The sequence below is a fragment of the Punica granatum genome, chromosome 8, assembly GCF_007655135.1.
Source record: "Punica granatum isolate Tunisia-2019 chromosome 8, ASM765513v2, whole genome shotgun sequence".
In the NCBI taxonomy this organism is placed as follows: Eukaryota; Viridiplantae; Streptophyta; class Magnoliopsida; order Myrtales; family Lythraceae; genus Punica; species Punica granatum.
This window is the reverse complement of record NC_045134.1, coordinates 15,516,744-15,588,832: the sequence shown is the minus strand read 5'-3', so window position 1 is coordinate 15,588,832 and position 72,089 is coordinate 15,516,744. Positions and strand designations below refer to the sequence as shown.

Below are 72,089 nucleotides of genomic sequence, written 5' to 3'. Positions count from 1 at the left end.
AAACATCAAGAGGATCATCAAGAAAATGACGGTGACATACAGGGATTGGCACGAGATGCTCCCTTTTGCGCTCTTAGCATATTGAACGTCTATCCGCACTTCAACCGGGGCAACTCCGTACTCCCTGGTCTACGGCGTGGAAGTAGTCCTCCCAATCGAAGTGGAAATTCCCTCCATGAGGGTCCTTGCCGAGTCCAAGCTCGAAAAAGCAAAATGAGCGAAACAACGCTACGAGCAGCTCAATCTCAATGACGAGAAACGGCTTATAGCGCTCTACCACGATCAATGCTACCAACAAAGAATGGCCTGAGCATTCAATGCAAGGGTTCGCCACCGCGAGTTCTGCCCCGGTGATCTCATCCTGCGAAAGGTCCTGCACATTACACCTGATTCTCGAGGCAAGTTCGCATATAAGTACGATGGGCCTTTCGTCGTCAGGGAAGTCTTTTCCAGAGGGGCAATTATCCTAAGCGACATGGACGGGACCGAAAATGCGCTCCCGGTCAACGCTGACACCCTTAAGAAGTACTACCCGTGAAGGTCCTCTTTGTCATCCGGCTGTCTCTTTGTATTACCGCAAGCTTCAGGCCACCCCCCAGACCCTTATCTTCTTCTATTTTCCTTCGGGCTCCGTGCCGTTTCACCTCATCACATTTTCTATTATCCACGCACGTGCCCTGTCCATTCAATCCTTCTCGTCTAAGAATACTTCAGAGAGAAAAATAATAATTTTCCCGCTAGGTCGAAAACCTTCTTGAGGCGGCCTAGGCAAAAGTTAGGGAACGAGGGGTGTGCGCACCCGAATTTTATCTCGTCGGGGCACGCATGCGCGAAGCCTATGCAACGCGGCTTGGGAGTGTCCACCTTCCTTAGGACGCGCAACGGGCGCACGTGAGAAGGAGTCGCCACTTACTGTTTACGACCCGTAGGTCGAGGGCCGTTGAGTCGCCCGAGTCTAGGGGTATGGGGTACACCTAAATGCTAAGGCAATGGTCATGCGGAACCGGAAATTCCGAATTCGGGGGTTCTATTACGTGCGGGCCTATATCCCGCACGCCCTTTCGGTACTCTAGTTTGCTAGGCTTGCCATATTGTTTATTTACCGCGTGATTTAGGGTTGCACTTGACTCGCCCGTTTTGACACCGTAAAGTCGATAAATCGATCAAGTTGGGATAAGAACCCGAAAGATGAGTAGGCTTGTGCGTCGAGGAATCGGTTCACTATCTTAGCGTTACAGTTCATTGAGTCGTGATGGTCGATTCTCTGCGCGAACCGAGACCTCAAGTATTCGAGCTTACTATTTCTTGGTAACAATAGACCAACTTGACCGGTTCGACACTCGGACCTCTCGCTTGCCGGTCGGGGATCCTTACAAATGAATGAATAGATGTACAAATAAGATCCTCACAACGTACACTCGAATAATTACAGAATACAACTGAATAAAGTAAATGGATCTCGATCGGTTTGCATTGGGCCAATATTTCGCTCCGGCTCACCGTGTGTTTTGAATGATCGATAAATAAATTAAGGCAACGCGAGCTCAAAGAGCCAGGGGTCGGGTCCAATCGAACTGACGGTTTGCAGGAGAACCGATTAGTTCCCACTATAACCATTGGACCGATCGAGCTCCCGGGTGATATCTAAACACGTTTCACACATCCAATCCAAATTGCCTTCCACATAGACCATATTTGGAGTGTGATGGTGACTCGAGGCTAGATCTCATTCCGCACTCGGGTTGCACACGCTCAGTGAGTTAGGAGGCGTTGGACCTCGTGTTCGGTGATTTGGGGTGTTGGACCCCGTGCAACACGTAACCTATGGGCTCGGACTCGAACCGCAACAAATCAGCAAAAGCAAATGGAAAACAGAAGAAAACTGATAAAACTGATGAAAAACAGACAATAACTGACAAATATAGGTAAATACAGACAAGTTGTATATTAAGTTGAATGTACGTGATTTAATCAGTTACTAACCGGGGTTGATTAGCAAACAATGTATCTAACCTAGGCAAACAAAGAAGTGGGTTGGGATGTGGTTCTAGGCCGATTACATGTGTGAATTTGTTTTAGAACTCTATTCAGTGAGGTGTCACTATGGTTTCACCGAATTAGCCAAACTTGAATTTTTGACTCTAGATTGGAACCTAGCATTCCACTTATCCATTATCTAATGTTTGATCAAGTCGAGTACATGATTAATCCGGTTCTTTGTGTTTTGTAACAGAAATAAAATGTTCACCACCGAATCTACAATAGGGAGATAGAAACACCGAAAGTGAACGGAATGGGCCGTGCGAATGAAACTCGCGCCCGAACGGGTTGCCCTTTTCCGTCCATAGATCGAGGTGTTTCCGACTCCCTAATGCCTAGGATATCGGTGAATCGCGGAATGATGATTATGCCCTTGATCGGTAAAACGCGTGTAGTTCACATATAAATTAAGGATCGCGTGACATGAAGAGGTCTAAAAAGGACTTGCGCGTCTCGACTCGAGCCGCCTCAAATTGGGCCCGGACTCGAGTCATAGTATGCGAGTATTCGTTAGACATCGATTCTATTCGTGTTACACGTCTCGGTGCTTTGAAATTGTGAGCTTTTAAAGAAAAGGGCGTTTTCGCCGTTCCGTGAACCATCAATGCGCTTACGGATTAGCAATCAATTTATCCAATTATTTAGTCCAAGTGATTTAATTAGTCAAATGACACGTCCCATTCCTCCTGTTCATGAGATTATTCGGTGATCATCATTTCGTGTAGCTATTATGGTTTTGATGGACGATTACCCAAACTAACGTACCTATCATTTAATTATCACGCGACTAACGGTAAAAATACAAAATGCGGATACAATTAATTCCAAGGAACGACTCTGAAGCAACGTAGGAGACCACCTTAAACCCAAGGAGGGTCAAAGAGCATTCGGCCACTCCTCCAAGGATTAGGCCGAGAGCTCTCCTTGATCCGGCTTGGGTTATGGAGGGTCTCCTGCGTCGATTCCGGTCGTGTCTTGCATGCATAATACGTCAAGCACAAGAATAACACATATTTTAACCGAATTGATGCCGCCATGAACATAATCGCGCAAACGGGCATGCAAATACGCACAAACAAAGTATTTAAAGAGATCAATAAAACGACATCAACTCATATAACAACGAATTGAAAAATATGGGAACCGGCTTATTTCGGGGCAAAAGAGGATTCTTTGGACCCGTGTGGTCCAAAGAAACTCTCGGCCACCTCCCATGAGGGATGGCCGCGAGTCTCCGCGGCTCACACGGGTCAAAGCGGCCTCTACAACCCCAATCTAAGCGTATTCCCATCAAGTTAAGACATTATATGCGACAAGCGAAGATAAACTCACGGGAACCAACCCACTTCGGAACGGAAGAAGCCTCCTCGGACCCGTATGGTCCAAGGGGACTCTCGGCCACATCTCCTCAAGGGTGGCCGTGAGTCTCCATGGCTCATACGGGTCAAAGGGGGGCTCTCCAATCTCGATTTAGATCCTTTCCCGTTATGTTAAGACATTATATGCGATAAGCGACGGTAAATACATGGGAACCAACCAAGCTCGGGGGAGAAGAGACCATCATAGCCAGGATGAGCCAAAGGAGCTCACGGGTCCCTTCCTTGAGACTAGACCGTGAGTTCCCTCGGTTCGACCGTGGCTTGGACGTCTCTCTTACCCCGATCCGAGCCACTTCCCATCACGGCATGCATGTTATAAGGACGTGTAACATGGTAATCGACGTACATTTTGCATGGGAATATAAAAGTATCAAACTTGCATGCATTTCGATTTTTTAATCACCCTAACGCCTCATAACAAACAAACATCGAAGATCCTAACTTCTTTAAGTCGTAGAGGAGTCTTACCTAGCCTCAGAGCACGAGGAAGAGAGTCGAGGAAGTGGCAAGAGGGTCGAGTGACCCGGCTAGACGCGACAGGCGACGGCACCCGAGAGCAGCGGCAGCGGCAGCTTAGAGGAAAAGAGGTCGGTACGATGACTCCGACCACGATACGGTGTAAGGTCAGGCTCCTTGGACTCCTAAGGGACGAACCTAAACGTTCGTGAACGGTCCCGACCGTGCCAAGGCCTGGACAAACCCGAAATAATGAGAGGAGACTCGGTAAAAATAATTGAGACCCGATAAGAGAGAGAGGGTAGAACGGAGGTTGTGCACGGTTGTAGGGCTCTCAGACCGTGACCGCCTCTTCACGAGGGAGAGTGGGGGTTGTGAGAAACCCTTTGAACATGATGGCACGACTCGCCAAGGTCGCGGATGGAAACGGCACGTCTAGGGAGCTAGGTGCACCCGGCGAGGGTTCTCGGGACCCGACTCTCTTCACGGCTGGAACGTGATGTTGGGGACTTCCAATGGAAAATCTAAGCCCGGAAATGGACTTAGGGGGTGGGAAATATGTAGGCTAGGAAGTTTGAGGATGTTTGGCTTAAGTCGAGTCGGGAGGTAATCGAAATACCGGGTGTTTTTCCGTTGATTTTGGCCGGTCTTGGCCACGAGATGGGCTGTGCGGGGATGAGAGAATGGGCTGGAGGTCGAGAGCTTTTTAGAGAGAAGTTGGCTTGAGAGAGAGTGAGAATGAAGAAGTCATTAAGGTTAATGGTGCAAGGGCTTATAAAGGGAAGCTTAATGGGACAATTAGGGAAAGTTAAGTATGCTTAGGAGGGGGTTAGGGTAGCTGCCGAAATTTCAAGGGATTAGGGTGGGGAAGATGTCATGTTGAGTGTAGGGGAAGTTAGGGAAAAGTGGATGGGAGGTGATGGATGGGTGATGTGTGTAAGAGATATTTGAAATGTGTGGATGAGGGAAGGCCTTGGGGTTGGAGCCGCCGGCCAAGAAGGGTAGAGCCGTGGCTTGGGCGGTCAAGCCGAGGTCATGGGATCGAGCCGTGGCTGCGGGTTTGAGCCGTGGCTTGGAGGCTTGGCTTGGTTGAGCCGTGGGTCCCATTTGACTAGGAGGAAAGCCGGGAGAAGCTCGAGGCTCGATTGGTTACGCGCGCGCATTCCGTGATTTGTTTGAGCCTTGAATTATTGATGCAGGCACGATTACGATTCAGATGAGCTCAATATTGGCACGCCTCCCATGCGAGATTATTCGGGTGTCCTAAAGCTCCAAAGCCGGTTCTGCCTCGTTTGGACATCCAGAGTGGGGTTGACCGTCCTCATTCTACAATTGTCCCTCCGTGCATTGTTATGTTCGTCCCAGTGAGCTTTTTATTCCGTGTGGGATCGTTGGATCGCCATCCTCGACCGAAGATCATTGGCCGGAGGTGACCTAGGGACCCGCGATCGAGGCTTCTTCAGTGTTTCCCGAATGCCTTGAGGTGTTTGAAGATCGTTGTGGCCTCCGTTTGTCAGAAACGAGCCCCGAAGACTTGCCAAGAGGTGTTCGCGACCACTAAAATGCCACTTGGGAGACCTAACTGGCTTGTTTGGCCCGAGGCGAAATGATTTCCCCAGTCCTAGGAGTTGTAGGGAGTGAGGGGTACGAAACTCGGACGTCAACTTTCCACTGAATGAGCTCTGAGCGCCGGATCTGTTTGAAAAGGGGCCCTTTTTTCCAGGTCGGGGTCCACACGGGAGACCAAGTCGAGTTCCGGAGGGCAATCTGAAACCTGTTCCAAGGTCCAGGTGGTCCTTGGGTGCGTGCAGGCCCGCTTCCGGGTGTCGTTTACTTGTCCTTGGATCGGGCCCCCGGGAGCCCTGTTAGAAAAAACGCCTGTGAGAGTTCGGGGGTGCCCCGGCTTAAGCAGGAGGCCTCCGAAGCACGCCCAGACATGTCATCGATCACTTTGGCACCGAGAGGGATTTTTAGAGTCCCATATTGGGCACGTTTCGATGTTTCGGTGATTCGGTGATGAATAGTGCCACTGTGCCAGCTCCTGTTGCATCAGGACTTGTCGTCTGTTTACTCTTCCGATTGCCCTCCTGTGCTCTTCTAGTGGACCCTACTTTTCTCTTGTTAATCATGGCTCTGTGCCCAAACGTTCGCCTCCGGTTTCCCGATTATGAATAGTGACCCGAGTTTCGGCCAGGAGTCCTTGTGTCGGGAGCCGGTGGACCAAAATGGGGTGCTGACAAAGGGCACGGCTTAAAATCCTGCAAAGGGGAGTCGTGGCAAAAGGAGAGCGCAAATCAATTCCTCGCTAGGCTGAAAACCCGCAAAGGGCGGTCTAGGCAAAAGTTAGAGGAACCGAGAGGTGCGATCGGGCCCGAGCAGGAGCGATCATAGCAAAAGGTGAGCACTCATGTGAGAAAAGTCAAATAAAAATACCCCGCTAGGTCGTCACGCATCCTGCGGCCTAGGCAAAAATTAGGGGCAATTGTCGGCTTGACCACGAAAGAATAGCGGCACTTCGCGTGAAGCTACAGCTAGTAGTGGTTCGGCAATCCTCGACGCAAGCAAACTCTCTTCGACTCTCCAGGCTCGAGACATGCCTCGAAATGGGGTAGAATCGTCGTATCCTTGATTTGAAGAATCTTAAGGATCCCTCCCTTAACCTTTACTCAAACTCTGCGCGCCATGCCCCATCTTATGAAAAGCCTTTCATTTAGTTAGGTGCGTATCACAATCATGGACACGGCCGCCCCTCAAATGGTCACTGTGTCCAAATCCCCGAAGCATCGCTACATAGATTTCTTTTACACGTCGTAATTCCAGCAGTATCGCGTAACTGACAACGACCGTTAGCTGCAGTTCCTTGTGTGTAGGTGCGAGCATGCAGATCCTGAAAGGTGTCTCTTCCTAATGGATTTATGTCTGCCTCATGCGACAGGACGCAATCCCAATCCGAGCTGATGGCCCTCAAGAAGACACACAACGCCCAATCATGCGACGAGCGGCGAACAACGCTCGCCATTGCGCCATCATAAGCACAATCTAAACTCAAATCCAACGAATCAAAGTCTTCTCTTTCCGATGCCCCGCGCCGTCCTCTAACATTAGTCGTTGCTTCTGCATTCCATGCACTTTCGCACCATGTCAACATTTACTGCTTTCAGGACTTCGTGTCCACATTTACTACTTTCGGGACTTCGCGTCTCTGAACTTCGCGTCCACGGACTTCGCGTCCACGGACTTAGCGTCTACATTTACTGCTTTCTGGACTTCGCATCCACATTTACTGCTTTCAGGACTTCGCATCCACATTTACTGCTTTCAGGACTTCGCGGTCACGGACTTAGCGTCTACATTTACTATTTTCTGGACTTCGCGTCCACATTTACTGCTTTCAGGACTTCGCGTCCACATTTACTGCTTTCAGAACTTCGCGTCCATGAACTTAGCATCCACATTTACTGCTTTTTGGACTTCGCGTCCACATTTACTACTTTCGGGACTTCGTATCCATGGACTCAGCGTCCACATTTACTGCTTTCTGGATTTCACGTCCGCATTTACTGCTTTCAGGACTTCGCGTCCACGAACTTCGCGTCCACGGACTTAGCGTCCACATTTACTGCTTTCAGGACTTCGCGTCCACATTTACTACTCTCAGGAGTTCGCGTTCGCAGACTTCACGTCCACATTTACTGCTTTCAGGACTTCGTGTCTACATTTACTGCTTTCTGGACTTCGCGTCCCCAGACTTCGCGTCCACATTTACTGCTTTCAGGACTCCGAGTCCACGGACTTAGTGTCCACAGACTTCGCGTCCACGGACTTCGCGTCCATATTTACTGCATCCAGGACTTCGCGTCCATATTTACTGCTTTTTGGACTTCGCGTCCGCATTTATTGCCTTATGGGTTTCATCCCCGCATTTGCTGTTTTGAGTTACAAATTCACATTGTATTGCTTCCTTGCCATGACTCATTTGTCTTTGTCCTCCCACAAATAGGTTCATTGCATCTGGGAGAATGTCCAGATGGTCGTCAAGACCAAACGGGTGCTTCTCATGGTCTTTGGCTGCACCCTCTATCCGAGCACGCAACCAAAGAGGGGTAAGCTGTCAGCACCCAATTTTGGTCCACTAACTCTAGAGGGGCGAAATCGTCATTTTGTCACCCGTGAAGGAAGTTTTTCCAATTAATTGCTCGATTATTCACAACTTTCGGAAATAACACATTTAACACCAATTTTATGATTTTTCAAAAAATAATACCATTTGGGACGTTTTAAAATTTTCGCGTACATCAACGTCAATTTTCAAAATCCAGGACAAAATTCGAGATTGAAAATAATTTTATCGCATAATATTGATTAACGAATTTTTCTGAGCACGATAGCGGTCTCGAATTATTTTTCCGACGTCCGACCAAGAAGACGGAATTTTCAATTTGTACGGGCGTCAAATTTAAAAAAAAAAATTCAGAACCGGTCAGAAGTCAAACTGCTGACTTATGACCATGGCTTTCCCTTCTTCTTCCCTTTCCCCGTGCCATCCTGTTCTTCTTCTTCCTCTTTTCTTTCTTTTTCTTTTCTTTTTTCTTTTTCCTCTTCTTCCTCCCGGCTGCCGATCGAACCCGAGCCTGCCGCCCCTCTGCACACGCCAACTTCTCTGCACACGCCAACGGATTTCGTGCATGCCAACTCTCTCTCTCTCTCTCTCTCTCTCTCTCTCTCTCACATGAGCTAACACGTTACACAAGTTTGGTGTATTCAGTGAAACCGCAGTGACACTCCATAAAATAGAATCCTAAAACGAACCAACACACATAATTGACATAGAACCATATCCCAGCCCACATCTTTGTTTGCCTAGGTTAGATACATTGTTTGCTAATCAACCCCGGTTAACAACTGATTAAATCACGTACATTTGGCCTAATACAGAACTTGTCTGTAGTTGTCTGTATTTATCTGTTTTTGTCTGTTTTTCATCAGTTTTATTAGTTTTCTTCTATTTTCCATTTGCTTTTGCTGATTTTTCACGGCTCGGGTCCGAACCCATAGGTTACGTAATACACGGGGTACAACACCCCAAATCACCGAACACGAGGTCCAACGCCTCCTAACTCACTGAGTGCGTGCAACCCGAGTGCAGAATGGGATCTAGCCTTGAGTCACCATCACACTCCGAGTATGGCCTATGTGGAAGGCGATTTGAATTGGATGTGTGAAACGTATTTAGATATCACCCGGGAGCTCGATCGATCCAACGGTGACAGCGGAAATCAATCGGTTCTCTTGCCGACCGATGGCTCGATCGGACCCGACCCCCTGCTCTTTGAGCCCGCGTTACCTTAATTTATTTATCGGTCATTCAAAACACACGGTGAGCCGGAGTGGAATATCGGCCCAATGCAAACCGATCAGGATCCATTTACTTATTCAGTTGTACTTTGTAATTATTCGAGAGAACATTGCGAGGATTTTGTTTGTACATTCACTCATTCATTTGTAAGGATCCCCAATCGGTGAGTGAGAGGTCTGAGTGTCGAATCGATCAAGTTGGTCTATTGTTACCAAGAGATGAGTAAGCTCGAATACTCGTAGTCTCGGTTCGCGCAGGGAATCGACCATCACGGTTCGATGAATTGTAACGCTAAGATAGTGAATCGATTCCTCGACGCACAAGCCTACTCATCTTTCGGATTCTTGGCCCAACTTGATCAATTCATCGACTTTACGGTGTCAAAACGGACGAGTCAAGTGCAACCCTAAATCACGCGGTAAATAAACAAAACGGCAAGCCTAGCAAACTAGAGTACCAAAAGGGCGTGCGAGATATAGGGCCGCACGTAATAGAACCCCCGAATTCGGAATTTCCGGTTCCGTATGACCATTGCCTTAGTATTTAGGTGTACCCTGTACCCCTAGACCCAGGCGACTCAACGGCCCTCGACCTACGGGTCGTAAACAGTAAGTGGCGACTCCTTCTCACGTGCGTCCATTGCGCGTCCCCGGGAAGGTGGATGCTCCCAAGCCGCGTTGCATAGGCGCGCGCACGCGTGCCCCGACGAGATTAAAATTCGGTTGCCCACAGTGACCGCGGAGAAGGTAGCCTTTGATGGTCGGAAACATGGTTCCCAAAGGCGCATGGTGAGGAATTGGCGGCCAACAAACCAAGGACCATCCCGGATAACCTTTGAGAAATCAGACCTATTGTTGAACGTGACAAGGAAGAAACCATAGCCCAAATCAACGCATTCCATATTCCTAGAAGGATTCCACAAGGACTTGATCCGCCGGGTGAAATATTGGAGCTCAAAGGATTTTCCAAACAATTTGACGATGAGAGAAGAACGCCAAGGTTGTTGCAAATTTTGTTTCTCTTCTCTGGTGAGGAGGACACAGAGTTGGCCTTCCTGGGAGGAGTCCATATCCTCGACCACATCGTCATCAAAGTCATCATCCTCAAGGCCTCTCTCGAGGCAGAAAATATTTTCATAGGCTCCAGCAATGTGGCCCACGAGTTTTGTGAGGTTTGACTGGGAATGAGCTTCCTTGGATGCTGGGAGTACATCAGAGGTATCGGGAGAGGCCGTAGACATGATCAGAGGAGAAGGGGAAGGAGAAGGAGTCAGGCGCTAGGGGTTTCAGGGCGAGAGGGAGAGAGAGAGCCCATCGATTGGTCCAATTGGTCTTAATTGCTTTCAAATTGGTGAAATTAGCATGCTATAAAAGAGGTCTTTTGACCAAACAACAGTTAGCTTTCATTTGATATAGTATAATTATCGCCAAGGTCAGTATTTGATCATTTCCTTTCATTCTTCCAATCCTCTCAGACTTTTACCGTTGGTATTTTCATTTCTATTTTTATTTATTTTGTTTTTAGTAATTATTGTTATCATAATTAATTATTATTAGTAAATACTTTTATTATTCAACAAATGGGATGCTTCGGACCCTCTTTGGAAGCTCATTTGGAAATGGAAGGGTTCTCAACGCATTAGAAATCTTTTATGGTTAAAGACACATAATAATTTGATGACTAATGCTCTTAGAGCATCCTTACACATCTCGAGTGCGGGTCTATGCAGCCGATGTGGGTGCTAGGAGAAGACAGTCCTCCATTCGCTGCGAGACTGCATAAACACCAAGAAGGTGTGGCGGAAGATCATCCCATAGGAGCTCAACACGCCCTTTTTTCACTCCGTCCCTCTCAAAATGGCTAATGTTTAACCTGTCAAGGAGGAGCTGCAGGCATGTCTTAAGTAGCTGAGCAGGTGTTTTTGGCGTGGGCTGTTGGCTGTTGTCGTCTTAGCGCAACAAGGAATTATTTGAGGGATATTTCACCTGAACACATAATGGATCGGTCGGCGATCCTGCAGGTTGCTGCTGCTTTTCAGCAGATCGAGGAGCCTTTTTTGAGAACCCTAAGTGATGCAAATCGTAGCACGACTTCAAGGGATCCAATTCAAGTTCCAATTGAACCGGTTACGCGAGCACGAGCAAAAAAGTTTAAAGATGAACTCAACGGCCTGATTCAAGAGGTTTGGGCTCAAGAAAAATTCGTGGAGGTCCATTGGACATGAACCACGTGATCAACAAAGATGCATTAACATGATTCAAGTTCTAGAAGATTCTAGCCAAGTCTATGATGCAAAGGATTAACCCATGATAATGCAATTTGCTCGAAGTTTCTAGAATTTGTTGAAGATCAAGAGAAGATATAATCATATTTGTTTAAAGTTCAAATATGATGGAGATATTCTAGAAATATTTAGATTTTATGTATTTATAGATTAAGTTATATCTCTATAGATACTTTAGATTTTATTTTCCTTACTTTACGATGAGACATTGTCAGATTAGGAATTAGTTTTGGTCTATATATACTCATCTTGTCAATTTTTAAAAAAAAAATGAACATTCAGAAAATTGTGAGAGTATTCTCTTTGGTTCTTGAAGAACTAATTCGAACTTATCGGAAATTTCCGTGGCGTTCATCATCGACTTATCAAACGACTTTCCACCTCTGTTTGTGGCGTCTTCCTATACCGAGGTTATTGTTTCGCAATAAACAACGGGTTGAGGTCAATTATACCAAAGTTCTTATTTATGTCGTAAACAACGGGTCGAAAGTTTGTCAATCAAATCTAATTGTGGAACGACCCTGGGTTCCTTTAGTTGTCGTGTCTCGTCATTCTTGGCGGGAATCGCATCACTAAGAATCGAGAGAACTTTGAAATAGATTAAATGGCATGCCTCGACTCCCGGCTGGGTTAAACTGAACATCAGTGGTGTCTCTCGAGGAAATCCCGGGCTTGCTGGACGCAGGGGTTTGGGTTTGCTACGTGATGATAAAGGACAATGAATCTCAGGTTCCACAATGTGGGTTGGGCAACTTCTGTCGTGGCTGAGCTGTGGGCGGTCTTTATTAGGCTGGAACACGCTTGGTCTTTAAAGTCAGGAGTTGGTGGTTGAGATGGACTCCGAGGTGGCCCGTAATCTGATCTTCGGTGCATCTCATTTTAATCCACTCACTGGCAGGTTGGTGGAGGACATTCGCATTGTTCTGGGAAAGGAGTGGATGGTGTCTTTGCTTCGATGCTATTTAGGAAGCTAACACTTATGCGGGTTGGATGGCACGCTAGTCGTACCGTTTTGTTTGGTTTTTAAATTACAATTCTACTCTACTTCATTCCACTCTGTTATATTTTTCCTTCAATTCAACAACAAAATCATTATATTTTTATTTCTCTAATTTAACAATAAATTTTCTCACATACTTTTTCTTAACCATTATTATAACTAATTTTTAATAGTGAATTCTCCAGAATATTTATTATTTTTTTGTCTTTTTCTTCAATTTTATAATAAATTCACCCACATACTTTTTCTTATCAATTATTACAATCAATTTTTAATAATAAATTCTCTCAATTATTTTATCTTTATTTTCTTAATGTTGAGTAAAGTTGAGTAATAATTTTACTCCGAAACCAAACGCAAACTAAGTTTTCCAATAGCCTCGTAGTTTTTCGACTCGCCTCAAGCTGGCTCGAGGGCGCTTATCCTTGGTGATTGTTGTTGCAGCCTCATTGCACTGCCTTTATACTTGTCTTTGTAATTGTTAATTTTTTGTTCTTGTACGTACCTTTTATCATGCTTAACCATTGTTATCAGAACCGGACAGGACTGACCGATTCGATCGGTTGGACCGGATACCGAACCTACGACCGGTCTGGTTCGCTTAAAAATCGAAAATGCATAAAAAAATCGGTGAACCCAAAAAACCGACCGGTTTTTAGATGAACCCATCGAACCCATTGGAACCGACCGGTTCATGGGCTCAAAAATTTTAAACGGAATTCGACCCGAGCGAAAATTGCAGAATGCAGAGTTGAATTGAATCTGGAAAAAATAGAAAATCCTACCCTAGTCGTCTTCTTCCTGAGCTCCTCTTCGACTCTTCTTTCTGCTGTTCTTCTTCATCGGCTCATCTTCATATTAGAGCTCTTCCTTCAGCTCATCTTTAGATTTCTGAATCCGTCAGTGACCGGTCGCTCCTTTGATTCTTCTTCTCCTTCGAAACCCCCTCGACCCGAGCGGAAATTGCAGAGTTGAATCGCGAAAACCCTAGTCATCTTCTTCCTTCCGTTCTTCATCAATTTATCTTCGGGATTCTTCCTGCTGTTCTTCATCAGTTCTTCGCTCCTCTGATTCTTCTCCTTCGAGCAGCAGAGACGACCCCTTATTGGAGAATCAAGCGGCGGAGTCGACCCATTTTGGTTCGAGCTTCCTCTCCCTCTTCTCCTTTGCTTGTGGTTGCGGTGACAAATTGCGACATTGGTTGGTTGATTCTACTGATAATATGCGGTCTCGTATTGCTGATTTTGTGTATATATTCCACAATATATGAAACTTAGTTGATTTTGCTGATAATATGGTGTGGAACGTTAGTCACGGTTGGCATATAAACGAAATTGTTGGCATTAGAGTGTTTTATCGACTTTCGATTATGATTCACTAAACTGAAGTTAACTTAATTATATATGTTTGACTTTGATTCCATGCTTCTTGCCAGGTGAATTTCGCATGTTATCCTGTTAGCTAGTTTTGATGCAGCAGGGTTGATGCACTAGGTGTGAGGGGATATGTTGATGGAGCAATGCCTAGGCAAATGAAGAGGAATCTTACTATTGGTGAAGGGGTTCGTGGTGCTGGAACAGAGATAGGGTACAGTTAATTCAGTATTGGTTGGATTATTTCCTGCTTTGAACTTTTGTATATGGTCAGATAAGAGAGGTTGGCAGATAATGGAGATTCCTTAGTTACTTTTTCTGTCTTTGTTTTTTGGTCTTTTTGGCAAGCAAATGAGGAAAAAATTGAGGAAGAACGTTGGAGATTCACTTTTCCCTGGAGACTTTCGTTTATGGAATTGATATTCCGTTATCTATTCTGGTCACATTTAAATAGATTTCATGGAGATTATAATATTGAACTGTGATCTTGGTGCATTGAGCAATACAAGATTGAGAAAGCATTGATTTTGTTTATTAATGTGCTGTAGAAATCCTTTTTATGCTTCGTGCTTTTATGGTTCGTGAATTTTATGAGATTATCCTCCAACCTATATTGGCGGTTGCCTATTCATCATGGAACTTGGGATAGTTAGCTTTTGCTAAAATATGAGAAAGCTTGCCGCTAGTTATCCCTTTCTTTTTGTGGATAAGTAATTGCTCTGATTATCAGTTGCAGTTTGTTAAAGATTGTCAAGCCTGTGAACTTTATTGGATCCCTTTAATGTGGCCAATTATTTATGCTCTTTTAGGATGTCTTTGCGTTGCTGTAGTTTTGCTTTCTATTTTCTATTGAAGTTTTTTTTTTGTTTGAAGCAATCAGTGTTGTTAAATGTGATGGCTTTCATTTGATTAATTATTTTCCGTGATGACACTGGCTTGTTGGTGTTGCAGAAGTTTAGTCTTTGGTGTTGTCAACCAAATTCTGCAGCTTTCATAAACCTCCATCCTTGTTGGCTGCTAAGGTCTCCATATAGAATAGCAAAGCTTCTTGTTTTGTGGCTTTTTGCCAAATCTAAAGCTGATTCCAAATTTGGAGCTGCTTTCAAGCTCGTTGTTTTGCCAAATCTGGAGTTGCTTCCCCTGCTACAGCATCTAAAATTTTATTACTATTTTATTTTATTGTATTTTATATTATTTTCTTAAAATAATAAATATTTATGTATTTTATAATTAAATAAGTGGTCCGACCCATCGAACTCCCGGTTGAAACCATAAATCCATGAACCCATGCCTCAGTCGGTTCGCTCTCCAGTTCGGTTCTGATAACACTGGGCTTAAGCCAACCTTTTATTATCAATCGAAACAAAAAGATATAGCAATTACCAAGCCGCAGTTGAATCATGAATGGGCCAACAACGAAGGTTGGCTTGAGAAAGCAATTCGACTTGCATTACTTCTTAGCTTTACTGTTGAGCAGTGACAAGGATCGCCCATCACGAACCCAATTTGGCGACGAGCAGGTCAAGCCCACGAAGGAGATCCGACGCGTCACGCACAACAGGTGTCCGAAAGCCCAAGCCCGTTGACAGTGGAAGGAGCTCAACTGCCTCAATGAAGTCCGTTATGATAACATGGGGGGTTTGGCCCACCCCGACCCTCACCCACGCAACCAATTTTACGAGCAACGTATAACAAATGCCAACTCGGTACATAAAGTGGTTATTCCTAATTCCAACCGAGTTCTGACATCGAGCATTGGAGGGAAATTCTCGGCAACTCCTGACCCCTGCTAACGCTTGCTTTGTGCTAGCCATAGTAGGTTCAGGAACTCCATACACAAAGATCGGTGTATATCTGAGGCAACGAACCTTATCAATTTTTTCAGCCCGTGCTAGCCAAGAAATTGATAAGGCTTATCAATTCTCAGGTTGGAAAGACTTGCCCAAAATAAAGCAACATTACCAACCTGAGAATTCACGTGGAAGCACAGCGCCGTATAATAAAGCCTTCTGTTTCAACTGCATGGTATTTTCTCACCATCGATAATAATTACAGCCAGGAGAGGATCCATTTTTTAGCGAGAGAAGTTTGACGTGTTCGCTTGAATCTCGCAAGAAATGACCGAGTAAGCTAACAATTTACCCTCGTTAAATTAATATTACATCAAATCAAAATATTACATCAAATCAGACCTCAAAAGATTCTTTATATCAAATTGAATTTTGACAGATTAAATATATGTAACGAAAACATCTGATATGATATTATTTCTTACTCTTTTTACATCAATTTTGTTCTTAACCTTATTGCCCCTTCCATTAGAAGATCCCGTTGAATTTTTAACGACAAATAGATGGAAGGGACAATATGATATATAATTAATAAATCAAGATCAAAATTGAAGTAAAATTTTTTTGAGATCAAATTTGATGTATCACCGATTTCTTAAGGGACATTGTTAATTTACTCAAATGATTAGAACTTATCTACCTATACAAGCTTTGTATCGCGAATACCAGAACCAACTTATTGCCATTCACCAATGCTCCAACATGCGACCTTGCCCCATATGAGCATACATGCAAAGAGAAGAGGGAAGACCATGTACGCATGGGGGGCTCCAAATTGAAAACGACTACACAAGTCTTTAGGGCTTCGAATGGCAAAAATATTTCCCTCTTGAATTGAGAAACAAAAAAGAACGATCCAAGAGAGAGCTCAGCACAACCTTAAGGGCAAAAAAGAACACTACAAGCTTTTACCTTGTGATGATCCAACAAGTTCGAAATCACACCTCGGCAAAAATAAAACTCCTCAGTAAGAAGCAAACACTGATATCACCCCAAAACACAGAATAGAGATGCTAGAATCCCTTGTCTTATCGGGCAACCTAAGAGAACTTTTTTGGTCCAGGCCCCAAACGACACGATCTTCTCGGGTTTTCAGGTCATTTTATCAGGAACCGCGCACATAGGACCCATTGCCTCTTGAGCGGCTGTAGTCAGTGCTGTCAAGGTTGCTTCCACGGCTTAAGCTCTGTGCACCAAAACGACCCCTCTGGGCTTCTGTAGGGTACCCGCCTCTGCCTCTTCCCCTCCCTGATGATAAAAGGAAGACAATTTGGATAAAGCCAACATCTCATTTACCAGTGGAAGAGAGGATTCGCAAAATTCTAACACCAAAAATAACTCAATAAACATGAGAGAAGTTAAAATGAGCATCTGTCTCTCATTGGAGCTCGTGTCCAACAAAGAAGCCAAATTCTAGTGGCTGCTAATAAGCCATTTCCCATACCATGGAGCAGGAACAGAAACAGTTCATTATGAAGTCATTATAATTTTTGTTTTTCAAAAAAATTAATGTATGTAAAGAAAACAAGGTTTTGGCACGTACTTCCTCCCCTAGCAGCACCCGTGCTGTTTGCCCGCCTCTCCTCAATGTAAACTGACCTTCCAGCCAACTGTACTGGAGAATTCTGGTTATCAAGCAGCGGTAAGCCAAGTCAATATAGAGTAAAATGAACCTGCCCTAACATAAACACACAGTGCAAGAAATATTTGCAACCAAAGATGAGATATTAAGGCACAATTGTCACCAGGAAGATGGTCCAAGTTACCAGTAATACATAAAAACACTAGGACATCATCCTCATTGATACAAAGATGAAGATGACTCGAACATCTCGGGGTATCGGCAATTGCAAAAACCACATTGGATTATATGTCAAAAGAATGGCATCTATAGCAGGAGCAACACAGGTCTGAGAAACAACATTCACAAACATTACTTACTGCACCCAACAAGACGACCAGTGGTCCTAGAGAAGAGAACCATGGCCTCAAGAGACAATGACAAGGCAATGGAAGTCAAACTTAAAAGAACACAATCATAACATCATAGTGCCTTCCACTGACACTCAGGATAAGGCATATCAGAAAGGGGGCATGCAATTACCAAGGAAACTATGTTTTTTGTGTTAGACCTTAGTGTCATTTCAACCAAAAAAAAATAGCCATTAAGAAGCCAGTGCAGGGGTCAAAATTATATACCTTTATTGCATTGTGCACACCAACCATGTCTTCAAACTCAACAAAAGCATAGCAGACACCAATTTCCTGAAATACAACGAACAAAAGTTTTTAGGATCATAGAGCGTCCACATCTGGCCAGCCAAAAATATATATATATATACATACATCAGTCAGGGCACTACCTTCCGCAATTTGATAGCAACACCATCTGGTCTTATTTTGCCAAAATTCTTGAATACTTCAGCAATTTCACCTTCAGCAACTGTTGATGGCAAATTTCTCACGTAGACAGATTTTGATAGTCCTGATAAGATCGAATTGTTTATTATGAAGAAGTCAGCTTAGAGTTCCTACAATCAGGACTCATGATGGAAATATGAAAAGTAACTGTAAATTATTCCACATCAATTCTGACTATTGAAAAATTTCAATGCCTCAACAACATATTAAAGATTCCTGATAGATAGTAAAATGGAAAAGGAATAAGAAAATGGTGGGAGGAAAACCGCCAACAAAAGGAGCTGAAACCAGTTAATATTTAAGTACATAAGCGCTACGAAGTGCCTCATCACTAAAACCTAATAAAACCAAAGCATAGGCGCATTTCAATAATGATTGATATTAAATTGTTGCACGTAAAATAAAGCAACAATATCAGGAAGTAGCAATTAGCAGGGATTTTAATCACGTATATATTTAAATTAATCAAGTGATGAACATATCGAAAGCAGAGACTCTGTAAAATGACAATCACCTTCATCTTCCATGTAACCATCTTCTGCTGCCTCAACAACAGGCTCAGGCTCGACAAATGCTGCTGAGTTAGACTGTTGTGCACCAGGCTGTGGCACATAACTCCAGTCTGATGACACAGGGACTTGCTTGTTCACAGATGGCTGAGAAGAGACAGCTGATACAAATGGTCCTTTGGCAACTCGCAACTAGCAATGTCACAGCACAACCAGATTTCAGTCCAGCATCAAGCAGCAGCCCAAAGTGCCAAAAATAAATTGCAAACAGTTACACAAACAACTAGGTAATATTATCCTTATTTCATAAAATCCACCCAACATGTATCTTGCTGAGTTTTTAAAACCGTCATCTATGACAATTGAGGTAAAATTCATAGATCCCCTAAATCATAACCATAATTACTCATGCAGGATACCAACAACCTTGCAAGGAATATGGGCTCCAGCTTATTTAAATATGTACAGTTTCGAATATCTGGAGCATTCAGATGAATCAATAACAGTCCACATCCAAGTATTAACCAGTTAAAGACCAGTAATCTAATGACAGATCCCCTTCCCCATAAAAAATTTTAATTCGATAATCATCACCATCTTGCATAGGATCAACGATATCAACATAAGAATTCATAAAATGTCCACAGCGAACAACCATTAATCATTGTCAAATCAATATAAGATACCTAAACTGCATTTCTCTGTCTGCTTATTTTCCTAGGAATTTGAGACTATTTGATTTTCCCCATTAAATTTATGTTGAAAAATTTTGCTGTATTGTAAACAAAATCGCATGCAACACAGATGCACGATGAGAAACGGAAGGAACAATTGCACACTGAGAAAGAAAGAGCTTCATACAATAGAAGCATAAGTTTTCTTCGTGGGCTCTTCCACAGGCTCATCTGCAGTGGCATCTTGGGTTACCGGCACTGTGTTCAAAGTTTGCACAGGGACAGATCTACACTCTTTATAAGCATTCTCCAAAACAGGTTCCGGCTCAACCTCTTCATACTGGTGCTGCTCAGGAATATTGTACTCATCAACTGGATTCTCCTGATTATACTCATCACGCAGGTTTTCTTGACCATACTCATCGATTGAGTTATCTTCAATATTTACGGAGTTAACATAATCACTAGCCTCCTCCTCCAAGACATAGTTAGAAACTGCCAAAGCCAAACCATATATATATATAATATGAGTCATCCCCAGAAAGCAAGAGTATAAAAGGTCCAGCAATAGTCAAAGTATAGCACAAGACGTTTCCATTTTCCAATTGACATGTGCAAACATATTCACGGTTTATGCTCTATTCTAACATCTTGATGTTATACTCCATGACACATATCAGCCTACGTCATCTCTTACCAAGAGGAACAGAATCACTCAAGAAAAATAGATGCCAGAAATTAAACAGTAAAAGAGAACGATGCTGCAGTAAAGAGAAGGTGTAAACTTTGGTCTCAGGGAGCAGGTAAAATCTTTCTCTTCTAATTCAAGCTCTTATCTTTCCAAATAACTAGTAGCTAAATCAATAAGCTCACCTTGAAGGAGATTAAGAAAAAGTGTAGTACATAATTCATAAAACCAATCCCACAAAACAAACTAATAAAACTATGCTTTCTTTTTCCATAAGTAAATATCCTAGTGTTTTTAAAAGCTTTAGGCGCCCTTAATGTGCTAGGGGCCTATACAGCCTGTGGTGCTAGGACCAAGCAAAGTCAGGCAATAATGAAAAAGCATAATAAATTGTATCTACAATGGTTCAAATAGATTTATCCCGTATGCTTCACAATAACTCTTACACTGTACCTAATAAAGATCATTTTGCAGAAGATAATTTTAAAATTAAAAATAAAATAAAAATAAAAACTTCAGATTCTTGAAAGAAAAAGATCATGCATCTCGTTATAAAAGGAAGAAACAGAGTGTCAGAGAAATAACAGCTTCAACAAAGCAAAGCAGAGTAAAAACAAACAAAAATAAAAATAAAAAATTAACATTGCAAAGGAAGAGTGGTTCTTTTAATGGTTAGTGAGTCCTGGTGGTTTTCAATTTGAGAGAGAAATCATCAATTGGGAGTATAAAGATGAGTGAGAGGGAAATCTCTGACAGAAGAAGAGTGAGAGACCAACGAAAAACTGAACGAAGAAAATGAAGTAGCAGGTTTTTTTAAAAATTTAAAAGTAGTAAGGATCAGGTCTCACTGCCCATCCATTAGCACGTCAGGGGAGGGCTGCATCTGATGTCAATATGTACAATAGCTGTAAAAGTGATCTTATTTCCATCCGAGAAAATCAGAGCAAAGAAAAAGTTTTAACAGGCAAGTGCCCTGTGGACCATTCATCTCTTGATAAAGCATCAAAAGCGCTTCCCTCACTGGCATTGCTTGCCTGATATCAAAGAAGGGGCCGGGCTGGCGCCCCAGCGCATTTGGCGAGTGGCCAGCTGCCTTTGCAAAGCACTGGGAAGGGATACATACACCAGAGCACCCAACTGGTCTTCAAGATGTGTACTTCCTCATCAAAAATTGATCAATCAATTGCCAAGCTACAATCCAGAATTCATCCCTTTTATCGTAGTTTTTCCTCTCTTTTTTCTTCTTTTTTTTTTTTTTGGTTGTTGCGGGCGGCTGTTCAGGTTTGGCAGTTTGTTTTTGTAAAGGCATATCTCAAGTCCAACGAGCACAACAGCACAGTGCAACCCCACTCTGAGTATACTCTTACTATTTAATACATCTGAATAGAAGCGAAAGTGCAGAACCTTACCTGGTGGCTCAGGGAGAGAGTTAGGTGCATTTAACTGCATCTTGACTTTGTCCTCGGGCATCATGGTTGCGGGGTGCTGATAAATAGGTTCCTCCTCGAAGAACTGAAAGATATCGTTGAGGACAAAATAACCCTTCTCCTGAGGTGCAAGGAAAAAGTTCTGCACAAACTTCCTCTTACTGTGGAAATCCTTCGTTTTAACTAAACCTGATACCACGACCACAATTCCCCCATTCCAAGACTCGAGAGAGTTGATCGTCTTGACCTCAATAGCGGTTAAATTCAGCGACATGAGAAGTGCGTGGATTTCCTGCGCAGGAGGAAGGAGGAAAATATTATAAGTAACATGAACTTCATCAAATGAACCAAGAATGTAACTCATGATAGCCTCAAAGGGTACTCCATTTAACTCCTGCTTGATGATATGATGAAGACCACTTGTAAACTACATTTCTAAACTAGTATATATTATAAGTTATAGTTAGCTCAATCATCAAAAAAAAAAATCAACTTGCAAACAAAGACAGATCTAGAAAGATACAATTCCAAATAGGAAATAACCACCGAGATGCGTGCAACTATACATACAAATCGATCGGTATTTCACTTTCTACAACTTCAATGCACGAGAAAAGAAAATACTTGTTATGGAACTCCTATAACAGGACTTTTGGATATATGCACTCCAAACATACCTCATGATCAAGCGTGGAAAAATTATTTACTGCCAGACATCTATCCCAGAAATCTCTCCTAGCTCCTCTCTTTTCACAATCTCAACCTCCTTCCCTAATATGCGTTCTATTTTAGTTCTAAAAACTGCTGAAGGTACTGAAGTCCTCATCATGAACGTGAACAATGGGCGCCAAATTATTTGAAATGCCAAATTCATAACGTTGAGAATATGAAGAATCTTTATGCTTTATAATGAACTGATGAATGGCTAAAAAAAGCAAAAGATTAAAGCATTATTATCCATAAAAGAAGTAAGAGAAACGGGTATACTAACTAGTCAAACAAAAAAGTTGAAGTATGTCGACATCAGTTCCCCGATATTAGAACAAACGGGAGTGATAATTAACACTGGTCGGATTATTGGCCATTCCCTGTAGTGCAAGAATTGTACATAAAATTTGGAATAGTATCATTAAACGAAAGGACACCAAGGATATCAAAGGGGTGGTTTTCACGATCTCCCTAAGGAGCAGCAACAGCACCTTCTGACCAATTCGTCTAAACCTCAGATAAAAAAACGAGGAACCAATTCTTGCTTATGCATCGCAGATCCATAAGAGAGTGCTCACGCCGAGGAGCTAAAATACAAAAAAATCTAAGATCTTAGCAGAACAAAAGCAGTACCAGCATCGAGGAAGCGGCCTCGCTGCTATCCCCATCGACACGAACCATGGCGCTCGACTCGGTGTAGAACTGATGCGCCAAATCAGGGTGCTCCTTAAGCACCTGATAGTACTGCCCCACGAAATACGAGCCGACCTGCCACACAGAAGCTCAATGAACCCGCGGATTATATTACTCCATCCACGAGTCAGGACGGAATAAGATGCAAAAGCAGGGATTTTGAGATTCGATTGTGACCCACCTGCATCGCCGTCACCGGCCCGGAGTAAGAAGAAGCCATCTACTGCAACGTTCCTTGTCGGGTCTCTCCGGGTGGGTTTTTCCTACAGGCGCATGGACAGAAGAAGAGCGAAGAGGAGGAGGAGAAGATCGGGCGTGTTACTGCAGAGATCTCTCTCTATCAAAGAGAGAAGGCAAAGCAAAGGCACCGTCTAAAACCCTAGAAAGAGGACTGGGTGATGTACGTCGAGAGAAGAGGGGTTGGGGTTTAAAAGGAAAAGTCACCCACAGTCGCACGCAGTATTTTAAGGAGGAGGAGCTGCTGAGAGGGAAAGATTTGAGGAAATGGGACAATCAGCACAGGAGAAGGGAGATGATGCCGTGCCATCCGATCAAAACGTCTTGTTTCGTTGCGACCCATATACTTCTACAATTGTTGCATCTAGGCCCTTAATTTTCTTGAAGAAATCCAGAAGCCCGTTTGCTTTTTAGGGAATTTTTTTATTTTATTATTTTTCAATTTCTCTCTCTTCTTTGATTTATTTTCTCTCAAAAGAAAATTAAGAAATCATAGTTTATATATTCAAAATTTTAAATCTTTTAAATGGTGAAAGGAATTCAGAAAATTTGTCCCCAATCTCCTGTTTGAACCGAGAAAATAGAGGAAAAGAAAGGAAAGGAGAGGGTAACCTCTATAAAATCTTTTTAGAAAGTACATTCAGTCCTCTCAACTCCCTCTCTTTTTCGCTATTTACCTATAAATCTAAACAAACCTGAGTGACATGCTCTCAGTATATGCCTGTTTGGACTTTTAAGTGCTTATGCTCCGTTTGTTTTCAAAGTCGTGATTTAAGATTTTAACTTTAACTTTAACTCAAAACACTACACAACAAAACACACATTTTAAAAGTCAAATTGGTGGGCCCCATATATTATTAAAATACAATCCCATTATAATTAATTATCTCTACCTTCCATTCATTTTATATTTCAAAAGTCAAACTGGTGGGCCCCATATATTTTTGTGTTCTTCTACAATCACAATCACAATCACAAATTCGTGACTTTAACTCCGAAAACAAACGCATTGTTAAATTTTAGGGTGAAAAGATATGAACTATTTTCATTTTATCATTTTAGAGCGAAATTTCAAACACTACACAAAAAGTGAAACTATCTCCGATGCGGTCTCCCACCGCATCTCTGAAGCTGACGCGGCAATGTCAGAGACGCGGACGGAAGACGGCCCACACTGAGGCGTCTCTCTACATGCAATAGCTTTTCCCCCTTCCCTTTTTTTTAAAAAAAAAAAAAGAGCCATTTGGCTCTTTCTTAAAAAGGAGTCATTTGGCCCCTTTTTCATATGTATATAGGCCACATGAAACACTCAAAAACAGAGAAAATAATTAGAGTGGCGAGTCTCTTGTTTTTTTGTTGAGTGTGTCACAAAATGATGTGGCGATAATGTGGCAGTGATTAGATCACTTCGGAGATTAAAATGAGAGACTGTGAATGGAAATAGTCTTACCGATTTCAACTTTTTTGTTCCATCTATCATGACATTACTTCATTAACTTTGACCGATTTTGCTATGTGACACTAATGATGCACAAGTGGCACTAAAGGTAGGCCCATAAAGTGTTTAAATAATATTAAATCCGTAAAAAATAAAAATAAGAAAAACCAAAGACTTGAAAGGGGGTACCGGCGGTGAGGATCTTGTCGGCGTCACCACCACCCCTATGAGGTTGCCAATGACTCCGATTGGAATGATGTGGCGGCGTGCGGCAAGGCCCCTGCAACCTTGAATTTTAACCAAAATAAAAGAACAACCAAGGCGAGGCCCACCGCCGCCGACCTCTTCTTCTTCCTCTCCCCATATTCTTTTTTTTTTAATTCGAGGCCATGAGGTCCAATTAAGCCAGCCGAGCTCAACCACGATTGCGAAGGGCTGTTAGTAACAGATGTCATTGGAAAGGAGGGAAGAGCAGCAACAACAAAGGGTTGGGAGTGCAGGAGAAAGAGCGATGGCAACAGCAGCTACAGTGAGTGAAGGATGAGGGAATTGGGAGGTTAGGCAGGAAGTAGCCGCAGCAAAGGAGGAGGAGGAATAGAAACAGCTAAGGCGTGGGAGGCCCGGAGGCAAAGCAGCATAGCGAGTGGAAGGAAAGAAGGAGCAACAGTGACAACAATAGAGGACGGCAGGAGGAGCAGCAGCAGCGACAAGTCCTTGGTTTTTCTTTAGCAATAATTTTAGGATCTCTTTCTGTATTATGACTGGAGAGTTGGACACCTCTCATATATCATAGCAGAATATTCAAAAAATATCTCTCACTAACCATATTTATCCTTGCTTAAACATTTCTTTTCATACATGAAATTGTTCATATAATGAAAAATAACTTTCACTAACCATTACTTTTTCTTGCTTAAATATTTTTTTACATATATTTGCGAAAGAATATATAAGAGAACATATAACGAAATATAAGTTTTTACAACAAGGTTTATTTCTTTTTAAGAAATCCTTATTAGCAGTCCAAATTTACATAATGGTCATGTAGACTTTAATTGTTATCTTAACTTTTCCATAAATCTAAATGACCCTTTAGTATTAGATACTTTTAACTTAAATTGTACAAACGCAAATTCACTATTTTGCAAAATAGGGAAAATATTTAGTCTTAACATATAGAATTTTATTATAAATTGATGACCACTAAACTCTCACCAAAAGCTTTAAAAGTAAAAAATGGGAGAGACAGTTTTAATAGAAGCAAATACAGAAAGATCATGCGTCATGACCCAAATCTTTAAAACGAGAAGAAGTCACTTTTTCAGAGTCATGGAATATTAAGAAAATGATGCTGAAATATGACAGCTCCTCTAGTAGTATGCCCTCTAGGATAATAAAATTTGAAGAGGGAAATGTCCAATTGAACTTTGAAGGCCCACACCTTAAGAGAATTTCTTCTTTTTAAGAATCTTTTGGTACTTCTCCAACTCCTTCTAGGAATTCTTTTCATACAACGAAAACCTCTTCTATTAATTTGCAAGGAGTAGATTTTAATAGGCAAATTCCAATACCTATTTTCAAAGAAGAGACGGGAAAGTCAATGTCTCCCACACAGTCTGATATGCAAGCAGATAATTCTGAATATAAAGATATTTATAGGATAACCAGAGAATTTGTCTTCGATAAAGAAAAAATAAAAAAAGAATTCTACAACGAACAAAACAAAGATAGAAGAGAAAAAAAAAATTGTTGACTACGACAAAACTCAAAGAGATCAAATTCAAAAGGATTATTACAAGTATATGAATGATTGGAAAGAAGAAGATTCATTTTTTAAGCGGTTTGAAACATACAAGAAATTAAACTTGCTAACTATTAATAGAACAACTCAAAATTGGAATACATGCAAAGGAGAAACATTTGTGTCAATTCACCCTCAATTAAAGGAGTTAGAGTTTAAGGAAGAAATTACGGTTGTACCTTTTAAAATGATTAAAGATGAACTAGGAATCACTAGTAGTCCTGCTAGTATGATATAAGAAATGTTTAGATACAAAATAATTTTTCTAATCAAATGCTTCACACCATGTCCGAACAATTAGACAGGATAAAATATCGTACATAATCTCCAATAAAGATAGGGAATAATATTGCTTCTTCCTCTTTCCAACCAAAGCCCGAATTTCATCTCTCAAAACCCCTTTTTAAACCTCCAGTAATTTCTGACGAAGAACTTTGCATTTTAAATAAAGAAAATACGAATGATTTGTTAAAAGAAATAACTGTAAAATAGATAAACTCACTTTAGCGGAAAATAAGGGTAAAAATATTCAGATAATTTCACAAAAGGATAAAAGTAAAAATGAAAGTGAAGATTATGAAGACGAAATTCAAAATTTAGTTGACCAGTTTAGGGAAATGAATAATGAAAGCTGAAACATCAACATGATATGACGATATAACCCGGGCAAAAGACAGTTCTTTTCAAAAAATACTACCCTAGACCTGCACCTCCTGATTTACAATACAAAGAACCAGCATTTGTAGTTCATATTCCGAAGATAGCCTTTACTAATGGAATCTAAACGGACAATCAGAGTATCAAATTATTAACATAATTAACGAAATGACTATAGCCGCTACGACATATAGAGGTAAAAATAATAATGATCACGCAATTGCTAAACTCCTAACAGCAGGATTCATTGGTCTTCTAAAGGGATGTGGGATAATTATTTAACGGAAGAACAATGAAATTATATTTTAACTGCTACACAAAATATAAACGAAGAAGATGTAAAAATAGCAATATCAACCCCGATTTACATAATCACTAAACATTTTGTTGGTGATCCACATCAACTGCAAGAAAGATCCACATAATTATTAACAGACCTAAGTTGTCCCACTTTATATGATTTTACGTGGTATAAAGATGTATTTTTTGCAAAGATGTTTTAAAGAACTGACTGCAATCAAGATTTGTAGAAAGGAAAATTTATTTCCGAATTACCACCCTTATTTGCATAAAAGGTAAGAGAACGAAGAGAGAGACAAGGCGGAAATATACCTTATTATGCTCTAACATATGGTGAAATAATAAATTATGTTACGAAAGAAAGATTAATGCTATGCACAGACCTAAAGTTAAAGTTCAAATTATCTCCTCCTTCTAAACGTGTGAAAAAATCTTTTAGAAAGAAATACAATAAAAAATCTATAAGACCATGTAAAGAAGAATATAGGAACTATTCTTCAAAAAATAACACGAAAAAATTTACGAAAAACCTTTACAAAAATAAAAGAGCAATAATTTGCTACAAATGCAGGAATAAAGGACATATAAGTTTGAAATGTCGAGTCAAAAAGAAAATTAGTGAAATAACGATGAATGAGGATTTAAAACAAAATGGGCAAATTGCACAAAAAAACCTAAGTTTTGTAAAACGTCTCAGTTTTGTCCTAAATTTTGTTTTGTAATAAAAAAAATCACATGTTTTGATAATCGTCTCAGATTTGACTTCCCGTTACCATTCTGTTAAGTTTGCCGTCTATTTGCCTACGTGGACTCCACAGGACCCACATAGTTTACACATCATCTGATAAATCATATTGTTTTTTTATTACATACTAAATTTATGATGAAATTGAGACTTTTTTGAAAATTTGAATTTTTTTATTTAACATATCTTATTTGTTTATTAATTTATGTATGAAGTTAACAGTCCATATATGCAAAATTGATTGAATTTATAACGGATGTCATTTTTGAGACAATTTAGAAAACTTATGCTTTGTTTTGTTACAAAACAAAATTTAGGACAAAACTGATACGTTTTACAAAATTTAGGTTTTTTTTGTGTAATTTGCCCAAACAAAAAATATTATCGATACTTTCTGAAAATGAATCTTCTAATTTCGAAGAAACTAGTTCGATTGATTTTGAATATGTTTACAAAATTCAAAATACGAAATCAGATGATAACACTTGTACAAAAGGTGGAGTTTGTTTTTGTAAGCAATCAATTAATGTCATTACGAAAGAAGAAAAGGAGATTTTGGAAAAATAGAAGAATTAGAAAAACTAAGAGAAAAATTAGAAACTTTAATGAAATTTAGAAAAATGCTTCTAGAAAAGGAAGAAGACAAGCAAGAAAAAGAAATAGTCATGTATAATCTTAAACATATATTTGACGCATTTAAACCAGAAAGTAAGCCTGCTACGATTCAAGATTTACAAAGGTGATAAATAAAATTAAAAGACAAATTAGAGAATTACGGCATGAAAACTTCGAAATAAAAAACTTTCTTACCACTTTAGACGGAGTTTCAAAAAATGTTCAAAATATAGACCAAGAAAACACGAAAGAAAATAAGAAGGAAGAAAAGAAAGATACACAAGACGCTACTAGTAAATCTCAAGGTGAATTCTTAAACATTATTTCCACGATACCTATACAAAAGTGGCATATAAGAGTAAAGGTAATCATAGGAGGAGATTTTGAATTAGACACTTTAGTCTTACTAGATACTGAAGCAGATAGGAATTGCTTACAAGAAGGGATAGTACCTACGATATATTATGAAAAACTACCGAAAGACTTCACGGTGCGAATGGGTCAAGATTAAAAATTAATTATAAAATATTGAATGATCATGTTTGTAAAAACGAATATTGTTTTATAACAAATTTTATTTTGGTTAAAGATATTTCCATAAGAATAATTTTGGATACGCTATTTTTAACATAATTATATATTTTTCAAGCAACAACTAAAGGATGTACTAATATTTTGCGAAAGACTCTATGTTTTGAATTCTTAGATCCTATCAAAGAAAAAGATTTTTTAACTTTACAAAGTAGTTCAATTTTTAAAACAATAAGTTTAATCAAGGCAAAAGAAAATCTCTTAATTTTCTAAATGAAGATTTAAAAGGAAAAAGAATAGAACAACAAAATATAAAAAGAGAAATACAGGAAAGGGTACAAATTTTGCAAGAAAAGTTTGAAAAAGAAATATGCTCATCAATATCAAATGCTTTTTGGCAACGAAAGCAGCATATTGTCCTTTACCTTATAAAAAAGATTTTAATGAAAGAAATATTCCTACAAAAATTAGACCAATTTAGATAAATGAAGAATTAATTTATTTAATTGGAGCATTAAATATTTCTACAAATATGCGCAAAATATAAACTATTTCTATAAATATCAAATTCAGTTAGAATTTTAGAAGATTGATATTGTAAATAAATCTCTTCTAAAGTATCATTTTATCTATTTTGCCCATATTTGAGCGTTAAAATTCTTTTTATTCTCCTTTCTTTGCAGAGTTATTTAAGAGTAAGATATTTTGTCACATTCTAAATCAATTATTATATGTAAATCGATGCCATAAGAAATAAAATTTCTCCTATATAAATGTTTGTTTCCCGTATTATCAAAATTAGTCCTTAAATATAGGATAATCAAAATAAATCTAAAAGCTGTTATGAATTTATTAGATTTTGTCGAAGAGTTCAAGCATATTTTGGGAAAAAAATGAAATATAAATTAGATATGAAATTGCTCCTATGAAACTACTTTATGAATTGGAAATGATATAAATTATATATCACGCTATAAAAACTTTAATGATTTGTTCTTTTTTATTTATATATTTTATTAGATATATTTCAAATATACTGTAGGAACATATGATCTAATTTTACCAAGAGTTTAAAGTTAGAATTTACATAAATCTTAGAAGAGTTTATGGTTATGTCGAAAAGTGTAATGATATATGAAAGTATAAATTAGATAATAAAAAAACTCCTGCAACTAAAATTATGAATTAACTCTTAATAATATTCAAATAAATTTATCATTACAATTAGTAAATATTAGAATGATCAATGCTACATCTAAAGAATTATAACATATGGAAATGAATGATAAATATTGTTGAATTTTGTAAACTTTTCTATAATTTGTCGAAGGGAAAAATAGGGAAAATATTTTATTTACAAAATATATGTAATACAATATATATATATATATATATATTCATATCTATCTATCTATGTAATACTAAAGCTCACCCAAATTTTAATAAATAGGTACAAATTAATAAATACATATATCAATTTGGAGATACTAATACATAATATTTAATAATTTCAATAATAAAAATCTTTGTAAAGGAAAAATTTATGAATTATTCATGCATTATATGAACAATTTCATATATGTAAAGAAATATTTAAACAAGGATAAATATGGTTAGTGAGAAATATAACTCATCAATAAATGAATGGATATGTATTTTGCTTAAGTATTTTTTTTTATCACTCTTCTGAGTTGGTTAGCTCATTTCAACCGTTTTAACGGTATAACCTTGAAAAGAATTGAAAATTTCAACTTCATATATTTCTTTCTTTTTAGTCTTGGGAATATCCTAGTTTTGTAAATCTTATTCTATATTCGCAATTTGAACTTCTTGTGCATTATAAAGATCTTGGTTAGATTCCATTATTGGCATAGAAATTCAGTTTGAGCGGACTAAAAATAATAAATACTACTAGTATCTGAACTAACTTTGGATTTTCGACGAGAGCGTTTTTTGAATAGTGCAAACATCTTAATTTTTTCTACAAAATCTTATGTAAATTGAAGAGAGTAAGTTTAATCTTAAGTGCCTTTAGGTGTTATGCAATCACCGCTGACTAACGGTCTCAATGTCTTTCCTAAGGACTTACTGTTATGACCATAACAATCCAGCAAAACACCGCTAAGTACCTAAGTCTATTCTTACTTACTGCAATTTTCACACTATTTTACAGATTGAAATTATGCTCCGTTGATTTCGCAGTTAAAATCACAAAAATTTTAACTTTAACTTTAACTCAACACAGTACACAATAAAAATACACATTTTTCAAGTAAAAAATTTTAACTTTAACTTTAACTCAACACACTACACAATCATTTGTTCTTTTCTACAATCAAAATCAAAGTTACTTTAACTCTGAAACCAAACACACCATAAAATTTCTTATAATATCCATTACATTCTTATGGACTCACGAACCAGAACTGGGTAAGAAAGAAGGGTGGATGGTAGAACCGACAAAATTCACTCGATAACATGACTCACCACTAGTAATAAAAGTCAAGTTGATTCGTCACGCCCAAGGATGAAAGATAAGAATTGGGATTTTCACCACTAAACAAGAAACTTGTTTAGATAAGAAAAGAGAGGAAATGCTCCAGGCAATTTCATTCAAAATATTGTGTGAGATCTACTCTTACAAGGAGGTTAATAGCATATATATATATATAGGGAAGACACATCCCTTGACCCTAGAATAGGAAAATGACATATATTCTCCACTAGATAACTTTCCTAAAATGTAAAAACGAAATAATCTGAAATATGAAACACAAGACTCAGAACTCAAGCTAACATAGGAAATAATATCTAATTAAGAGAAACTATAATATTGCAATATATGAAACTTAATATCTAATTAAGCCAAATTCGTGTTCCGGAGTCTTCTAGAGTGCGTGTCAGGACTCGGAAATTCGAATTCGTGTTGGGCTGCAATTTGAGGCACGTCATCCTTTCTCGGTTGGAAAAAGGCGCGTCCTCGAGTCTTCGTCGATCTTCTCACGGTCTTCATGTGTGCGTTTCGGTGCTTTTTAGCTTGCCACGTAATGACCAACTTTTCTATCCAAACTCTCTCCTGTAATTCTTCATAGATCGACTTCTTTTTGCTTCCTCGCCAACCATCTCTTTGGTTGAATTGCAGCTGCTTTCTCGGTGGAGTCACATATGTTTCGGCTAACTTTGGCTCGATTGGACTTAACACCCCCAATAAATCTTCCATGGCAATTTATCTTTGAACCTCCATCTAGCCTAAGTTTAAAATTAGTTCAATCTAGAATTTCTCTAGAGAGTTTGAAATTAGTTCTTCCTGAAGAATCTTGCAAATCGCTAAACCCTTCTTGATCAAAATATTAATATCTTGTGACGCTTTAGCTGCTTCATTCTTGGACTCCACTTCTTCTCTTAATTTGTCACCATTCATAGAAGCTTCTTCAAGTTGTACTTTTTCCTTAACATCAACGATCGTCATATGAAAAGCATTTGTTTTTCCATTGTCAAAAGGATAGGTAGACTTCTTGCAACTGTCTTCAGATTCATAGAGGCATTCTTCATATGCCAAAGGAAAGAATCTAATCTTTAAGAGCTACTCCATACGCCTCCATGTAAATACCAAATTCCTTCCATCTCGAAAACGATTGTTTTCCAATTTCTCCCACCAAGTAGACGCTTTGTCCTTTAACCGACAAACAACTCTATCAACTCGACTTCCATCATCAGGGATGACTTAGTAGTCAAAGAATTGGTCCATATTCGAAATCCACATCAAGAATTCTTCTGCACTCATGCTTTAGTTGAAATTCAGGATTCTCTTTGGGCGATAATCCTCTTGTACCCATAGATGTCATCTTATTATACTGGAACTCACGAGGGCTTGGGTAACTCGCTCCAGCCGTGCTAAAATCGCTTCTGTTCGTTGGAATGTGGGGAGCAGGTCTTGGTCGAAGGTAAGCCCTCTTGGAACTCGTTCTAGGTGGCCTTTAGCCATTATCATCGCATATTTAGCAAAATCCAATCACATGTGTGTTGACTTCTTCACTTGCTTCACTCTGCCAACAAGAATTGAACCTTCGCTCTGATACCAAATGATGGGCTCACGAACCAGAACTAGATAAGAAAGAAGGGTGGATCGTAGAACCAACAAAACTCACTCGATAATATGACTCGCTACGAGTAAGAAAAGTCGGGTTGATTCATCACGCTCAAGAATGAATGATAAGAATCGAGATTTTCACCACTAAACAATGAACTTAATCATATAAGAAAATAAAGGAAACGCTGTAGGCAATTTCATTCAAAATATTGTGTATGAGATTTATTCTTACAAGGAGGTTAATAGCATATATATAAATAGAGGGAAAACACACTTCTTGACCCTAGAATGAGAAAGTGACATATATTCTCTTCTGATAACTTTCCTAAAATGCAATAACGAAATAATCTGAAATATGAAATATAAGACTCCGAACTCAAGCTAATATAGAAAATAATATCTAATTAAGAGAAACTATATTATTGCAATATAGGGAACTTAATATGTAATTAAGCCAAATTTGTGTTCCGGATTCTTCTAGAGTGCGTGTCTAGACTCGAAAATTCGAATTCGTGTTGGACTGCAATCTGAGGCACATCACATTCTCCCTTCAAAAATTTTGCGAACATGACTCTGATACCATTAATCGCTTTTTCTTCACTCGGTCGCCTATCATTGCCGCTCTTTCTCTCTTCCATCACACCTGCTCCACAAATGGGATCTTTTTACAAATTAGAAAAGTTGGCACCTGTACGGACCCGAATGTGGACTCTCGTCGGGGCCCGCATTGCGCGCTTTTGGATCGCGCGGCTTGGGAGTGTCCACCTTCCCGTGGGGACGCGTGACGGACACGCGTGAGAGAAGGAGTCGCCACTTATCATTTTACGACCCGAAGGTCGAGGGCGGATAAGTTACCCGGGGTCTAGGGGTATGGAACACCTAGTTTGTCGTTAAGGCATTGGTCTGTACGGAACCGGAAAATCCGTGTTCGGGGGTTCATGTTACGTGCGGGCCTATATCCCGCACGTCCTTTCGGTACTCTGGTTTGCTAGGCTTGCATTTTTGTTTTATTTACCGCATGAATTAGGGTGCACTCGACTCACACGTTTTGACACCGTAACTTCGATGAATTAAACGATGTCGGTGGAGAAGCCGAGAGAGAAGTAAACCCGTGTGTCGGGGAATTGGTTCACAATCTTACGTTACAGATCATCGAACCATGGAGGTTGAATCCCTGCATGAACCAGAACCGCGAGTTCTTGGATTTACTTGTATCTGGGCAAGCATTAGACCGATTCGATTAATTCGACTCTCGGACCGTTCGCTTACCGACTGGAATTCTTACAGAATAAATGTACAAAATAAAATCCTTACAATGCTCTCGAAAACAATAAATACAAATTACAAAAGGGTCGAATTCCAGTCGTTTCGCGTTCGGTTATTATTCCACTCTAACTCACCGTGAGTTTAGGGAAAAGACCGAAGAATTGAAATTCAATGGACGCTCTCACTGAATAGGGCATTGGATCCTGTGAGTGATGATTAGGGTGTTGGACCCTGTGCTCGATGATTAGGGCGTTGAACCCTAATATTATTCGGCCTAGGGATCAGGCTCGACCCGTATGGCAAACAGGTGCGGAAAGATAACACGCAATATGTTAATAACAGACAATGTGTTTGTTATTGTCGAGTGTGCGTGTTTTAACAAGTTGTTAATCCGGGGTATTTTGGCATGCAAATCCTACCCTAGACAAACAAGCACGTGCCAACGTTATAGCATTCGGCTTTGTTTTGAGAACTTGACAAAGAGAGTCAAATCTCGTGTGTGTGGATTGCTTTTACAGTTGTTCCGTATTGTGACACTGAATTTCCACTAAATTAACCAAACTCGTGTTTTGACTCTAGATTTGGAATCTAGAATTCCTCCTAACCATTATCTAGTGTTTGGTTAGGTCGAGTGAAAGGTTAATCAGGATTTTGCATGTTTTCTGACAGAGATAACCGTTCTAGTTACCCGAGTCTATGTTAGGATGACAGAAACTTATCAGTTAGATAAAAAAAGGCTATGCAGATAAACTTGTACCTGAATAGGTAGCCTATTCTTATCCCGTACTGTAGTGTTTCTGTCATGCTAACCCTAGGGGTGTCGCTGAATTGTGAAAAGACGATTTTGCCCTTTATTTGAAAGTTGTTTTCAGAAAAGGGGAAACATCGTAGTGCGGGCCACCTCGGCCTGTAGCCGGTGTCGACCAATTCCCTGGATCGTCCAGGGTTATGCAAGAACCCCGAAAAAGCCAAAGAACCAGTCGGTCTACCCGGAAGTGATCTAGAAAGATCTTCTGCATCATGACCTGAGTTACCTGGAATCAGGTAAAAACTCAAGTTGAGACACAGAAGCCCTTTTCAGACGTCCATGCTACATCGGACCGCGCGTTTCGGGTTTTGAAATTGATAAGTTTGAAAAGGGCACCAACGTCATTTGACAACTCATCGACGCGAGTTATCAGTTAATGGCAAATTCGTGTAAACTTTATCAGTGTAAAGTGGGTTTAATCATGTGAGCGTCCCGATTAACCTGTTTGTGGAATTAATGCTTAAGGGTTGTGCCGAATGCATTAATTGTGAAAATGATTCACGACTCGACGACCAAGACGATTCCATAAGGATCGAGGATAATTTGGTCCAATGACCGAAGCTACCCTCATAACCGAATGGACCCGAATGAGTCATCGATACCCGAATCCATGCATGTTTTGTTTTGAAAAGACATTTTCATGCGATATTGCGACGATAATGTAAATTGCAAATTACACGAAAGCCGAGAACGGACTCAAAACGGGAAGAGGAAGCCTCAAGCAACCCGTACGAGTCTAAGAGGCTCTCGGTTACTTCTCCTTGGAGATAGCCGAGAGGTCCCATGGCCCGAATGGGGTTCCACGAGGTTTCTCCGTCTTGTTTTGAATCATTTCTCGCATGCTCAAACGACAAACACGATAAATGACACGATTAACTAAAGTCGGTGTTGCCATGATTTGAATAACGCATTCGAACATGCAAACATGCACAAACAAGTTATTTAAGGAATCGATAAAACAATACCGACTTCATGCATGTAAGAAAACACGAGAAAACTCGGGAATCGAACTTAGATCGGGCTAAGAAGGCCGTTCTTAATCCGAGGAAAGCAAGCCAAGTCTCGGTTACCTCTTCTTGAGGAAAACCCGAGAGCTCTTTTGCTTATTTCGGGTCGGGAAGGTCTTTCGAGGGTCGATCCAAATGTTTCCCGACATGCTAACATGTTATATGATGATGAACATGCATAATATAACAAGAAAGTGTATAAAAATTAAGTCTTGCAAGTTAAACATGCATAAAACGCCATATTACTCCATAACCATGCAAATAATGTAAAGAGCCCTAACTCCTCTAAGTCAAGAGTGATTTACCTAGCCTCGGGATACGAGGAAAGAGTCGGGGAAGTGTTCGAGAGTCGGGTGACTCGGTTGAACGCTTGGAAGGATGCTCGGGTGCAAAGGATGCACGTTCGGGGAGCTAGGTGTACGGGGAGTGCGGCTGGAATGCACGGGAGGCGCGCGGCGTGCGCGGGGCGCGAGCAGGCGCACGGGCGTGCAGGCGTGCGGGGGGAGCGGGCATGCGCGGGACGCGTAGCGTGCGCGCGGGGCGCGGGCGTGCGCGGGGTGCGTAGCGTGCGCGGGGCGCGCGACTGGCGCTGGCGGGTCACTATTCACCCGAGAGTAGCGATTTCACCCGAAATGCACTATTTGACCTGAAACATTAATTTAAAGACTTCAAATGGAAAAACCAACTTCACCAATGAACTCCATGGGTCCAAAATGAGTGGGATATGAAGTTTTAGAAATTTTGAGCTTAAGTCGGGATGATGAACATCGGCTTCCGACTTAAGAACTCAAGGCTGTCTTTTGATCTTTTCGGTTTTCTTTTCTCTTCCTTCTAAGTGCTGAAGTTTTCTGGTTCTTGAGTGTTCTTGGCTATGGAGTTTGAGAGGATTTCTTGAAGGAGAAAGGTTGGAGAGAGTGTGTAAGAGGAGAAGTCCTTATCTTAATCACTTTTAGGCCATTTATAGGCAAAGCTAATGACACAATTAGCAAAAGCAAGTGCTCTTAACCCCCATGCTTAGCAAATTTCGGTTTGATTAAGAAAATATCAAGCCTCATCCTCTTCCATTGCATTAATGAAGAAAAGATAAGCATTGATGAGTATTGATGAAGATGGAGTGTTGTCTTCAAATTGTAGGCTTGATATTTTCCTAAGAGGATGCAAGTTGCATGGAGAAAATGACAAGGAGATGAGGATGAATGTGGACCATGCAATCTTGATGAAGAAGAGCCAAGAAGCTTTGATGAGCATTGAGTGTTGTCTTCAACCTCTCCAAGATATTTTGGCTAAGAGAGGGCAAGTTGGCTTCTTGCATTGAAGAGGAAGAAGAAGCTTCTAGAGCATAGGGTGACTCATCTTGGGTAGCCCGTGGGTCCCACGATCGAAGAGGAGAAACCGAGAAAAAGCTCGGGTCTCGATTGATCGCGCATTCGAGGCTCGTGGTTCGAACCGAATGTTGAATTATCGATATACGCAAGGAAACGGGTTTAAAGAGTCTGAGATTGGCATTTTCCGTGAGAAATTGCCAAATGTCTGTATGAGGCTCAGAAGCCAGTTTTGCTCCTTTTATGCATTCAGAGCGAGGTTGCCCATTTTTGACAGCATATCTTGTATCTGCATCCCACGTCGGTCATTTTGACATAAATTGTCAAATTACGTGGGCACTTGACCCTTAAGCCGGTAATGCAAAATATGGAGCCGGAGATGTCCTAGGAGGCCGAAACTGGATTTCTCAAATTGCTTTCTGAGTTTCTTGGGCGATCCGGAGATCACTGTGATCTCTGTTTGCCGAGATTGGGCCTCTAAGGATATGAAAAGTGCATCTGAGATCCTTAAAGCACTGCTCGGGGGGTCTAGACGAGTTGTGTCATTCATTCCGACGACTCCACATTGAGCCTTGAGAAGGCTAGCATTGTGTAACGTAAGCATTCGGCATCAAGTTTCCCCAAAGAGGACCTCCGGATATGGATCTTCACTGAAAATGGCCTTTTGTGCTCCTCGGAGGTTACTCGGGAAACCGTGAAGGGTTTTGCTGTCTGTTTTGCCCAATTGCGAATGTCCGCTGGAGTTTTCAGGGCAATGTAGTGTGAACTTCGTTTATCGTAATTCCATCAGACCAGTCTCCGGTTACGCTCTTCCAAAGAAGGGTATGCCCGTTTTGTCGCTCGGAAGTCATTTAGGGTGTTTGTATGGCTTCCAAAAGACAATCTCAAGCTCTGCACGTGCTCTATATGATTGTGGGGCGTGGCCGCATCTGATATTTGGAATTAACTTTTCTCCGAGAAACCGGCATTTTTGAACTTCCACTGAAAAGTTGTCTGTATACAGAAAGTTGTTCTGTATAGAGCAGATGATTTGCAAAATGCCTTTGGGGACACTTTTCATCTGTTTGGCATTGGAGTGGATTTTTGGAGTCCAATATTGGCTATCTTCCGATGATCGAGCGAACTATCGGAAAATAGAACTGTCCGTGTGATATACTGAAAATGTCGGTTTTGAATATTGCTGAGCTCTCTAGTCACTCTATTACCCTTTGGTGACCCCTGGAGTCCTTCTGTCATATGCATGTGTCATTTGCTCGATTTTGCTGACTTGAGGATGAATAGTGATTTTCTGCTCTGTTAAGTCGTTTTTCTGTATTCTGCTCAAGTCATGGCTTGGATCATTGCTGATGATGTAATTTAAATCGGTGAGCCAAAATGGGGTGCTGACAGCACCGCTGGAAATATTAAAAAAAGCAGGGGCAACTTTGCGAATTATCTAAAAATCACTCAATGATTAGGTAAGTCCCTACTTATCTAATCATTAAGTGTTGTTTTAATTTAAATCTATTAAATCATTTTTTTGTTGTGTTAACACAAATAGATTAAATCTAGTTAAGTACGGAAAATATAATTTTAGCACTTAATTTTTATTATCAAATCTTTTCATCGTTTATTTAAATAAATGATAATTTTGACAAAATACTTCCATTAATTAATAGAAACTATAATTTAGACCCACTAGTTTTACTTATTGTTCCATTTACTTATTCTTTCTAAATTGTTTTCATTCTTTATCTTGGCATAATTTTTTATTTAATCCTTTTTCTTTTTTTTTTCTTTCTAATTTGTGTACCTTTGATTCTCAACTATAGTTTTTTCAGATTATGTACTCATTCTCTTTTCTTTGTCATTTATGTTGCACATTTTGTTAGCATTAGCCACAATTTTCAATTTCTGTGAAAATTTTATAACTTGAAATTTTTAAATGTAACAAGTATCTTTTCAAATATTAATATATATATATATATATATAAAAGACCAACGAGATTGCAGAGTAAGAGAGGGGTTGATGGAAGGCTAATGTCGAACACCACTAGCTGGCATTGAGTTTCCGTTGCTTTGGTTTGCTCCAAATATGTAGCCTCCCACTCTTCCACAACCCCGAACATAATCCCATCTTCCCCCAGCATAAATAAACGTTAGTTCTTCATTTAATTGTGGTGCAAAGAGGGGATCTTAGTCATATTCGCATGTGGGACTCATCCACAATCTATCGCCTCGAGCCATTGTACTATTTCCTTGGGAATGAACACATGAATGGCATAGGGAAGGCTGAATACGCAAAATTGGCCAATCAAATCACAATAATCTCCTCAATGGTGGGCTAAATCAGGGCTTGATTTTATACCCAGAAGATTGTGCTCGAGTAGAGCAGTAGTTGAGCTAGATCTTCATAAGGGCTGTGGACTCTAAGTTTATATGAGACGATAATCTTGATGAGGGACTTCGAGTTTGGGCTTGCCCTTACCCAACACCTCAATGTGTCCCTCAAGGTCCATCGATAGGGCAATTTGGGGACTCGAGCTTTGGGTCCTAGAAAGGCTAAACAATGTCCCCCTCGAAATGCGCCTGCAGCACAAATCAACAAATGAAGTGCATAGTATCTTGTTATATTCGTGTATCATGTTTATTTTTGATTGGTAAAATTGTAGGAGACAATGCTCTCGTAACTCCAGGGAATCGAGCATTAAAGGTTTTCTCCCTCCCAATAAGAGCGCTTTCCGAGTCTCGAACTTGCATTCTCCTCCCGAATTTGGAACAGCTTACCACTCAACCAACACTTTGTTAGTTATTCATGTATCATGTTTTGACAAGATGTAAGAATATGTACCCATATATTCATTTAAGTATCACGATATGTTACAGAATATGATAATATGTTCTATATTATGTGAATAATGAAATAATATTTTTTATAAAGGATATGATCCCTAACTTTACCTATATATAAAGGGTGTGTCTCTCAACCTAGACTTCCTAGAGCGATAAAACATGAATTAGAAGAAATTCTCAACATGAGAGGTTTTTTTCTCTTTTAGATCCCCACACGACATGCTTTTCTCGTTAAAAAGGTCCATGAGAGACTATTAATGTTACATATTCTTTTCCGTACTTTATCTTTTTGTAAAAAAGAATGGAAAATGAGCAAATACTTAAGAATTAGGGAGCAAAATGTTTGGATTTCGAAAATTGACTGGTCTCCAAGGCTAGAGTCTATGTCTGCATGCTGTAAAAAAATTTATGTTTGCATGTATTGCGACAAAGTTATAAATCATCATTTGCAAAGATAATAACAATATCACTTGTATACAATTTTATATGTTATCCTCTCAGGTGATTCCCTTAATTGAAACTTTATGGTATTGGAATGTTCTTATGTTTGAGCTGTTTGTGGTAGTTTAGCACATTTAGAGACTTGTGGTATCGTAATGCATAATCATAGTACTCTCGGTTTTAGCATGAGCTATTTTGAGTTGCGTACTAGTAAGCTCTATTCTAGGTAGGGTGAAGGGTGATGATTGTTGCTTCTTATAACAGTAGTAGAAGGGTGTCAGCACCCCATTTTGGTCCATCAGTTCAGGTAATGCCACTTAATAGCGATCCAGGCTATGACTTGAGCATCGATACAGAAGAAGGCTCAACAGAATAGCAAATTGCTATTCATTCTCAAGTCAACAGAGATAGACAGATGATTCAAGTACATGAAAAAAGAACATATAGAATCATCCAATGGCATATGGAGCAAACAGAGAGCCTTAACAACATCCAAACCTGCATTTCCAGAGTTCACACGAACAGTGCTATTTTCCGATAGTTCGCTCTATCGTCGGAAGATAGCCAATATTGGACTTCAAAAATCCTCATCAGTGTCAAACATATGAAAAGTGTTTTCAAAAGCATTTCACAAATCATCTGCTCTATACAGAACAACTTTCTGTATACAGACAACTTTTCAGTGGAAGTCCAAAAATATCAGTTTCCCATAGAAAAGTTAATTCCAAATGTCAGATTCGGCCATGCCCCACAAGCATACAGAGCATGAACAATGCTTCAGATTGTCTCTTGGAAGCCACACAGACACTTCAAATGACTTCCAAGTGACAAAACGGGCATACCCCTCTTCGGAAATGCATAACCGGAGACTAGTCTGATGGAATTACGGCAAACGAAGTTCATAGTGCATTACCCTGGAAACTCCAGCGGACATTTGCAATTGGGCAAAACAGACAGCAAAACCCTTCTCGGTTTCCCGAGTAATCTCAGAAGAGCAGAAAATGCCGTTTTTGACGGAAATGCATATCCGGAGGTCCTTTTTACGAAAACTTGACACCGGGTGCCTACCCTACACGATGCTAGCCTTCCCAGGGCTTAACGTGGAATCGCCGGAATGAATCACACAACTCATCTAGACCTTCCAAACATTGCTTTAAAGGTCTCAGATCCACTTTTCAAGTCCTTAGAGATCCAATCTCAACAAACGGATATTACAGTGATTTCCGGAGCGCCTACGCAACTCAGAAGCATTCTGAGAAATCCGGCTTCGGACTCTTAGGACGTCTCCGGCTTCACATTGACAATACCGGCTTAAGGGTCAATTATCTAGTCTGATTGACAATGGACATCAAAATGACCAACGCGGAATGCAGACACGAGATGTGCATTCAGAAATGGTTAACTTTGCTCTGATCGCTTGAAATGGGCAAAACCGGCTTCTGAGCCCAAAAACCACACGAACATTCATTTGGGCAAAATGGATGATTTCGGGCTTGTTTGAATTGTTTTCGCGTGCACATTGATAATTCGACGTTCGTTTGAGCCACGAACCTCAAACATGCGATCAATCGAGACCCGAACTTTGTCCCGAACTTCCCTCAACGCCCATGGGACCCACGGCTTGCCCTAGGGCAGCCGTAACCTTGCCCAATGCCGCCCTTTTCCTTGGCCTTTTCTCCTTTGTCTTCTTCATCTCCATGAGGACAAGAAGACAACTTGCAATTCTATCTTCTTCAAAATATCTAAGTCTTCTACTTCAACACTCCACCATCACCATCCATCCATTAATGCTTCATTCAATCAAAACCCCACCCTAATTCCCTTAAAAAATTCGGATCCTTTAAGCATGCCCCTTAATTGCACTTTGCTTGCCTAATTGCATCATTAGCTTGCATATATATAGCCTAAGCCTTCTTCAACTGGAAGACACCTTCTCTTACATCAACACTTGCTATTTTCATCAAGCAAAAGCTCCCAAAGAGCTCAGCAAAATCGCAGCCCCCTTTGGCTCAGCAAAACCAAGCAAAACCCTCAAAGACTTAAGTTGGAATCATGGTATTTAACATCTCGGCTTAAATCCAAACTTCACCAAGCTTCATATCCCACATGTTTTCGATCCCCTCTATCCATTTCTGGGCTTAGATTTTAAGTTTGATGCCTCCAACCCATCGGAACAAGCAACCACAGAACCAAACTCAGAAAAGGTCCTTCTCGGGTCAAAATTTCCAACCCGGGTTTCAAGCCCTTCCAAGTCGGTTTGAGCTACCAAAACCCATCAAACACCTCCCCACACAACCCTAGGGTATCAAGGAGTCAAGAAATCCAAAACAAACCCGTCGGTTTAACCCCAGGAAGAAGAAACAGCCCGACTGCTCAGTCGGGTCGAAATTTCTGACTGGTTGTGCGGTTTTCTTGCAGATCGGGTCGATCCGAGACTCTTTTCGAAAAAACGACCACCACAGTCACCTACGGGGGTCAGTTAGGAGTCGGGAGCCGTTGACCTTGCCTCAAAATTCCATCGGGAGACTCCGTGGCGACGTCCGACCCGACTTGTGCCAGACGGGTCTAAAATTCCAGACGTGCTTTGTTTTCAGTGATCTTTGCAGGGATGTACGGGTCGACCCGATAACTCTGGGACCAAACGACCACCACAGTCATCTCTGGGGGTCAGTTAGGAGTCAGGAGCCGCTGACCTTGCCTCAAAACTCCATTGGGAGCTTCTGTGGTGACGTCCGACCCGACTTGTGCCAGTCGGGCTGTTCAGTGCTCCAGCAGGGTCTGTTTGTGCATTTCGGGTCTGTTTAACGAAAAACAGCCCAAATCCGACCCAACAAAGGTCCAACCCGACTTCTAACAGTCCCATCCCGCATCCCGGGACTAGGTATGACCATTCCCGACTTAGAGGAGCTAGGACTTTTACGTTTTCGTTGTGTTTACAGAGTTATAAGTTGATTTTATGCATGTTTTGCTTCCAAGTTTTAATATTTATGCAATTTTAATATTATATCATGCATGTTTATTATCGTAATACGTGCTAGCATGTCGGGAAATGTTTTAAATCGAAGTCGAAGAAACCATATTGACCCGGAAAAGCCGAGATACCTCTCAAATTAACCTCTTGGAGAGGTAACCGAGGGTATTCTTGACCTTTTTGGGTAAAGACCGGTTTCCTTGCCCCAATTTGAGTTGTTTCCTGAATTTTTATGTTTTCCCGCATCCATGGAACTGGTATTGTTTTATCGATTCCGTAAATAACGTGTTTGTGCATGTTTGTATGCTTGAATGCGTTTTCCAAACTCTTGGCAATACCGGCTTTGTTAATCGTTTCATTTATCGTGTCTGTTGTTTGAGCATGCGAGAAATGATTCGAAACGAGACGGAGAAAACTCATGGAACCCGATGTGGGCCATGAGACCTCTCGGTTTTCTCCAAGGAGAAATGGCCGACTGTCTTTTAGACTCGTACGGGTTGCACGAGGCTTCCTATCCCAATTTTAAGTTCGTACTCGGATTTGGTGTAATTTGCAATCTACATTACTGTCGCAATATCGCATGAAAATGTCTTTTCCAAACAAAACATGCATGGATTTGGGTATCGATGACTCATTCGGGTCCATTCGGTTATGAGGGTATTTTCGGTCATTGGACCAAATTATTCTCGATCCTTATGGAATTGTCTTGGTCGCCGAGTCACGAATCGTTTTCATAATTAATGCATTCGGCACAACCCTTAAGCATTAATTCCACAAACGGGTTAATCGGGACGCTCACATGATTAAACTCACTTCACACTGAGAAATCTTGCATGAATTGGCCATTAATTGATAACTCGCATTGATGAGTTGTCAAATGACGTAGTGCCCTTTTTAAAACTTGTCTATTTCAAAACCCGAAACGCGCGGTTCGATGTAGCATGGACGTCTAGAAAGGGCTTCTGTGTCTCAACTTGAGTTTTACCTGATTTCAAGTAACTTAGGTCAGAATACAGAAGATCTTTCTAGATCACTTCCGGGCAGATCGACCGGTTCTTTGGCTTTTTCGGGTTCTTGCACAACCCTAGACGATCCATGGAATTGGTCGACATCGGCTACAAGCCGAGGTGGCCCGCACTACGATGTTTCCCCTTTCTGAAAATAATTTTCAAATAAAGGGCAAAATCATCTTTTCACAATTCAGCGACACCTCTAGGGTTAGCTTGACAGAAACACTATAGTACAGGATAGGAACGGGCTACCTGTTCAGGTGCAGGTTCATCTGCATAGCCTTTTCTTATCTAATTGAAAAGTTTTTGTCATCCTATCATGGACTCGGGTAACTAGAACGGTTATCTCTGTCACAAAACATGAAAAATCCTGATTAATTATTCACTCGATCTAACCAAATGCTAGACAATGGTTAGGGGAACTCTAGGTTCCAAATCTAGAGTCAAAACACGAGTTTGGTTAATTCAATGGTATTTTAGTGTCACAATACAGAACAACTGTAAAAGCAATCACACACTCGAGATTTGACTCTCTTTGTCAAGTTCTCAAAACAAAGCTGAATGCTAAAACATCGGCACGTGCTTGTTTGTCTAGGGTAGGATTTGCATGTCAAAATATCTCGGATTAACAATTTGTTAAAACACGTACACTCGATAATAACAAACACCTTGTCTGTTATTTACCTGCTGCGTGTTATCTTTCAGCACTTGTTTGTCATGCGGGTCGAGCCTGATCCCTAGAACGAATAATATTAGGGTTCAACGCCCTAATCATCGAGCACAGGGTCCAACGCCTTAATCATCACTCACAGGGTCTAACGCCCTATTCAGTGAGAGTGTGCATCGAGTTCCATTTCTTCGGTTTTTCCCTAAACTCACGGTGAGTTGGAGCGGAATAATAACCGAACGCGATTCGATTGGAATTCAACTATTTGTAATTTGTATTTATTGTTTTCGAGAGCATTGTAAGGATTTTATTTTATACATTCATTCTGTAAGAATTCCAGTCGGTGAGCGAACAGTCCGAGAGTCGAATTAATCGAATCGGTCTAATGCTTGCTCAAAGGAAAGTAAATTCAAGATCTCGCGATTTGGTTCACGCAGGTTTTCAACCTCCACGATTTGATGAACTGTAACGCAAGATTGTGAACCAATTCCCCAACGCACGAGTTTACTTCTCTCTCGGTTTCTCGACCGACATCGTTTAATTCATCGAATTTTCGGTATCAAAACGTGCGAGCCGAGTGCAACTTAATCCATGCGGTAAATAATAAAACATGCAAGCCTAGCAAACTAGAGTACCGAAAGGGAATGCGGGATATAGGCCCGCACGTAACATGAACCCCCGAACTCGGACTTTTTGTTTCCGCACATATCAATGCCTTAACAACAATTAGGTGTTCTATACCCCTAGACCGGGGTAACTTATCCGCCATCGACTTTCGGATCGTAAAATGATAAGTGGCGACTCCTTCTCACGCGTGTCCGTCACGCGTCCCCACGGGAAGGTGGACACTCCCAAGCCGCGCAATTTCAGGTCGCGCGCATGCGGGCCCCGACGAGAGTCCACATTCGGGTCCGTACAAAGGGGAATAAATCTTAAATGATCCTACCTTATAAATGACTTTATGAGAAAAGAAATGAAATTTCTTCAACTAGAAAAACTATTGTGCAATAACTCAAGTAATTAACAGTTGTTTCTCTATTTCATATAATTTAATTGGTGCTTATTCACGCCTCATGTTGTGAGACCGGTCTTCACCAAATACACATATATAGGCAGACACATATATATATCCATATGCACATGCATGGTTACATAACATACATGTATATAATATACCATAATTTGTTGTTGGATCTTTAAATGTATATAATATACCACAATTTGTGACTGGATCTTTATCTATATGAAAAAAAAACGAAAAAGTGAAAATCAAAGAGAGATAAGTGTAGAATGGACCAAGTGGCCTCATCTTCAGCAGCCCCTTTTCTTCCCACAGCCTTTGACCATCTTTGACCACCTTTTTTTTTCTCATTTTCTTCCTTATTTAAGCCATACCCTCCCTTGCTCTATCCCTAGCTAAGGGAAAACGAAAATGAACCAGAAGAGAGAGAGAGAGAGAGAGAGAGAGAGAGAGAGAGAGAGAGAGAGAGAGAGAGAGAGAGATAAGTGAGCTGAGTTGAGAAATTTCGGGAGAAGAAGGAGAGGGAGGAGGCTAAGTCTGAAATATTGATTGTAAGTTGATTGTTTATGATTGAAACATTTATATTCACTAGGTTCAGCATAGGTTAGGGCTCTCCTTGCATCCATTTCAGCTTCTTTAGGTTTGAGAAATTTAGTTGTTGTAATTTAGTTAGTTTTCCTAGTTGATGTAAATTGAGTTGAATATATTTGGAGTTAATCTTATGTTGTGTTGGGATGAGTTTGGTCACCCATATGATCTAAATAATTCGGTTGTGAGGCAGATGGCAAATTTCCTGACATAATTAGTAGGTTTCTAATACATATAGCTATGCCCTTCTGAAAATCTATATATATATATATATATAGATGTAGGCAAGTGTGTGTACATATGTATATATATGCATATATTTTGCTCTTTGAACTAACTATGGATTAGAGAAGGGAAATTAGCAGACTCTAGGCCTGAGGTAATTCAGCCTTTGTTGTTTATGATTCCTCTATCGTTAGCCATACTTAAGACTGGTGTGAGCTTGAATCCGGTTAGTCATTGATGTGTTGAGCGTTTATACGGGTAGGCATATAAGAGCTACTGATTGGTGTTGGGTGATTGTTAATTTCCCTTGGTGTGATAATTGAGCTCGACATGCTAGGAGTTGTGTATAGAGATCATAGGGAGATAGGATGCTGTTTTGATATAAATTGCAACGTATCCTAAGCTGATATAATTTGAGGAATACATGTGCATATCATTTTGCATCGTTCCCTATTTAAAGAGTTAGGTAGAAATCAAAAGAGATAGGGAAGGAGCATTGTTAATTATAAACGTCTTACATTATAGCTATATCGATGAAGTAACACGATGATTTAACTGATGCATATTTTCACTCTTATTTAGTATATTATCTAATCTTTGTGCTTGAACTGAATAGGGGCTGGGGAGACTGAGGTTATACCTCCGGAAGGCTCGACTCATTAAGTTGTCATTTCAGGGGTCTTCGTGAGTACTTTCTTCCATCGTAAAATGATAATATATATATATATATATATGTATGGTTATAGAGGTGATCGTGGCTGAATGATTGCGAAACATAGTTGATGTGCATGCTGAGTATGATTGTGATTGTTGGACTATAGCCATGGGACCACTGGACCCGGCGGATTATAAAAGGGGCCTGATCGGCCGCCGAACCCGGCAAAATATAAATAGGGACTTGATCGGCCGCTGGACCCGGGGGAATACAAATATGGGCCTGATCGGCTGCCGAACCCGGCGGAATATAAATAGGGACTTGATCGGCCGCTGGACCCGGCGGAATACAAATAGAGGCATGATCGACCGCTGGACCGGCGGAATATAAATGAATGTCAACTCTTACCGCCAGAGGTTAATGGGCGGCCCCCGCTGATGAGATATGATATGTGAATGAACAAATAATTTCTTTGAGGTATGCAGGGTCATGGTACCGTCAGAACTTGTTGCAAGGCAATGCGACCCCATGGCTATATTATTGTTGTTTGGATTTGGTTGCCATATGAGTTGTGTGAAAGGATGATCTTGGTATTATATTCTATATCTCGGTGGAATATGTATATAAATAGATATATGATTAATTGTCGTGAATTGTGATGTTAACATAATAGTTCATTTTACGTTGGAATATAGTACTCACTGAGTTGCAGCTCATTCTTTGTATACATTTTTCCAGATGAGCTAGAACCTAGACTAGCCGCACAGGAAGACTTTTGGATAACGGGGATCAGCGCGAAGGATTTTTGGCAAGTAGGCCCACTCATAGTATAGGTAGTAAGTTTTCGTAAATGTAACAATTATGTTGCGACAAGAAACTTTTGTTTTGTGGTTTAGTGGTATGGTTGTATCTGAACACACTATTGAGAGTGTATATGTACATTAGAATCAGTTAGATTGATTATATGTTCATGTAGAGTATGTCGAGTTGGTTTATAGGTTTGATGTGTTATAGAAGTATACTATATGCATATGAAAACTTTCGTTTAGTTTGTGTTGCGAGGTGGTTGCAACTGAGTACTCTCTTGAGAGTTTTATGCATATATCAAAATTAGTTAGGTGGTTATATATTTATATAGAGCTTGCTGGGTTGGTTTAATGTGTTGGGAGTTAGGGAAACATATTATACATATATTAGTTGTGTATATGACAATGAATATTAAGGAATAGAGGGGAAACTCTGCTATAAGTTTCAGGTCGTGACACATGTCACGATTGGATCACTTGAAAATTTCTTGCGAAAAAGACAACAAACTGAATACTATTCTTGGCATCAAATTACATTCTTATGTAACTAATACTACAAAAAAATTCACCATTGGAAGCACAATATTTAGCTTTTTAAAGTCTTTTTCATGGCCTCACTTGCACTTAGAGTTAAATAAGATGTGTCACAAATGCTACGGTCGATATAGGTCTTTGGTGGCAAATATGAGGCAGACGGATTGTCACGACTTGGACCAAACCGTAGCTTAATCCGGTCATGACCTCCATAGCTGATGACTTTTGAATTGTGGAAGTGTATAAAACTCGTGGGACTTAAAATCGACTAATAACGTTTCTAGAGAAAGCAAACAGAAGTTGAGAAACCGTGAGTAATATATATATATGATCATTTAGAGCAAACTATATTTTACACATACCAATAATATCAAATATATACATCAACGCTGTACGCTGCGAAAATTGTAATACGAGTCCAAACTCCTCTAAACGACTCTATCTTCTCCTAGTTGAACCACTGTACTCTATTATACATTTACAGACCTCCAAAATGCCACAATAAAAAAGAATCATGTGGGGCCCCTAAGCCTTGCTTATACCTTATCTCAAAATTATGACTTCAAGACACTTTAGTATTATAGATCTTCACGAGCGAATCTTGAGCCGTAAGCACCAACTATCTGAAACTATGAAAATAAAGAGAGAAGCTCGTAGCCTAGTAAGCCGATAATTCGTAACCTAAACATCAGCATTCACCAAGCACTTATATGCATCAATATCAACATTCGCATTTCATGAGTATCTTAACAGAGACCATTACTTACCAGAGATAACGATCAAAGCTAAAGGCATCTCAACTTATCACACACATGTGCATATGCAATACCACATAGCTAACCCCATTGATATACACAAATGGGTAACGGATACCAAAAGCTCGTGGTCAAATACCCTCTCGGGAAATACGGAATTCCCCAAATGGGGACACTAATCTAAATACCTAATCAACTAAAGTTTTGTTATCTTTAATTAAGTCATACATACATTGCTAACCCTATTGATATACACAAGTGGGTAACGGATACCAACTAGCAAATGGCCTTACTTAACCGACTAACTTCCTTAATGGGGCATAATCCAAACGATACGTAGATATCAGAGATGAAACCATCACTCATTGAGTGAGCAAGAAACACCAAAGTGCTATCCAAATGATTTAACAAACTAAAACCATTATGATATGCATGTATAAGCAGGCCACATTCTGCCATGTAACCAAATCAAATGCATAGTTCAAGTCAACTTGGCAAATTCAACTCAACAACCAAGACAAACAAGATCCAAAAGCATAATTCCACCATTACCAACTCCTCCAAAAATGAATCCATATACTATCTTAGGGAACTCAACCTCTCAAACTCCTAACAACCCTATAATATTCCATAACACATAAAATCACCAAAATCAGCTTCACATGTGGAAGTCCAATCAATCACAGCAAATCGAGTTCAAACAAGAACATTCAAAGTTCCCTCAGCTATGAAAAAACTGAATTACAACAAATCTAACTCTTCAAACCTAACATGAGCTTAGATAATTGCAAATAGAGCCCTAACCTATGTATAGCTTAGGGAATATGAATGTTTAAACCATGGAGAATCAACTTACAATGCGAAGAACCAAAATCTACTCTTGCTCTATTCGAGAAGTGAAGGAAACTGGTAGAGATTGTGTTCTGCCCTCTTGTTCTAGAGGAAGCACAACAAACAGAACTCGAGCTCTTTATATAAAAGGTAGCAAAGTGAAAAAGATGAGGGTTAAGTGGAGCTTTGTATAAAGGTGGCTGAAGTGATAAGAAGGAGGTTAAGTCGGCCTACTTATTTGCAAAAGAAGGCTCGCAATATTTGAAAATATCATAATGGTCCTTGAAAAAAAAAACAACTTATTTACATGAATATCATTTAAGTAAATGTTACTTAAGACATTACATGTAAATAAGAAAGTACCCCCATTTGGGTTTCAAATAAAATATCAGAAAAATTAAATATCGAATGAATCAAAAGTCAAATTCCAGTCGAAGAACAAAAATAAGATTTATGCACTTTCACCAACTTTCAAATGTGAATTTATCAAGGCAAAACTTGTTGTAAAATTCATAAAAAATCACAGGTTATAAAGACAGTAGTTGGATATAAAACTGATGCAATTCCTGCCAAGAATGACGAGACCCGACAATAAAATGATCCCAAGATCGTTCTTTGATCAAAATTGATTGACAAACCTTCAACCCGTTATTTACAACATAAACAAGAACATTGGTGTAACTGACCTCAACCCGTTGTTTATTGCGAAACAAGAACCTCAGTATAGGAAGGCGCCACAAACGGTGGTGGAAATCCATTTGATAAGTCGATGATGAACACCACGAAAATTTTCGATAAGTTCGAATTAGTTCTTCAAGAATCAAAGAGAATACTCTCACGATTTTCTGAATGTTCCTCCTTTTAAAAATTGACTAAGATAAGTATATATAGACCAAAACTAATCCTAATCTAGCCATATCTCCTCGTAAAGTAAGGAAAATAAAATATAAAGTATCTATAGAGATGTGACTTAATCTATAAAGATATGAAATCTAAATATTCCTAGAATATCTCCATGAGATTTAAACTTTAAAGAAATCTGATTATATATTCTCTTGATCTTCAACAAATATTCTAGAAACTTCTAAAAAATGGCATTATAATGGGATTAATCATCTGCATCATAAACTTGGCTGGAATCTTCTAGAACTTGAATTATGTTGATGCATCTTTGTTGATCACGCGAATCATATCCAATGGGCCTCCATGAATTTGCTTGAGCCCAAACCTCTTGAATCAGGCCGTTGAGTATATCTTTAAACTTCTTTGCTCGTGCTCGCGTAACCGGTCCAATTGGAACTTGAACTAGATTCCTTGAAGTTGTGTTACGATTTGCATCAACAATAGAGTATGGAGAGGAATGTGACAGGCCAAGATAGGATTTGTCCCTCCTACGTAATGAGAGCGATATCTCATGGCCACTTGGTGGGTAGAGTCTAAAAGTGTATGTATACCCAAATGAGTTGATAAAAGGATATCAAGCTCATTTATTATGATAGAATTTTCTAATTCTAAGAAATAAAGATTGAGTCTTGCAAAGATGACATTGACTATGCCTTGGACTTAATCGAGATATAGCGGACAAATGAACTATACTGCACGGTAACATCGATCACAAGATTGTCGAGCAATTGACTTTTCGATTATTTAAGTAGCGGTGATGCATAACTAGATGTCACTCACTATTTGTGCTATTGAAATAGGGATTTCAATATTATTAACCATATAATCGGAACCTACATGGTCGCACACGACGACTAAATGGATGGGGTATTTATGAAACAACAAAATCGTCTAATTGAGATTATACGAGTTAAGGTGCGACTAATTAATTGGAAATTTAATGAGATTAAATTTTTGGATTAATTAGACCCAAGTTATTAATATAGTGGAATATGAAACAAAGACACACGGGACCGAATTTGAAGTCCCGTGGCACATCTATGCCAAGCCACAAGGCATTTTGCGTGGAAGGCCAACTGGACTCCAAGTGGCCATATGCGTGGGGGCCATGCATGTTAAGCCTCCATTCACATGCTTATAAATAGAGCACAGAAAGGGTATGGAAATGGATATATAAATATAAATATATATATATATATATATGCGTGTATGTTTTTGTATATATATGAGTATTTGGGTATGAAAGTTCGAATAGAAATTGTTCGATTTGAATAAATCGCTATCAATGCTGATCTCGAAAACCCGTCGACGAAGTTGGTATGAATACTTGTAGAAGCACCACGCGTGGAGCACTTGGTCGACGATTCAACAAATTCTAAGAATGTATGGGGCGCTTGCTGGACAGTTCAGCAAATTCTAAGTACATTCTATCTAGTCCTGTTCTTTTAGTACTTGTTAGGATTAGTTTTATGGGTAGAAAATTTGAGAATTTCTCATAATTCTATTTTTTTTGTTAGGCCATGTGAAACTAGCAGTCTAAACGTTCTCTGGAGTCTTATTCCTGTAGAGTCGATCTACGGAATGTTGTTCCTACCTTCCTGCGAATATGATTCTGTCCTTGGCAGGTCGTTGAATTTTGTTATTTCTTGGATTGCTTGAGTTGTTGGAGCTTAACTGGATGTCCATGATAATGATACCTCGCTCCCCTATATTCGAGTTAGCGGCTTTAGAGGGGTAGATTTCCATGTCTTGTTGCATCGCTGAGAATAGGGGATTCCTGCAAGAAGTGATTACATCAATTGAGGATATATAAATTGCCAATTATGACTAAATGAGAGATCATGGAGTTCAAGGAATTTTCCTTTGGTGCATTCTGCAATGGTCGCGGACTACTTGGATAACCTTAGAGGAATCTCATTTCAAACTAGTTTCTTAAGAAATTGTGTTTTCTCATGTCAATTTGGAAGACGTTTTGAAACCATTTTGTTGACAAAATAGGATTGTCAAAAATCACGTCCTACTTAAAACGGGACTTTTCTTTGATTTTTATTATTTTTTCCAAACGACAAGGTACTTTTGCATTTTAGAGAAAGGCCTTTGAGCCAATAAATGAGATTGTGAAATAATGCCTAGTGGTCTACTTCAGGGGGTAAGGATCGTAGGAGACGATAGATATCCTCCCAAAAATGGAAATCGCCTCATTGATATCTCTCCCTTTCAAGCTCATTGAGCAAGGATAATTTAACTCTGTATATGAATTAAGGAATTGGAGCAGCTTTTGCTCACCCTTGGTGGAATAAACTGGTAATTTCGTCCATGACTTACGCAAATTGCATCATCTGGGTCCCTGAAAAAAATGTTACATCGAATTCGTTCCTGGTCACATCAAAGTCGTCCCTGGTCACATCGAATTCGTCCCTGATAACATCGAAGTCGTTCCTGGCCACATCAAATTCGTCCATAGCCACATCAAATTCGTCCTTGGACACATCGAATTCATCCCTGGAAACATCAAGTTGGTCCATGGTCATATCAAGTTCGTCCATGGTCACATCAAGTTCGTCCATGGTCACATCAATTTGGTCCTCGGTAACATCAAATCCATCCTTCCGTCAAATCTATCATTAACACTGGACGGAAAACATCGTATTCATCAATATCGTCATTCTATATAATTGTTCAATTTATTCCCTCTTTTTTTGATACATAAGGACCTTTTTTATACACATCAATCTGGGTCTCTCATGGAGTTATAACGGCAAAAGACCGTGTGATGGATTTGATGTTACCAAGGATCAAATTGATGTGACAGAGGATCGAATTGATGTGACCAGGGACGAATTCGATGTGCCCAGGGACGAACTTGATGTTACCAGGGACGAATTCGATGTGTCCAGGGACGAATTTGATGTGGTCAGGGACGAATTTGACGTGACGAGGGACGAACTTGATGTTACCAGGGACGAATTCGATGTGACCAGGGACGAATTTGATGTAATCAAGGACGAATTCGATGTAACATTTTTTTCAGGGACTCAGATAATACAATTTGCATAAGTCAAGGATGAAATTGCTAGTTTACTCACCCTTGGTGGGATAGCTCAACTCTTATGCTCCCTGCTTAAAGGGGTATAATTCTCATTCTAATCATCCCTCAAACCTTCAGTCAATGAAAACATTTCAAGAACTTTTCAGCAATAAGTGCTCCTGCAAGAATTCCGACATAAATGCACACAATTCATCACAAAACTCTTTAGAGAGTGAAAGGTGGGGTGATTTATTCGAGAAGAAATGGATTATTTGTGGGCAGGAAGTTCTTTGAGAGGGTTCATCATATCGGGCCTGTTGGTTGTCCCATGTATCACCCTAATCTTCTTCGCTGATGAAATTCTTTGCTCATCAATTTTCTTAAACCCCTAGAAGGCGCCAAAAATTTGAATGGACTTTTGAAGAATCGTAGTGTGGGATAGGTCATGAGCAAAGAAATACATGGTTTTATCGCCTCAAATAATTATATTAATGTGGGTACAAAGCCGGTGACCATCTTCATGCGGTCTTTGACTTTTCGGATTCATCGTCCTTGACGAACTTTGCTTGGAGCTCATTTCTTTGCTTGGAGCTTCTTTTTCATTGCGTCTTTATTTGCATTTTTTTTTGTTTGGCTTGCATTTGCATTTTATTTATATTTATATATTGTTATTAATTAGAGTACTAAATGTTATCATTTAACTTTTATATGGTATATTAACATAAGATTTAGTAATGATTTTAAAGACTTGGCAGAATGACTGAATCCTCACATGTTGTGTGAGGTGAAATTCATTAAAATATATAGCAAATTACAGAGCTCTAAGTATGTAAATTATCTAGATATGACTAAAATAAATGAACTGTACATGGTAAGAAATAATAACAAATATTCGTGCTAATCTTCTCTATTACTCCCCTGCAAGTCGAACGGGGAGTTTTCCACGTGCAGCTTGGAGCGGATGTCAGCAAAGCACGAAGAAGGTAATCCTTTTGTGAATCCATCAGCTAGCTGATCATCAGAGTTAATGAAGCGAATTGATAATTGTTTGCGCATGAAACGCTCTCGCACAAAATGATAGTCAATTTCAATGTGCTTTGTTCGAGCATGAAAAATAGGATTCGCCGTAAGATATATCGCAGAAATGTTGTCACACCAAAGTGTCGGAGGGTGACGCTGTGAAACTCCAAGTTCCAAAAGAAGAGACTGAAGCCATAAAATCTCAGCAGTGGCATTTGCAAGACTCTTGTATTCGGACTCGGTACTCGATCGAGCAACTGTTTGCTGCTTTTTAGAGCTCCAAGAGACGGGGTTGGAGCCAAGAAAAACAACGAATCCACTGACAGAGCGACGATCATCAGGATTACCGGCCCAATCAGCATCGGAGAAGCCGTGAATAGATGACGAATATGAAGTCCATAGGTAATTGTACCCTTGAGGTATCTCAGGATACGCTTCACAGCTAACCAGTGAGTGGTAGTGGGACGGTGCATGAATTGACATACCTGATTGACAGCATAGGCGATGTCAGGTCTGGTCATCGAGAGATATTGTAAACTACCCACCACACTCCTATAGAGAGAAGGATCATCAAAAAGATCTCCATCATGAAGAGAAAGACGAGAGCCTGATGTGACCGAGGAGCTAATAGGCTTACACTCTAGCATAGAAGTTCGAGCTAGAATGTCATGAGTGTACTTGGACTGTGTCAGATAGAGTCCAGTACTATCTGTGCGAGCTTCCATCCCAAGAAAGAAGTGGAGAGGACCAAGGTCCTTCATGGCAAATTCCTGTTGTAAGGCAGTAATAATGAATCGAAAAGGTGCGCCTGGTGTCCCGGTCAAGATGATATCATCAACATAGACCAGGAGATAAACAAGATAATCTAATCCTCGGAGAATAAATAGCGAGGGGTCAGCCTTCAAATCCGAAAAGCCAAGTCGCTGAAGATAAGTATTGAGACGCTGGAACCAAGCCCAAGGGGCCTGCTTGAGCCCATAGAGAGATCGGCGAAGACGACAGACATAATCAGGGCGAGAAGTATCAATAAAGCCAGGGGGTTGAGTCATATAAACCTCCTCGTTGAGATACCCATGAAGAAATGCATTCTTCACATATAGTTGTCGAATCGGCCATTGAGAGGAAACAGCAAGAGAGAGAATAGTCCGAATAGTAACCGGCTTGATCACTGGACTGAATGTCTCTGAATAATCGACACCTTGTCTCTGATTGAACCCCTTCGCCACCAGACGAGCCTTATAGCGATCAATTGTTCCATCGGCCTTCTGTTTGATGCGATAGACCCATTTGCAACCAACAACGTTTTGCGTAGGTGATGATGGGACAAGGTCCCAAGTGTGATTTTGGATTAAAGCCAGATACTCTTCTTCCATCGCCGCTCGCCAAGTGGAGTGTTTGCGAGCCTGGGCAAATGTTTGAGGTTCCTGCAGGGCAGCAGAAACAGAGAAAGCCAAAGGGTGGCGAGATATAGAAAATCGAGGAGGAGGTAGAGTACCATCCTTAGACCGCGTCATCATACTGTGAGTGTTCTGAGTAGCAGGTGCAGCATCAATGCCCATAGTATCCTCAATCGAAACTCTAAGATCCGTAGACTGGTCATGAATCTCGGGAGCAGGATTGGGTGACTCGGTAGGTAAGGTGGCAGATCCACCAAACTCATGAAGTGGAATCAATACAGATGATGGAATAGGAATAGAAGAGGAAGTTATACTGGAAGAAGAGGGGCTAGACATACCAGTAGCAAATGCAGGGCTAGAAGAGGATCGACCAGCATCCACCGAGATAGGCGCACCTGTCCTGAAAGGGAAAGAATACTCATCGAAAACAACTTGAGTAGATAAAAAAATACGACCAGTGGTGGGATTCAGACACCTATAACCCTGATAGTGATAAGGATATCCAAGAAAGACACAAGGTTGAGATCGAGGTTCTAGCTTATGACGTGTGTAAGGACGTAAGTATGGATAGCAAAGACATCCAAACACCCGTAAGGAAGAGTAATCGGGTTGATAACCATGAAGTATCTCATAAGGAGATTTGAAAGTAAGGGATTTTGTAGGTAACCTATTTATAAGGTACACCGCTGTTTCGAAAGCAAAATCCCAAAATTTTGGTGGAATGGAAGAGTGAGAAAGTAATGCGAGACCCATGTCAACAATGTGACGGTGTTTGTGTTCAGCTGAACCATTTTGTTGAGGAACATGAGGACATGAGATACGGTGAAAAATACCATTGTTCTGCAGTTCAGATTGAAAATCTGCAGAGAGAAACTCTTTTGCACCATCTGATTGAAAATACTTGATTCGATGTCCATAGAGATTCTCGATTTGAAGACGAAATGCTCGAAAGACATTAAGTACATCAGACCGAGATTTGATAACATAAAACCAGGAATATTTACTATAGTCGTCAAGAAAGTGAATATAGTAATGATGACCGGTATGTGAAGTGATTGGTGCGGGACCCCAAATGTCGGTATGAATAAGTTCGAATAAAGAGGTGCTTTTATGAAGAGTAGGTGGAAAAGAATTATTTATTATCTTTCCTTCTTGACAAGCAGGGCAGATATGACCAATATGATCATTATTAAGGGAATAAGAAGTACGTAAGGCACGACTAATAATGGGAAAAGATGAGTGACCAAGACGTTGATGCCATAGGACACTGGACCCGGACACAGAGAGATTAGCTTGAGCTTGAGGGCGGTCAGTGCGCCTGCCTCTCGAGTGGAAACAATAGAGTCCATTCTTAACTGGGCCACGCATAAGCTCCTGGTGAGTATGACGATCCTTCACAATAAAACAATCTGGGTGAAGCTCAAAGAAGCAAGTATTATCTTTGGCAAATTTGGATATGGAAATAAGATTTTTGGAAATATTAGGAGCATAAAGGATGTGATTCAGATGTAAAGGTCGTGAAGAGAGTTTGATAGTAGAAGAACCAGAAGCTAAAACTGGAAGAGATTTACCATCACCCACAAAAAGATGATCAGAACTCTGATTATCATCACGAACACTGAGATTAGAAAAATCTGAAGTCACATGATGTGTGGCTCCCGAGTCCATATACCAGTCTGGGTCAGAAAGTGTCGGAGAGGATCCATAGGCCAAATGAGCTTGAGCCCCAGAGAACTGACAGAATGGAGCGGTGTGACCAACTCGGTTGCAAATCTGACAGATAACTGATAAATTGAGCCGAAAATGTTGCATTGGGCCGCGCTGCTGGGTAGGCCTAGAATGTTGCATTGGGCCAAGCTGCTGGGTAGGCCCAGAAGAAAGAGGCCCGCGGGCGAAGGAGTTGATCGGACTGGGCCGACCGAAATAAGGCCCATGATTGATCGGGCCAATGCGCGGGTCAATACGTGCGTGGGTCTGACCCAAACTGACATAACCCGACGACCCGTTTTGCCTTTCTTCTCCACCCGCTCCCTGATTAGGGATTTTCCGCCCATTTCGACTATCAGACGAACCCCCAGAAGCACCCGAGCCGCCTCATTTCCCGTTTCCTTTTCCTCCCTTGATTTTGCCCTTGTTGCGGCCGCTTTGGTTGTGCCGACCATCAACGTAATTTACTTCAATTGGAGGGGCACCGAGTATCCCAGAGAGCGGAGCCGAAGAAGCTGTGACCGAGGCCGCGTTCTGGACCGCCGCATAGAGACGCCGTTCCTCATGGCCGACCAGAAGGGATTGTAGTTCCTTAGTGCTCATGGCGATCATCCTTTCTGATTGGGCAAGCACAATTGGTTCCCAATCGGGACCAAGACCGGTATAAATCCTTCGATTAATCTCGGCAACAGATTTGGGCTTCCCTATCTGTGAATAGCGTAGAACATGTTCTTTGCCTGCTCCAATAAATTTCGCCATCGATTGATCTCCCTTTTTCAGGTCGCGCCACTGTTGATCAAGGAGATTCTCTTGTGCGGCAGTTTGGGTGAGGAAAGCAGTAGCGAGAGATGTCCAAGCTTCGTGAGAGGTCTTAGCAGAAAGAAGGGTTACACCAATTTCCTCCGTGACTACCAGCATGATACAGGTAAGGGCAAAATTATCCCTTGACTGCCAATTGAGAAAATCTGAGTTGAGCATAATTGTTCCATCTGCTGCAGTTTTGGTTTTGCTCGGTACTGTGACTTTGCCTTCGACATAGTTGAGTAATCCGTTTGTCGTAAGCAGATGAGTCATTACTCCTTTCCAATAAAGATAATTCCTGCCATTAAGCTTAACAGGTATAGTTGGAAAAGATGAAGGAAGAGTAGTGGAATTTGAGGAAGAAGAAGGAAGAACTGTGAGGGTTGAAGGAGAAGAATTGTCAGCCATTACTGCCGAGAAGGAGATAGGAGAGTTAGAAGGATAAGCGAAAGCAAGCCGATCAATTTGGGAGTTATTCGGTTGAGGGCTCTGATACCATAAAGACTTGGCAGAATGACTGAATCCTCACATGTTGTGTGAGGTGAAATTCATTAAAATATATAGCGAATTACAGAGCTCTAAGTATGTAAATTATCTAGATATGACTAAAATAAATGAACTGTACATGATAAGAAATAATAACAAATATTCGTGCTAATCTTCTCTATTAGATTTTACTATTTTAACTCTATTTGTTAGTACGTTGTCAAGTATATATATATATTGATTAATTTCTCAATTGTGCTATGATGATGTCCAATAATAATAATAACAACTACCAAAAAAAAACATTAACAAGAATAACAATTTTGTTTGAAAGGATATAACATTAATAATAGGTGTAACAAAAGATTAATGGACCATATCACATCTCTTCCTCTCGTGTGAAAACCAAGCGAGGAGTGGAAGAGATGGCGATAGGGCCATTAACATTACAAAAAGAGGCCCAACGGACAATGTTATGGGCAAAGAAGTTATCCGCCCGAGAAATATACATAGCATTCCAAGAAAGGACAAAAGAAATATCTAACAATATTAACAAGAATAACAATAACAAGAAGAACAATAACAATAATAATGAAATGAAATAGGAGCATTCTTTTCTCATTGCAACTTACAAGGAGCCCAATGGTACCAAGTTGCTTTTGCTTTCACAATAAAAGCTGACAAATTAATGGTTTACACCTACCTATCCATCTTTAAGAAAAGCCATAGCTATCTCCAGAAATCATCTCCGCCCTGTTCACTCATTCCTTCCATGATACCCCCTAAAAGCAACCCAATCATTTAGCCGAGCTGTTCCTATCTATAAATATATGTATGTGTAAGTATATCTAAAGTGTCCAATCTATTAATCTGAGCCTAACCGTGTAATGAGATTCGTGAGAAGAGAGAACATCATCAATCATCAAAAAAGGGATTGCGCTTCTTGAAAATCGACCTTGCGAACAGCAAGCAAACGATGCCGAAGCCCACCGCGGCAACTCCTCCCACCACCACTGCCACTGTCTTCTGGGTATTGTGCCCTGGACCTGTTCCAGCCCATCATCAATAGTAGAAACCAAGAAATGAATTAGTTTATATGAAAATCTCTCATATCTTAGGCATGTCATGAATAAATTAATCCATCCCATGTCTATTCTAATACAATGGATTATTGGGCCTCCCTGTTCGCGAATGCTTAATAATCAAGACTAGAGATTCCATGTTCACCGAAAAAATCTCATGATTGTGGCAAAGTCGGTGCCTGAATAAGATTAGTCTCAGTTGATACATTAAGTATATCTCGTGGTCTTTAAAAAGGGTCAAGAAGGAACTACCGATCACATTGTCACCCACAGAAATTCCATCCCATCCCACGAAACAATCCGATCACGTTCGAACAAGTCAAAATTCAAAGATGACAAAAAGAAATGGTAACCTTATTACAAAAGATACCGGAAGCACCCCGTGCTAGAATCAAGTGATCCCGTGTTCTCACCGAAAAGATAATACCCTCAATGAATCAGTAACTCAGCAGCACAGCACAAGCAGGTGCTACTTATAGTTTTGACGCTATATGAAAATTTACATAATCAATATTTGATAAAATTACTTGTACTCGTCACCCTACATCACCCTAAATCGAAATTCATATCTGCCTAGTAGCCGCCCAAGCTCCACCGCTCTCGACTCAAATTTGGTCCGTCCTTAGCACAGCACAAGACAGCACAAGGATCCTTAAATCTTACAAGCACGAAGACAGAATCTTACCTGGTCCTGCTGTGGAAAAAGAGGGGGAAGGCAAACTGGGGACTCCATTGGGGTAGTAGCTGTAGCTGATGTAGCACTTCCGCAAGTAAACCTGCCCGGAGATGGCCCCTCCGCACTCCGACTTCGCGGTCTCCACTGCTGCCTTCTTGCATTCCCCGCACTCCCCGGTCCCCAAATCCCCCTCGCACTGAGCCAGCACATACACATTCTGGTAGCTCCTCGTGTAGAACAGCCCGCTCTTCCCTGCCCCGCTCTCCACCATCGCCAGCGCCGCGTCCCGCCTCTCCCTGAACCCGGCCCCGCTCGCGAGGCTCGACCCGCACACCTTGTACAGCAGCTCCGTGTTGGGAACTTCCTTGAACCCGGCCACCTCGTACTGGAGGCAGCACCCGATGAGTTGAACCCTAGCAGCTATCGTCTTGCCGCAGAGCCTGCCTGCCATTTTCGGGATCTTGCTCACGCAGGTGCCGCATTGGGAGTTAGTGAGGTCACCGCGGCACTGGAACAGCCCAGTGATGGCCTCTCCGCCCTCCCCTACGGTGGCGGAGGAGTAGGACTCAGCGGAGGACTGGGAGACCAGAGTGGAGAAGAGGGACTTGAGGTTTTGGGCATAGACCCCCGTCGGGTCCTGGAACTTCTGGTTGGCGCAGCCCTTGTAGACCAGGCTCGAGTAGTCAGAGGAAGGATTGACGGGAGCGATGAGGAGGAAACCAGACAGGATGGATATGGTGAGAATGAGAGAGAGGAGAGGGGTTGATGGGGAAGGTAGAGGGAGACCCATTTCATGGTGACGGAGAAGGAGAAATTTGTCTTTGTTTCACAGGTCCAATCCACATGGAATGTCTCTGAATTTGGGGTTGATCGAGCTGATTTCGTTATTGGGGCCTTTTTTCTTTTGGAGCTTCTGGAGATGTTGATGGTGATGGAGATGAAGAAACAGAGAGATAGCCAGAATAGGTACCGCACTGCAAGGCAGAGTACTGCTCTTTCTCTGCTTGCTTTCTTTTGCTTCTCCGCGTTGGTTCTCCTTTTTTCCGTGCATATTACCAGTTTCATTTTCCACATGTATCAAAGTCCAACGGATTTGCCTAACCACTTTGAACTAGATAGGCCCACTAAACGGGTAAAAAAAATTTATATGAATTTTTTTATTTTTAAAATTCAAATTTGATATTTTATTTAAGAGAAGCAAATGTTGAATCGCTTAAATTAATTAATCTTAATTTTTCATTTAGTTTTTCGATGATAGTTTTTCATTTTTCATTTTTCATTTTTGGCTTAAGGTTAATAATTCACTTATCATTGGGTTTTTCTTTTTTCTTTTTTACATCTTTCTTTCCTTTTTTTTAATATTATATGGTATCTAGACTTCGCCTAATAAATCTCCACGATCTCGTAAGCACGCCTGCAAACACACAAAATGAGATAAATCCAAAGGTGTTGACCGACTCTAAGGGGTTTTAAATATGGGATTGTGTGGATACATTTTATTATTGGGTTTTACATCTTTCCTTTCTTTTTTTCTAAACTTGAATCTTCTTGATTCAAGGGCCAGAAATCTGATATGTCATTAGTGCTGCACCAGGGAGAGTAGGGCTCTCATCTGTTACTTAACCATGGAACATGAGAGGCGATTACCCAATCTAGTCTGGTATGTCGTTAGGTGTATAATTTATTTGGAAATTTACTAAATCACATTTTGTGCTGAGATTTACTAAATAACATTGATGATTTGTGCTAGATGTGCAAATATCAAATATATATCTACAAGTTCATGTTTGCTACACGAAATGGAAGGGAAAGAAATTAGTTCATAAAATCTTTAAATAAACTTATAATCTTGCATAACATTTGGTGTATATCAACTCTTCATTTTGCTTAATTTCTTTTCGTTTCATTTCTTTGTAACGAGCCTATCAGCCCCGCGTTGCGCAGGACCTGTTCTTAGTCATTCCGAAGAAATTTCTCTATCGTTGACTCGTAATGGTACTTGTTAATTCTTATTTTTAAATTGTTTCCTAATTAAACTGTAACTTAAAAGTAAAACTATTTTACCTAGTGTTGAGAAGTTAAAATTTAATCGTTTTCAAACAATTTTTAAAAAAAATTTCCTGAATCAAAATGATTTCCTGTAATGAAGTTTTGATTTAAGATTTTGAAAGCTTTTATCAACGTAAGTTGGTTCAAGCGGTTCAATGCTTGTTCCGCTTAAATAAGGTCTTGGGTTCGAATAATTGGGAATGTAGAAAATTCACGTTGGGAGAGTTTTATCTCTTAGTGGACCCACCCAGCATGAGTGGATTAGTCGGGATCCAATTGGACTTCTGGATACAATGGTTCACACTGGAAAAAAAATTGAAAGTTTCCATATCGACTCAAGAACCAAACATTGCACGGTTGCCAAAACTGTCACACCCCTTCTCCGTCGCTTTTGTTCCATGCAACAATTGTCCCTATTTCGGATAGACGGTTGATTCTCCCATGATCTCTCTAATTCCATTGAAAAGAGGTAAGTTTTCTCAATTGTTCATTTTAAAAGTGTGTTTGCAATCTACTTGTAATCAAAAACACAAAAATCAGGAGATATAGCGGACAAATTAGAAGATATCATGCAGTGACCTTATCATGTAGCTGTGCGCACCCGAATTTAATCTCGTCGGGGCACGCATGCGCGAAACCTATGCAACGCGACTTGGGAGTGTCCACCTTCCCGGGGACGCGCGACGAGCGCACGTGAGAAGGAGTCACCACTTGCCACTTTACGACCCGAAGGTCGAGGGTCGGCAAGTTACCCGGGTCTAGGGGTACGGGGTACACCTAAATGTTAAGGCAATGGTCATACGGAACCGGAAATTCCAAATTCGGGGGTTCTATTACGTGCGGGCCTATATCCCGCATGCCCTTTCGGTACTCTAGTTTGCTAGGCTTGTCGTCTTGTTTATTTATCATGTGATTTAGGGTTGCACTTGACTCGCCCGTTTTGACACCGTAAAATCGATGAATTGATCAAGTTGGGCCAAGAGCCCGAAAGATGAGTAGGCTCGTGCGTCGAGGAATCGGTTCACTATCCTAAGGTTTACAGTTCGTCAAACCACGACGGTCGACTCCCTGCGTGAACCGAAACCACGAGTATTCAAGCTTACTCCTCTCTTGGTAACAATAGACCAACTCGACCGGTTCAACACTCAGACCTCTCGCTCACCAATCGGGGATCCTTACAAATGAATGAGTGAACGTACAAACAAGATCCTCACATTTACACTCGAATAATTACAAAGTACAACTGAATAAAGTAAATGGATCCCGATCGGTTTGCATTGGGCCAATATTCCGCTCCGGCTCACTGTATGTTTTGAATGACCGATAAGTAAATTAAGGCAACGCGGGCTCAAAGAGCCGGGGGTCGGCTCCGATCGAACCGACGGTTTGCTGGAGAACCGGTTGGTTCCCACTGTAACCGTTGGACCGATCGAGCTCCCGGGTGATATCAAAACACGTTTCATACATCCAATCCAAATTGCCTTCCACATAGGCCATGTTTGGAGTATGATGATGAATCGAGGCTAGATCCCATTCCGCACTCGAGTTGCACGCGCTCAGTGAGTTGAGAGGCGTTGGACCCCATGCAACACGTAACCTATGGGCTCGAACCCGAACCGCAACAAATTAGCAAAAGCAAATGGAAAACAGAAGAAAACTGACAAAACTGATGAAAAACAGACAATAACGGACAAATGCCGGTGAATATAGACAAGTGGTGTATTAAGTCGAATGTACGTGGTATAATCAATTATTAACCGGGATTGATTAACAAACAATATGTCTATCCTAGGCAAACATAGAGGGAGGGCTAGAATAGGGGTCTAAGCCAATTCCATGTGTGAATTTGTTTTAAGACTCTTATTCAGTGGGGTGTCACTGCGGCTTCACCGAATTAGCCAAACTCGTGTTTTGACTCTAGATTGGAATCTAATATTCCACCTATCCGTTATCTAATGTTTGTTTAGGTCGAATACATAATTAATCCGGTTCTTCATGTTTCGTAACTGAGATAGAATGTTCACCACCGAATCTACGATAGGAAGATAGAAACACCGAAAGTGAACGGAATGGGCCGTGCGAATGAAACTCGCACCCGAACGGGTTGCCCTTTCTCGCCCACAGATCGAGGTGTTTCCAACACCCTAATGCTTAGGGTATCGGTGAATCACGGAATGACGGTTATGCCCTTGGATGATAAAATTGTGATATTCGTATGCAAATTGAAGATCGCATCACACGAAGGGGTCTAAAAAGGACTCTCACGTCTCGACTCGAGCCGCCTCAAATTGGGCCCGGACTCGAGTCATAGCACGCGAGTACTCGCTAGACACCGATTCTATTCGTGTTACATGTCTCGGTGTTTTGAGATTGTGATCTTTTAAGGAAAAGGGCATCCTCGCCGTTCCATGAGCCATCGACGCGCTCATGAATTAATAATCAATTTATCCAATTATTTAGTCCAAGTAGTTTAATTAGTCGAATAACACGTCCCATTTTCCCGTTTGTGAGGTTCTTCGGTGATTATCGTTCTACATTGCGGTTACGGTTTTGAGGGGCGATATCCGGATCTAGCATGTCTAATAAGTGATAAGCATGTAGACAACAATTAAAAGGTAGCGTAATTACGAACAATTCCAAGGATTAACTTCGGAATGATGAAGAGGCCGACCGGGACTCCAAAAGAGGTCACGGGAGAGTCGACCACCCCCCCAAGGGTGATTGGCCGAATGCTCCTTGACCCGATTCGAGTTTCGGTGGGTCTCTCACGTCATTCCTAATCATCCCTTGCATACATCATGTAATATGCACGTGAGAATAACACACATTTCACAAAATTGACGTCGACACGACCCCGATTTGCATAAATAAACACATGAGACACTCAAAACACCGTATTCACGAAATCAACAAAACGATATTAACTCATTCAATCGATAAACTTGGAAATAACTCACGGGGATTGCACGGCCTCAAGGAAGAAGAGCCCTAAGGATTCGGGTGGACCAAGGAGCCTCACGGCCCCATCGCAAGGAAGATGGCCGTGAGTCCCCTTGGCGCAACCGAACCCACCAAGGTCTCTCCTTTTGAGATTCCGAGCCTTTCCCGTCATGCCATCGTATTTTAACCACGGTTATAGACGTTGTGCGCACCCGAATTTAATCTCGTCGGGGCATGCATGCGCGCGCCTAAGCAAACGCGGCTTGGGAGTGTCCACCTTCCCGGGGACGCGTGACGGACACGCATGAGAAGGAGTCGCCACTTGCCATTTTACGACCCGAAGGTCGAGGGCCGGCAAGTTACCCAGGTCTAGGGGTACGGGGTACACCTAAATGCTAAGGCAATGGTCATACGAAACCGGAAATTCCGAATTCGGGGGTTCTATTACGTGCGGGCCTATATCCCGCACGCCCTTTTGGTACTCTAGCTTGTTAGGCTTGCCGTCTTGTTTATTTACCGCGTGATTTAGGGTTGCACTTGACTCGCCCGTTTTGACACCTTAAAATCGATGAATTGATCAAGTTGGACCAAGAATTCGAAAGATGAGTAGGTTTGTGCGTCGAGGTATCGGTTCACTATCTTAGCGTTACAGTTCATCGAACCGTGATGGTCGATTCCTTGCGCGAATCGAAACCGCGAGTATTCGAGCTTACTCATCTCTCGGTGATAATAGACCGACTTGACCGGTTTGACACTCGGACCTCTCGCTCGCCGATCGGGGATCCTTACAAGTGACTGAGTGAATATACAAATAAAATCCTCACAATGTTCTCTCGAATAATTACAAAGTATAACTGAATAAGTAAATGGATCCCGATCGGTTTGCATCGGGCCAATATTCCACTCCGGCTCACCGTGTATTTTGAATGACCGATAAACAAGTTAAGGCAACGCGGGCTCAAGGAGCCGGGGGTCGGGTCCGATTGATTCAACGGTTTACGGGAGAACCGGTCGGTTCTCACTGTATCCAATGGACCGATCGAGCTCCCGGGTGATATCTAAACCCATTTCACGCGCTCAATCCAAATCCGCTTTCCACATAGGCCGCATTCGGAGTGTGACGGTGAATCGAGGCTAGATCCCATTCCGCACTCAGGTTACACGCGCTCGGTGAGTTAAGAGGCGTTGGACCTCGTGTTCGGTGATTTGGGACGTTGGACCCCGTGCAACACGTAACCTATGGGCTCGGGCCCGAACCGCAATAAATCATCATAGGCAAGGATAAAACAGAAAAAAAACTCATAAAACTGACATAATACAATCAATAACTGACAACTATCGATGAATACAGACAAGTGGTGTATTAAGTCGAGTGTACGTGATTTAATCAGTTATTAACCGGGGTTGATTAGCAAGCAATGTATCTAACCTAGGCAAACATAGATGGTGGACTAGAATATGGTTCTAAGCCGATTACATGTGTGAATTTGTTTTAGAATCCTTATTCAGTGAGATGACACTGCGGTTTCACCGAATTAACCAAACTCGTATCTTGACTCTAGATTGGAATCTAATATTCCACCTATCCATTATCTAATGTTTGTTTAAGTCAAGTACATGATTAATCCGGTTCTTCGTCTTTTGCAACTGAAATAAAAAGGTTCACCACCGAATCTACAATAGGAAGATAGAAACACCGAAAGTGAATGGAATGGGCCGTACGAATGAAACTCGCACCCGAACGGGTTGCCCTTTTTCGTCCATAGATCGAGGTGTTTCGGTCTCCCTAACGCCTAGAATGTCGGCGAATCACGAAATGATGGTCATGCCCTTTGAACGGTAAAACGTGTAGGGCGTGTATGTGGAAGTTGGGATCGCATGACACGAAGAGGTCCAAAGAGGACTCGCGCACTTAGACATGAGCCTCCTCAAATCGGGCCTTGACTCGAGTCATAGCGCGCGAGTGCTCCCTAGACACTAATTTTATTCGTGTTATGTGTCTCGATGTTTTGAAATTGTGAATTTTAAAAGGGCACTCTCACCGTTTAGTGATTCGTCGACGCGTTTACGAGTTGATATTCGATTTATCCAATTACTTAGGCCGAGTGGTTCGTTTAGCCGAATGGTACGTCCTGTTTCCTGTTTGTGAAGTGGTTTAATGATTGAGACCGCGAACCTCAACTGTTATGGATCAATGAAATGATTGTTCGATAATAACGTACCTAACATACGAATTAACATGAAACCAATGATTAAATGAAAATTGTGATTACAATCAATTCCAAGAATCGGTTTTGACCGTTTCTTGCATGCGTAAATCGTCAAACATGATAATAACACACATTCTATAAAGCCGATGCCGCCATGATCTTGGGTGCGCAAACAAGCACATAATGCAAACACAAATATCGTATTTAAAGGGAATCGATAAAACGGCGTCGGCTCATGCAACAACGAAATAAAATAAAATAAAATAAATACGGGAACCGACTGATTTCGGGGCGAAAGAGAGCTCCTTGGACCCATTTAAGTCGTAGAGAAATGTTACCTAGCCTCGGAACTCGAGGAAAGAGTCGGAGAAGTGGCAAAAGGAGTCGGGAGACTCGGCTGGAACGAACAGACCCGAACCGGTGCAGTCGGGTCGACTGGCCGACCGGACTGGCAGTCTGGCTTGTCGGGGCTGTACCGGTTGATCGGGATGGAATTTTCGCGCGGGGCCAGTTGCGTTGGATTCCCAAGAGACTAAGGATCACGCCTGTGGTGGTTTCGGAAGGAGAGCATGCGTAGGTTTTCTGGAAATCGAAAACAAAGTCGGGTTAGCTAGCAGAAAACAGAACCGACTGGGCGGAACTGACCCGACTGGGCAGGTTAGAAAGAAATGGCTGTCCCGGAGGCTCCCGGTGGTATTTTGCCGCTAGGTCGGCGGCATTGGACTCCTAACTCACTGAGGATCATGCCTGCGGTGGTTTTGAAAGGAGAGCATGCGTAGCTTTTCCGGAAATCAAAAACAAAGTCGAGTTAGTAAAAAAAAGACAGATCTAGTCGGGACAAACAGACCCGACTGGCACCCGGCAAAGAAAAGGCTCTACAGGAGGCTCCCGGTGGTCTTTTGATGCAAGGTCGGTGGCATTGGACTCCCAACTGAGTGAGGAACACGGTGATGGGTGGCTCGTAGCGAGATTCAACCCGAGCTGACCTGTGCATTCCTGCAAAGTTCGGGTTAGAAAAGACGACCAGAGGAACAAACCTGACTGGCACCCGATGAAGAAATAACTCTACGGGAGGCTCCCGGTGGTCTTTTGGTGCAAGATCGGTGGCATTGGACTCCTAACTGACTGAGGATCATGCCTGCAGTGGTTTCGTGAAGATTAGACATGTCGATTTTCCTGAGAGATGCAAAGAAAACCGGTAAAAACTGGAAAAAATCTGTGAAGGGAGAAAAGAGAGAAATGGCGGTGGTGCACGGTTGGACGGCTCTCGGCACGCGACCACCTCGTCGCGGGGGAGAGTGAGGGTTGTAAGGAACCCCTAGAAAGTGATGGCACGACTCGCCATAGTCGTGGGGTGGTGGAAATGTCGAGGAAGCCCGGGAAACCGTGAAAATGCCTATGGAACTCGGTTCTGGACAGAGCTGGTTCGGCAAGCTGGAAGCTTCAAATCACAAAACTAACACCGGAAATGGACTCGGGAGGTCGAATACATGTGGGATATGAAGTTTTTTTGAGCTTGCTTAAGTCGAGAAGGAAGAACTCGCTTAGAAACCGGGAAAATGCCCTAGGACCCGAATCTGGACAGAGCTGGAACGAAGTGCTGGGAGCTTCAAATAAAAAATCTAAGGTTGGAAATGGACTTAGGAGGTCAAAAACATGTGGGATATGAAGTTTGATCAAGTTTGGATCGAGTTGGATGGTGGTCGCCGGAAAACGGTTGAGTTTTCCGGCATTTTCGGCCTTGGACGGGGCTGTGCTTGGGCTGAACGACCAGGGCTGATTGCTGGAGTTTGAGAGGGTTTTGGAGGTTCTCTTAGAGTGAGAAAGCTTGAGAGAGAATGGAAATTGAGTTGTGATTAAGTTAATGACCCAAGAGGCTTATATAAGAAGGCTAATGATGCAAAATTAGTGAAATTAAGTGTGATTTAGAGGGGGTTTATGGGGCTGCCGAATTTTTGAAGAGGGGTTAGGATGGGGAAATGTCACTTAGAGTGTGGGGGAAGCACGAGGAGAAGTGATGGGAAGTGATGGATGGGAGATATGTGTAAGAAGGTGTAAGAGATATTTGAATTTGTGTGGTGGAGGGAGCTTCTTGGGTTTGAGCCACCGAATTGAGCCACGGCTTAGGGATTGAGCCGTGGCTTAGGGTTGAGCCGCGGCTTGGAGGCTTGGCTTGGCTGAGCTGTGGGTCCCATTTGACTAAGAGAAAAGTCGGGAAAAGCTCGAGACTTGATTGAACGCGCGTCCGATCTCCGATGCCCAATTAATTTATAGATTTGGAATGCTTGAACGAAGAGGATTTGAATGAGCCTAACATCGCCATACGTCGTGTGAACGAACGTTCGGGTGACTCGGCGCCTCGAGAGTCGGTTTTGCCCTGTTCGGACATTCGGAGTGGAGTTGAGCGTCCTCGGTCCCCGATTGCCCTTTTGTGCACCTCAATGTTCATTTCGGTGACCCTTCCGCCTCGTGGGAGATCGTCGGCTCGTTGTCCCCGACCGAAGACCGTTGGCCCGGGAAGACCTAATGACTTGTGACCGGGCTTTCCCAGTTGTTCCCTGAATGTCTTGAGGTGTTCGGGGATCGCTGTGATCTCTGTTTTCTGTGAACGTGCCCCGAAGATTCACCGAGAGGCGTTTGCTACCATTGAAACGTCCCTCGGGGAGCCCTGTAGAGTTCCGAAAGGTCGTCTGAAGCTTGTTCCACGACCCCGGTGGTCCCTGGGTGCTTGTAGGCCCGTTTTTGGGGTGCCGTTTACTTGTCAGTGGAGCGGTCCTCA

At 41.2% G+C, this 72,089-nt stretch overlaps 3 protein-coding genes across 4 annotated transcripts; all 3 read right to left on the bottom strand.

Moving 5' to 3' along the window:
• Nucleotides 1–16,542: 16,542 nt before the first annotated feature.
• LOC116188078 (nuclear transport factor 2) lies at nucleotides 16,543–23,324 on the bottom strand. Its single transcript, XM_031517210.1, has 9 exons — nucleotides 23,040–23,324; nucleotides 22,799–22,933; nucleotides 21,440–21,749; nucleotides 19,530–19,837; nucleotides 18,674–18,860; nucleotides 18,102–18,223; nucleotides 17,938–18,003; nucleotides 17,282–17,363; nucleotides 16,543–16,986 (listed from the first exon to the last, which is right to left on the bottom strand). Exons 1-9 carry the CDS (start codon nucleotides 23,076–23,078, stop codon nucleotides 16,844–16,846), a joined length of 1,392 nt encoding a protein of 463 aa, XP_031373070.1. The 5' UTR covers nucleotides 23,079–23,324; the 3' UTR covers nucleotides 16,543–16,843.
• A 36,129-nt stretch (nucleotides 23,325–59,453) lies between these two features.
• LOC116188774 lies at nucleotides 59,454–60,275 on the bottom strand. The gene has a single exon (XM_031518247.1). The coding sequence runs from the start codon at nucleotides 60,273–60,275 to the stop codon at nucleotides 59,454–59,456; it is 822 nt and encodes a 273-aa protein (XP_031374107.1).
• Nucleotides 60,276–60,933: 658 nt separating this feature from the next.
• Nucleotides 60,934–63,141, bottom strand: LOC116187174 (plasmodesmata-located protein 2-like). Of its 2 annotated transcripts, XM_031515786.1 has the most exons (3): nucleotides 62,121–63,141; nucleotides 61,235–61,399; nucleotides 60,934–61,135 (listed from the first exon to the last, which is right to left on the bottom strand). In XM_031515786.1, the coding sequence occupies exons 1-2, from the start codon at nucleotides 62,899–62,901 to the stop codon at nucleotides 61,269–61,271; spliced, it is 912 nt and encodes a 303-aa protein (XP_031371646.1). In that variant the 5' UTR covers nucleotides 62,902–63,141; the 3' UTR covers nucleotides 60,934–61,135; nucleotides 61,235–61,268. The 2 variants fall into 2 exon arrangements, with proteins under 2 accessions (XP_031371646.1, XP_031371645.1); XM_031515785.1 differs by having other exon boundaries at nucleotides 60,934–61,399; nucleotides 62,121–63,139.
• Between the last annotated feature and the right edge of the window lie 8,948 nt (nucleotides 63,142–72,089).

What these genes read in the sequence shown, in the direction of transcription:
- LOC116188078 (XM_031517210.1), bottom strand. Translation starts at nt 23,078, where the DNA reads ATGGCTTCTTCTTACTCCGGGCCGGTGACGGCGATGCAG. An exon ending in AGGCCGCTTCCTCGATGCTG is followed by an intron (nt 21,750 to 22,798) that starts GTACTGCTTTTG and finishes CCTCCTGCGCAG; the next exon opens with GAAATCCACGCACTTCTCAT. An exon ending in TTGCTATCAAATTGCGGAAG is followed by an intron (nt 18,004 to 18,101) that starts GTAGTGCCCTGA and finishes GTTGTATTTCAG; the next exon opens with GAAATTGGTGTCTGCTATGC.
- LOC116188774 (XM_031518247.1), bottom strand. Translation starts at nt 60,275, where the DNA reads ATGGCTGACAATTCTTCTCCTTCAACCCTCACAGTTCTTCCTTCTTCT.
- LOC116187174 (XM_031515786.1), bottom strand. Translation starts at nt 62,901, where the DNA reads ATGGGTCTCCCTCTACCTTCCCCATCAACCCCTCTCCTCTCTCTCATT. An exon ending in TTTTTCCACAGCAGGACCAG is followed by an intron (nt 61,400 to 62,120) that starts GTAAGATTCTGT and finishes GGGCTGGAACAG; the next exon opens with GTCCAGGGCACAATACCCAG.